Below are 72,089 nucleotides of genomic sequence, written 5' to 3'. Positions count from 1 at the left end.
CTGGAGGAAGATCTCCTTGAGAGCAACCCTGCAGAAAAGGGCTTGGGGGTCCTGGTGGATGAGAAGCTTGTGTGCGCTTGCAGCCCAGAAGGCCAACTGTGTTCTGGGCTGCATTAAAAAAGGGGTGACCAGCAGGGAGAGGGAGGTGATCAACTTCCTCTACTGAGCTCTTGTGATGCACTATCTGATGTACTGCATCCAGGCCTGGGGTCCCCAATACAAGAACGATGCAGAGCTCTTGGAACAGGTCCAGAGGAGGGTCACTAAGATGATCAGAGGACTGGAGCACCTCTCATGAAGAAAGGTTGAGGGAGCTGGGCTTGTTTGGCTTGGAGAAGGCTCTGAGGAGATCTCATTTTGGCCTTTCAGTACTTTTGAGTGGAGGGAGAGTATAAACACGAGGGGAAATGACTGTTAAATCAATTGATAGTGATAGGACAAGGGGGAATAGTTTTAAACAGAGACAGAGGAGGCTTAGGTTAGATATTAGGAGGAACTGTTTCACACAGAGGGTGATGATACGCTCGAATAGGTTACCCAGAGATGTTGTGGATGCCCCATCTCTGGAGGCATTCAAGGCAAAACTGGATGTGGCTCTGAGCAGCCTGATCAAGTGGTTGGTGACCCTGCCCACAGCAGGAGGGTTGAAACTAGATGATGTTCGAGGTCCTTTTCAACCCAGCACATTCTATGATTCTATGATTCTGTGATGATTCATTGAAAAATTCTAAACTTATTTTACTGAAAAACAGTATGCATGGAAGTGTTTCAACAAGCTTTGTTAATCCTAAATCTCCAGGTTTATTCTGTTAAAGCTTTTGTGTACCTTCACAGCACATCTTTTATAATATATATTTTTTGTTTTTGTGTCTGGGTTAGACATAGTGTAGGTTTCTTAAAGTTACATTTTCCCATGTTCCGTCTCTCAACATGTTTGGAATTGCTCTGAATTTTATGTAACTTCTATATCCCTTTGTCTATCAGTCTGTGAGCTTCTAAAATAAGAAGCTACCAGTATATTTTGTTGGCTTTTTGATTTCAAGGGGACAAACAATTTCTTCCAATTGCAGCAAGACACATGGGGGAGAGGGAACAGCATTTTTCTAGACCTGTTTTTAGATTACTTAATAGGAGAGTAATGGCTTGAAAGCCATTACTAGTTTTGTTATCTTGCAGGTCTTATATTCTCAAAAGAGAGTGATGATCATGTTGTGACAGTCTCAGCTGGAAGTAATGTCAGATACAGGGTATAATATAACACTTCAGATCATGAGTGGGAGGAGGGAAGATTTTTATCTATGGCAATTCCCAAAGAAAGCTATTCAGAAGCAGTCTAAGTTTCTTTGTGTTCCCTTAGGTCTGCACTCTAACATAGGCTCAGCTGCCAAAGTTAAGAGAAAACAAAATGAAACCAAGATGTAATTTGCAGGATGAGCACAATAGCTAAGCAATTGTTAGAAGGTGCTGTAGGGTTATTAAACTATGTCACTTGTTGATGTCGTCCTGCAGCATTCTCTAACCGTGTGAATAAGTGTGGATACTTTTGGAGAATCAGGAAGCTATCTTCTAGAAATGCCTTAGTGAAAGCAAAAACAACAGCTCCTCATTACAGCACAAAAAATTAAAACCTTATGTTATTCTTACAAGAATATTCTTACATGCCAACTTGGCAAAAAAGGAAATAAATAGTTAGATTTCCATTAGTATTGGCTTATTTGTGAGACAATGTCCAATGACTAGAGGGCATTTTTCCTTGTATATCTGTTCTACTTTCTGCTTATGCTGCCTTCTTGTTATAATGCAAAAATTCAAATAATATGACTTTTACTCCAATTTTTCTCAGTGGCTCAGAAAAATCTTTTTTTTTTTCTTTTTTTTTTTTTCTTTTTTGCTTGATGTCATTGCCCTCTACAGCTCCATGAGCAGAGTAAATGGAGAGGTACAGATCTCTTCTGTCTGTGATGGCGAGATGCACAGGAATGGCGCAAAGCTGCCCCAGGGAAGATTCGGATTGAACATTAGGAAAAATTTCTTTATCATGAGGTTGGTCAAACCCTTAAACTTCCTAGTGAGGTGGTCAATGTCCCATTCTTGTCAGTGTTGCTGAACAATGTTCACATTAATATGCTAAAAATTTTGGTTAGCCCCAGAGTGGACTAGATGATCTTTGAAGGATCCTCCCACCATACCTGAACTATTCCTTTCCTTTCTGTTTCATTCTATTTCACCCCACTCCATCCCACCCAACCCCACACCATTCCATCCTAATTTTCTCCAGTCTGCACCACTCTACAGCTCCATATACACATACTCCATCTATTATTAGCATTAATTTTGTGGTGTCTAATAAAGTATGTTTGCACAGTAACTGCTGGTTGTTTAATTGTTTCTTTTATTCTATATATTATATACTATATATACTGTATTATATTATACTGTATGTACTGTATATACTATTCTGTATTAGTATATTATCACTAATGCACTAGCTTTCCTACCTGGCAAAAGACAACCAGAGATCCAGTAGGCAGATAACTTAGAGGTGCATTAGTTCCTCAGCTTTGCAGATTTGAGGTGTGACCTTATGACACTCGATTACCTCCTCTAGCTCAGTAGTCACCACTTGGTGAAAGACAAACATAAAGTACTTTACAGACGTACTTATGTTCTGACAGATGAGAAACTGCATTCTAACTTCCTTTCAAGGTCGGTGATGAAATACATTCATTGTTGCCTTTGCTTTACAGTAAAAGTTTTCACTGTGGCTTGAATAACTGGTAAATTAACCTACTGGAAATATATAGAATACCTAGGCATTGCAGCCTGTGTAATGCCTCATTCAAGTTTTAGTCTTCTAATGGCAGATACTACTAACTGGCTGATGGAGACCCTGCAAATTCTGTAAGTCCCATCAAGAAAGATAGCTATCTTCAGAGATCTCTGTTTGTAGGAGGTTTGATGTATAATTTAAACATGCATTATATTAAGAAGCATGCATGGTTTATTTTTTTACTTATGTTTGCCTTATATGTATGTCATGGTTTTGTGATTTTTGGTTTTTGGTATTCCACATCATAACATCATGTGGGGCACTGGGAGTTTAACTGTTAATGCTCAAGTCCCGCGTACCTGCCCGAAAGAGAAGAACTACATTCCCCAGGGGACTTTGCAGTCACAGAGAGGAGATATAACTCCTGGCAAGGTCACCTGATGCGCTCTTCTTTGTCTGCTCTTCTTCGTCAGCTCTTCTCCCATCTCCCTGCTGCTCAACTGGACTGCACATCTCACCTAAGCGTTACGGTGAGGCCTATCCAGCCTTTCGGACATTCTCTCTCTCATTATGTTTGATTTATTAGCTTTGATTTTAATTATATTGTATTATCTTGCATTCTGATACTATATTTCGTAAATTAGTTTGTTTCTCCTCAGATTGTTGCCATTGTTTTTAATTATTTTGGGGTCCCCTGTTCCCTTTTTCTGGAGGCGGAGATTTTGCGAAATCCTTCCACCCCACTAGTCATGGAACTGGGCTGAACCATCCCATAAACCATTGACAATGTAGAACCTCAGTTTTAAAATAATGAAGAAAAAGAGCTTTATTATATCTAATAAATTATTATTCACCACATGTAGAGTATCTGAGTTGTCCGTTAGGTACCAGACACAGTGGGCTTCAGAACAGAGCTCTCCAAGAAACGGAAATGATTCATCATCATCTACTACTGCAGATGTCCTCTCCAAGAAGACACACTTTAACTTCACAGGTGAGGAATTGCATTTGCTCCCCATAAAGATCCTTTGGAAGCAGAATTTAAGATATTGTTAAGAGGTGTTGTTCAGGTCTTGCATAATAAGATTGAGGCTTGCAGGGTCTGTTGCTAGAACAGAAGTAACAGAAATCACACATTGATTATTTGGAGATCCAGTTATCAAACTGTTGCAGAATATAGAATTGCCAGGACTTTCACTAATTTCCAGTGTAGCAACATTTCTATTGAAATTTATGGTTGGATATTCTCTTGGGCAGCCACTAGAGGACAACATGATCACATACTTTTAACTTAGTCTTATGTTACTATCCACAACGGTACACAAGCAACCTTTGCTCTGCAGGTTTTTCCCTCTGACAAAATTAATCTTTAAAATTAAAAAACTCAAAAGTCTTTAAAGTATGAAATAACAAGTATCTCACATCTCTGTGTGAGAACCTTTATGATCCTGACCCATATGTTTTGTTCCTTAAATTGAAGGTAGATTTTGTACAGGTGGCATGGAAAACAAAGCAAAGAATTTTTTTTCCCCTCTTTTTGTAAAGGAAGTAAATATGTAGGAAACAGAGAATAATATAAACTCTGATTTTTTGGGCTTCAACACATCCAGTTATTTTGAAGTATCCTGATCCTATTTTTATAGTATTTTACACAAATATATAGTAACTAATCTGCTGAAATAATGTTTATTAAATGTCAAAAGACTTTGATTTGCCATATGCAGGAGTAAATAGATTTTCTTCTCTTGAAACCTTACTATCTAAACAGCTAAGACTCAAAGGGTAGGAAAAGGAAAAAGAAAATGAAAAGGGAAAAGAGAGGGGAAAAGAATAATGAAAAGGAAAGGGGAAAGGAAAAGAAAAGGAAAAGAAAAAGGAAAAGGAAAATTAAAATAAAACTAACAACAAGTGTAGGGGGAGCTCTGCACCATGAACCAGGAGATGAAAAGAGATAGAGATAAGGGTCTATTCCACAATCCTGTTCTCATTGGCTCCCTGTGCCTATGTATCTGCACAAGGAACAGCAAACACTTTCTCTCTGCATTGATTTCTCTTAATTGGAGATAAGGGTATTTGATATCTCCTGTCATTGTAAAAACTGGAAGAACCTGTGTGTGCATGCCTCTGTGTGTATGTAAATCACTCGTTTATACTGTTGTACATGCACAATTGGACAGTTTTTCTCCTAATCATTAAAGAAAGGCTGTCAGAATGAAAATTACCTATTGTTCTAGCATACCTTTCTCCTGAATGTGGCATCTAACCCCCGATTTTTCTCTGACCACAATTTGATGCAAACTTCTTTTCTAAGATAGGAACATCTTCCTTCTTCATATTTATCCATATAAAGCACACTGTGCAGTCTTTAAACTTCCTGCTTTCCAATGTATTTTCTTCTTTTCCCATTTTTGACATTCTCCCCTGGGGTAACTTTCATTACATCCAATTTCCATCTGTCTACAATTTGCACAATGTGAGGCCCCCCCGAAGACCTCTTTGTCACAAGGATCTGAAAAGATTTTATCTCATTTTACATTGCATTCAATTTTGTAACAAGAAGTCAGGGCTTCTGGCCCTTAAAGGGTTAGTAACTAAATGTGTGCTGAAGGCTCACTGGGGTGGGAACAGTAAAAGCACAAAGCATTAAGTCAGAACAGTAACAGAGAAACAATGTCAGCACAAGGACAATAAACGCTGTTATTCTTAGTGCTCCAGGAATAACAGTGATTATTGTTCTTGTGTTATCATCATGTTGTTTTCATAATTTTGCCGGACAACAGCATAGTGAAAGAGGAAGCTCTGAGGTGACCTATAAGAAGATGTAAAATTTGTGAAATGAAGAGGGAGAGAAATTAATTTTTATTCATGTTTTTTGTGCATTGATGGAACAGTAAGACTGCTAAATCAAAGATACCTCGGTAGATGTGTAAATGCTTATTTATTTATTCTTGACAACAACATTTTCTGAATTATCATGGCATGAATATAGCTATGAGGATGGCCTCATAAAGGAATTTGGCCCCATAAAGGAATTCTTTCTCTCGTTTGCCTCCTCATCCATTCGTTGCTCTCCTACACTTTGCCTTTTAATAAGAGATCTTAAGACTTTGAAAGGAAGATCCTGTGCTTTAGTAATGCTGTAGGCATATTGAATGCTGCTGAAAAAGACCCAGAAATTCTGTGTTGACAGCATACCACCATTTCCCACATGGATGTTGATACTGAACAGGTAATACTGAAAAAGCTGCCTTCCATACATTTATTTTGTGTTTCACACTAGGATGCTGTGAATCACTATAAAGATTATCTGTAATGATGCTAGCCGGAATTTTTTTTTTCTGTCCACAGTCAGACTATACACAGCACTGCCTGCAGTGTTGATCAAAATCTACCTCATCACATAATAAGGGAATTTGCCCAAAGAAAATTTCAGTACCTTGTTGTATGCTGAGGTATATACACTGCATACCACTGCATTGCTACGGTAGACCCAGAAGCACAGTATAGCAGCTGTAAAGTTACAGCTTAGTTTTCCCAGTGCTATTCTACAGTGTTCCAACTCACATTTCAGTGATGGTTCGAACAGCTGAAAGCCAAGTGCCAGCTGTAGAAAACACCAGTTTCAGGCCTGAAAGCATAGCTCAGCAGAGTTCAGGCTTCTAATTTTCCTTAATGCCCATTTTGAAATACTTTTGTTAGCACCTGGCTCTAACAGACATCCTTCAGCAGGATTAATTCCTAGGATACCAGGGCTGATCACCAGAATAACATATCAAAACACCTTTTAAAATGAATAAATAATACCTCTTTTTTTTTCTTTTCACATTTTTTCTTTTAATTTGCAAAGTTATGTGAGCTGCTCCAAAAGTAATACCTCCTATTTTATTATCTTGGCACACAACATCAAAGGTGAATGGTAGTGGCATGGCAGTAGAGGCTGAACATTCCCACCAATATTTCATTACATTTTGTTGCCACAAGACAGGTGGCAGCAGGAGGGCAGTCTGACAAATTAATGTCTGACATGTAAGTCCATATAAAGCAAATTGTGTCATTGGATTCCTCTATACAGTACCCACTGACATTCATTGATGCTTGCTGAATGTTTCTGGAGACAAAACAGTGGGTGCAAGCACAGTGAGGTCGTGAGTGTTGCCAGCAGTGGGGGGTAGGGACATAAAAGACAGGACACATTCCACACAGAGCTGTCACATCATGAAATGAAGACTATCTTGATCAATCATCCATGTGAATTGCAAATTATGACTAAGGAACTGCGTACTGAGCTGAATACAAGCTTGAATGCATTGGAAATGTTGGTGGTAACATTGGAATATTGCAGTTTGTGCCAAGTTGGTCTCATAAATGCTCACACAGGAACAGAAAGAACACCATTTACATGTTTTTCAGAACCTACTGAACCAGTACAAAGCTGAAGGTGGCACTGGCCTGGACTGCATCATTATTGGTGAAGAGATGTGGAGTTAGTACTATAAGCCAGAGTGAAAATGACAGTCTGTGAAGTGGCAACATGTGAATTCACCATTGAAGAAAAAGTTCAAGATCTCAGAAGGTAAAGTAATGTGCAGTGGTTTTGGGGATAGGAAAGGAGTGAGACTTCTGGATTTCCTGGAATCTGGACAAACCATCAATTCTCACTGCTACATCACACCCATCATATAGTCTGACTTCCATCTGTTTGGGCTGATGAAAGATGGAATGCATGAGCACCCTTTTCCTAGTAATAATGCCATTATAGCAGCTGTGAAACAGTGGGTCACCTCCACTGGTACAGACTTTTACAAATGCAGCGTGCAGACTCTCATTCATTGCAGGCAAAAATGCACATCTAATGGAATTGACTATGTTGAAAAATAGTGTTTTGTAGATGAGAATTTTCTCTATCAAATAGTGTTATTGTGCTCTTTGTATTTGTTGTAGTTTCCACAAAAGTAAATAGGAGACATAACAATAAGTACAGAGCGACCTATGTACTTGACCAGTACCACTGACTAGTACAATAAGCAAAATAATTGACTGGCTATTGAGTATGCTTATTCTATCTATTATGGTGGTTTTTCTTATTTTCCTGAAAACTTTGAAAAATAAAAGGCATAGAGATTAAGTAAATTATTATGTGTTCCAGACAAAAGCCGCTCTGCTGCTTCTTTCTCTCCAGAAAGCCCAAATTACTTCTACTTTCATGGTGTTTTATAGATCCCTTGTTTTTATCCCTTTTGATTTCTACTGCTATGGAAGCAAAGGAGAGATGTGACATAGACTGAATAATACTGAAAGAACTTTAACCTCCAGAATATTTTACTCCGGAGCTCAGCTGCTTCCATTCTGGATCCTTGTCAGAAAGCAGAAAAAAGGAGAGCATTACAACTAAAGCTATCAAGAAGCAGTAGAAAAAAAAAGAATCAAGACAAAAAAAACATGGACAGCGTAAACTAAGTCAGTCAGAACAGAAAGATTAAAAACATACAACTAACAAGAAATCATTCAAACAAAAATCTAACTCTTTTTTTTTAACATGAAGAACTTAAGTTAGAACTTAGTGCAGAAGCTGCATTTACTCAGCACTGCCACAAATATTCTGGTACTTGACATTCACAAGGCATGGAAAAATCTTTGTGCAGACAACATCATTTCAAATTAAGGAAAGGAAGAAATGACAATAGATGCAGCAAGAGATGTCATATAAGAAGTCACTTTGCACTTACACTGGAAACCGATGCTTTTTAGGGGAGTCATAAATATGAGAGGTCGTCCACCATATGCCTTCTACAAAATATTGGTGCTTTATGCATTCATGGAAAGCTGCATTACACATGAGGACAAAAAAAAAAAAAAAAAAAAAAGAAACGAACAAAACAAACAAACAAAAAAAAAAAACAGCAGGTGTTATTTTAGATCTAGTTTCTAATACATAACTACATATAAGCAAATCTTGTACAAAATGACATTTGGAGGAATGGTGAGATGGACTTGTAATGAAGTTATGCTAATTACTGGTATTTATTTAAAAATCTTGAGCATTCAGTTCTATCACTTCATGTTTGTTAATCTAGGACTGGAAAAGCATCTGTCCAAAGAAACTTTGGAGAACAAGATCTCAAATGCTTCTAGGCAACTGTACAGCTGCTCATATAAGTGCCTGTGTAAGACAAATGTTTACATAGAGTGGTCAAGCACATAGCATTTCTAACCTTTCCACTACTGAATAATACACAGGAGACTATATTGCCAGCAAAGGTACCAGTCAAAGCTGTGATTAAACTGTCATATTCTGATACTATTTTAAGTTCTGCATCCAGGAATATAAGTATCTACCTCAGGGTCTGCTGTCCATATAGTTCTCTAACTTACATGCATTTACATATTTCATCTCTGAAACCAAGACTTATTAATTATTTCTAAACATGTCCAAAATGCCTCCACTTTTCAATTCAATGAAATTCAAGCATCACAAAGACTGGTCACGCTTTCCATCTTTTACAGTCAATAACTTTCAAGTTATTTCTTAAGACTGACATTAGCAAGTTTACATTAGCAAAGGGCTATTTATTATTAGAATTTCTATTACTTTGTGCCCTGCTCTTACGATTGACTTTGGTAAGCTTGGCCAAAGACTGCCGGTAATCACATGAATGTAATAATTATAGACACAAAGGAACTTTGCAATGTTGACTACTAGCCAAATTAGCTGTTGGTGGTAATGGCTACAAGACATCTGTTATTCTTCCACTTCTTAAAAACAATTTGTCGAAACCCATGGTGTTTATGTCTTTAAATGAATCACTGGAATAAATCCTTGATTTCAAGCAGTCCAGATGTATTAAATTACTCTGCAGCTACTTAACCTTATCTCTGGAGAAATGAAGAAATGGGAGTTGAAAATGGTTCTTTTACTACATACCAGAATGCTTTGGTGAAGAAAATGTAAAAAGTAACTATTTTTGCTATGTAGACTTCTAGCTAAGCATGTATGGACATGAGAAAGAACAGAATGGAAACAGAAAAGTAAACAGAAGGAAAGAGGGCAAGAGCAATAACAGAGGAAAGAGAAATATTAACTGGTTTTAAAACCAATGAAATTCTGGAAAGGTTCCAAACTGTTGTGGTTTACCCCAGCAGGCAGTTAAGTACCATGCAGTCAATCACTCACAGTGTGATGGGGAAAAGAATCATTGAAAAAGGGCGAATTAGAACTTGTGGGTTTGAGATACAAAAAATCAAACAAGCAAACAAGCAAACAACCCAAATCACTATTTGCTAAGACAGAGCATGAAGAGAAAAAGAAAGTAATAATAGTAATGATAATTATATATTTGTACAAAACAGGTAATGAACAATATGATTGCTCACCACCTGCCAACCCATGCCCACCCGTGCCCAGCCAGTGCTTCAGCTGTGTCTGCCCACTGGCTGACTCCCCACTGTTTTATAATTTTTTGTATGATGCCATATGGTATGGGACATCCCAGTTTGGGTCAACTGTCCTGATTCTGTCACCTCCCAGCTCCTTTTGCCTCCCAGGCCCTTTTGCTGGCAAGGCACCATAAGAAGGTAAAATGTCCTTGTCTCCATGCAGCACTGTTCAGCAACCATTAAATCATTGGTGTGTTATCAACACTGTTTTTCTCCTAAAGCCAAAACATAGATTCATATCAGACACTATGAAGAAAAACCAATTCTGTCCCAGCCGAGATCAGAACATAAACAAAGCCACTGCACAGAAAATTTTACACATAGTTTGTGGTAAAAGAGAATGTAAATTCTTCACCAATGGTTGCAATAACACCACTGGATTTTCTGTTTCAGATATTAGGAAGCTATCTAATTAAAAGGGGATTATATCTCTTATTTTGCATTGTCTTATTTGCTTTGCTGCTCTTTTCTATACCAAACATAGATTGTCCCATAGTTATTTGTCCAGTAACTATGGACAAGTGTAATTACAGTAGGCTTTTTCGTTAACATTTTAATTCAGAATAATTATGGAACTTCATCAGCTGGAGCTCTTGTTCTAAATAAAATAAAAAATTAAATTAAATTAAATAACCCAATAGCCTTTAATAGATTTTTACCTGAAGTGTGGATGCGAAGGTCAGAGTTTGCTTTTTGACTGTATTACCTTTAGTCAGTTAATCATAACTGAGAACACACTTGTGCTCTCATATGTAGATGCTTTTCCATCATCTTTTTTTTTTTTTTTAATTCTCTTTCTCCATAAATTATTGTTGCTCTTTACAGTACTTTGTTTAACTTTTATGCAGTGAGCTAAAAGAGGTCACATCTGCCTTTGAACAGTTCTCCAGATGACCCTGGGAACATTTTTTGTCAGTGTCACTTAACATTTCCAACCTAGGGCTGAACTACATGCTGAGTCTGATGAGTTTTTATTACTAGTGATATCAGCCCTGCTCCCCTGCTGGGTATCAAGATCATGTATCTAAATTCCAACCCTATGGCAGTTTTCCCCTTAACTAAGCATGAGCTCGTTCGTCCCTACAGACTCTTTTAGACATATAATGCTTTCTAGATTTCACATAGAATGAAAAACTGTGCCTTGGGGGCATCCTAATTTATATGCTTTATCTGAAATTGCCCCTCCAGCAAAAGTCACTTTCTAAAAGTGATATTCTGGCATCATATAAATGTATTCCCAATATAGTTTTTCAGATCCAATATTCATTTACTGATCAAAACATTTTTTTGTCTCTTTTCTGTAATTCTAATTCTAGTTCTAGTTTGGCAAAGATAAAATCAGTGTGCTTCTGATTTATTTTATTGATGAGCTAAGTCCTTTAAAACTAACTTTGATACAGCTGAAAAATTGTTTACAGGTTGCACATAGTGATTTTTATAGTTTGAGTACCTCAAGGGCTTTCTATGCCGTGCTGATTTTCATTAGATTGTGCCAGATTTAGTAAAGCAAGTAATTATTTTCCTGAAGGCATAAGATGTTTTTAAAGACTTAATAAATGTTTATAGTTTTAAAGTTCAGAAATATTTATCCCAGGTGTGGAGAGTAATCAAATACTTTTAAATGTGATGCTCTCATGGTTTATCTCTGTCCCTTTGAGCCTGGGATAAATCAAGGAATGATGCTGAATGGGAAAAGGCTACCCTGTAGATTGGTCTCTGGAAGCAGAAAGCACTATTGGATTGACATAGCTCTTTGTAGGACTATTTCTGTCATGTTAATCTTAGCCAGATAAACTTAGCATCAAGGGAGCACATAGTACAAAATATTAATTATAAAGAGAAAGACTATTTTCAGTACCCAAATTTTACTTCATAAATGACATAACTATGATTATTAGAAGTATTTTGATTCATCTTATGAATAACTTTTTTTTTTTCTCTTTAGGTGGAAATCTTAGATTCTTTTAAACTCTTTTTGAGTCCTTATTTAAACAGCTAATGCATATTTCTTCACAAAGATGTTCAGGTCAGGGAGAACTTCCTTTTCAAATACAGTACATTTTATAAATCTAATACCTATAGGACAGCAATTAGCGCAGTAAAGCAGAATACCATGACTTCTCTTTCTGTGCAACCTCGTACTGATGTACTAGAATTGTTAAATGCAGGACAATGTGTGATTACTCACTGCTATTATCACTAAGAGCACCCTGTGCAAAAAGATAAGATTAAATTTATCTTAACATAGATAATCAAGTGTTTTTGTTTTACTGAAGATAGGTGATGATTTTTTTTCTGTTTCATTTCTGTTTGGATTCCTATAAAAGTTCATATACTGAACACTTTTAGGAACTAATGTGAATCTTCAGAATAATGAATAGATGTATTAAAGACAATCTAAAATTATTTCAACTGAACTCAGAAATTCATATCACTGATCAACCTACAGCAATATTTATGCTGTATGGCACAATAAAATATATACATTGAATGAAAAATTAGATTATTTTTAGATGTGTTTATTTGACTTATTTTTGTTAAGGAAAAATGATAAAAAAATATTAAACAGCAACTGCCCTGTCCAATTTTCCTAGTTCAAATGACCCTCAGCAGGAATCTTCATGCTTCACTACAGTGATCCTGTTTCTTTGAATGGTTACCTATGTATTCTTTGCATGACTGCAATACATTTTACCAACAGGAAAAGAATTCTGAAGCTGCCCAGAGGAAGTTATGAAAATTAATGCACCTTTTCCCTAACCTCCCTCAAAATAAGATCTTCATTTAGACTTCATTTTATTTTCCCAATCATAGTGACTATTTGACTTATCTATAGAATAAAGACATTGACTTACATTCATCATCTTCCTAGGGACATAGACATCAACTTGACATTGCCAAGCAGGCTAGCCAAGCTTATGGTTGTTTTGTTTCACTAGAGAGTTCCACTGAGTATATAACTTTTAAAATCTGGTGTTTAACCAATATAATCGTGTCTATCGATAGTGGGGCAAAATGTGAAACAATTATGCTTCTAGTGCATATTTTCATGGGCTACAAAATATCTGAGATAAATATTTGCAGTTTCCAGTTCTAGAGATGTGCGAAATAAAAATCAAAATACAATCACTATTAACTAGTGAAAAATCTATATTCCTATCCAACACTAAATTTTCATCAGGTGTAAATTTAAATCAGTTTAACTGATATTATCTGAAGTTTGGTGTTTTGTCTCAGCCTTTACTTCTAACACAGACTGCCCTACACTTCTTTTATTTCAGCATAGCTTTGAGAAGCTAACACCCCCACACTCTCATGTTTTCTTTACAGTGTATTTAACACTAGTGATGCACTAGCTCTTTTCTGTCATGAGCATAAAAATGTATTGCCAGTTTCAAAAAAGTTGGCAAGGTACAGTTTGTACCACTCCTTAATGGTTTTCAGTCTGTGTCACAGCTAAATGAGGAAGATTTATTTAGGGGGTAGAATGTGTAGTCTAGATGGTTGATTTTGTCTATATTGTTCCTTGCAGCAAGGCACTTACTTACTGAACAATAAGTACATTTACTGTGTGTACCTTTCCCCCTGTTTGTTGGAATTCATATGGTAAATAGAAGAAATAATATAGCCTGGTGGTTTTTTTTTTTTTTCGTTTTTATTATTTTGTAGTTAAATTATTTTAACTGAATATTATAGAAAAATCAATAACATACACAGTTAAGTAGTACATAGTCAAATAATTACTTATAAGATGAATTTGCCCCCAAATCCTGAGATGTATTTCTCACAAACCATTGATGGGAAAGGGTCAGTGCATTTTTATTCCTTAGTGCATTTTTTTTTCCTAGCTATTATTTGGACACATGGCCAGTCATTGCAGTTGCTTTTAAATTTAATGAAGTGCAAAAGATCAACCAAAATGTTTTTGTTTTTTTTTTTAAATATTTCCTGGGGGAAATAAATTGCTCTCTGTTGCATCCTTCATACTCTAAGCAGCATCTCTGTCTCACTGTGCAGCTGCTACTTAGAAAATTATCAAAATCAGCACTTACCTAAAAGATCCTCATTCTAAGAAAAACATTCAATAGAATGTAAAGTTTTATCAACATTTCCACAGAGAAGCCAAGAAATTCCTTACTTGGAAAGACTAGTTGTTTCTTCATTATTTATTTAGTGGTTTAGGCCAAGTTTTGGTGTAGGTGAAATATGTGAGAAAATATCTTCCAAATTTTAAAATGTGATTATTTTTCCTAGATCCATTTTTAGACTGAGAACATTTGACTTTTAAAAAAATACCATACTTCTCTAGCATTTTTAATTTGCTTACAGAAAAGCAGTCTTTCAGTTAGAACAGTTAGCTCAGAAAGTCTATTCTCAGAACTATGCTGACCTCACTGATGATGTAATCACAGATGCTTTTGACAAATAATATAAGACAGTCATAAATAAATTAGTCTTGTTGGCTGGGAATTAGGGAGAAACAGGAATAAATGTTTATTGGAATGGAAATAATGAACCTGGAAAATAGTGAAGTTTCTAGGAGGATAATACAAACACTAGAGAAAGAAAACTAAACACTGAAAACAAATGATTGTCCCAAATAAAACTCTTGGATTTCAGCACTCCAGAACTTCATTAAAATGTGGATACAAACATATGGATTTGTTTCAAAGAAGTAGTTTGAAATAAGCTCTAGTAGTAACTGTTAAGCACAATCCTTATTGGTCAGCATTTTTGCATTTTTACATATTTACTCCTACTATTTCATCAGCTACAAATGAAAATCATTTAGCTGGAATTCAAAAAATTCTCTTCATTTTGAATAAAACAATTGGCTCACTTTGCATTTTAGTTCTAGAAAATATGGTTTTGAAATTCATGTTACATGACTCCATGGCAGGTGTGGAGTACATTAAACATTTTTGTTTACTGGATTGGCAATTGCAAGAGAAGAAATGCAGGACTGTAAGAGGTGTGTGTAATACTGTCTTCTCTGAACATATGAAGCAAAGCACAAGCATTCTATAATAATAGAGTGCTGGCACTGAAGAAAAGTTTTATGTGAAGAAAAATTTATCTTCTTTTATTGGCATTAAAAATAATGAACTTAAGTCCTCACTGAACTGATGGAAACAGCTGGTCCACAGGCTAAGCTTTTTGATGCTAAAGGGAGCATCATCTTGGCTATCTCCTCAGAATAGCTTCATCTATTTTCTTTTCTTTTTTTTTTTTTCTTTTTTTTCTTTTTTCTTCTACTCTTTGTTTATATGTCCACAGATGCTGCTTTTGGGCTTGTCCTCATTTGCTGCAGCTAAAGACTTTGCCACTCTGCTATTATTGAAGTACTTTCAATCACATTATAGTGTTACACATTGAGACTACTGCACAGTGTTGAAGATGGAGAGCTATTACAGTCCTGCATATTTTCTTTCTCTCATTTATAATGACTTTTACAATAATATTACTTACAACAGGGAAATGCAAACGTTGTTCTTGATTGTAGGTAATTTTTCAGATAAAAGCACAAGAGGCTTCAGTTTTGATCATTATCAGGAGTAAAATACTCAAAGGGCTACATGGAATTTTCTTCCTTACCCATCACATGCAGCAGTGCTGAATGGGACGTAAAACCTTTCTTTTGTGGGGACTGACAAGCCCATTTTTTGTCTGATGGAGCCAGACTAGGTAGACTGCTGCTGCTGTTTTCACTAGAGATAGCCTCAGTACAGTGGCACAGTCTTACATCCCTTCTGATAACTGTATGCAAGCTTCCCATGTGATAAGGCTCCTTGAAATTTTAACTATGAAGATACTCTTCTTGGGAATTATTAGACTCTAGCCTTGCCTAACCTACAGCTTGTTAAGTTTTTTTCAGTCAGAAGAATAAAAGATTTCACATCAGAAATTAGTTGCATGTGTCTGACAATATATTATGGTTCCAGCATTGTTGTCTCAGTAAGGAAGCCACTAAGGTCTAACGTTTATTTTGTACCTTCTAACTTATTAAGGTCAATAACGTATATATTGTGCTTGAAAACTATACTTGAAATCTAATCTAACAAGTCACAGGCTTCAGAACTATTGCTACCTGTCTATATTTCCTCCTATGTAAATCTTGATTCTGCCCTACAGTTTTTGGCAGTTTCCATTTGTTTTCAGCTCTTGGTGGAAAATATCAGTGAAAAGGAGAATATGCTATTGGTTTGGAAACTAATAACCATGTAGTGTAGGTTTCTGACACCATCACTCCACCCTAGTGTCACAAGTATTAGCACAATCTTTCCATCACCACACCCTTTTCTCAGTCATTAAAAGTTTTGTTCTGGTGCCATGTTCTCTGCTAGACAGCCTTCCCTGCCTGTTTATTCTGTCCTTACCTTCCTCTTAAATCCAGCACTGTTCATTGGTTTTATTTCTTTTTTCCTCAGGCGTGAGAAGGGTGTATTTTGATACACAGATTGAGAGTATTCCTACACTTTCCAGTAAACAGCTTATACACTGTTGTTTCAGTCCTGTTTTATGGCTTTACTCTCTGTGTGCTAATCCTGAAAGCCTTATTTGGCTTAATTCAGTCCTGTCAGGAAAAATGTTGAAAACTATACTTGGAGAAAGGAGTCTATTTCACATAGACATTCAAGAGATGGTTTATTTTTCTACCAGTGCAGAGAATATACATTGAAGTTAACAGAATTCTATCTATCTATCTTCTATAATATTGTATGGTACATGAACTGGTAAGCTTGGCTTAGAAGGAAGTGGAAGTAAGATTGAAGCCAAATGCACTACTATAGAAAATGAATAAAATTTTCTTAAACAGTTGCATGTATAGTCTTTCCCAGATCATCTAAAAATGTGGAGTGTGCTTTTAATAGAGAATAGAAGAATCACAGAGTCATAGGAGTTGGAAGGGTCCCCTGGAGATTACCTAGTCCAACCCTCGGCTAAAGCATATTCCCTGTAGTAGATTACATTTGCATCCAGGTGGGTTTTGAATACCTCCAGAAAAGAAAACTCTTAGCCCACAGGAAAAAAAAACTAAATTCATTAACCATGAGCTTAGCCAATGGGAAAATAATTCTGTGACTGAAGAGCCATTATGCATGCTCATTCTCTTGCCATCTTCAGAAAAGAATGTTCACAAAGATATCATCATCATATCTCACATCTCACAATGCCTCCAATTTATTTATTTATTTATTTATTTGCACATGATACCTATGATTTTCAGTGTTTCTCTTAGCTTTCTTTAGGTAGTGCTCCTGTGCTCAATTACAAGGGAAAGCAGGAAAGTAAAAGGTTTTTGCTTTCATCAAAGAAAATCTTTTGAAGCAACTGTATTTTGATTATCAGACATACTTAAAAAAAAAGTCTGTCCTGTCCTATGGATATGACAGGACCTGTAAGGTTGATATTATATATGAAATGCTTATTCATTTTATTTACTATTTACTTCTCTTTTTATTCTTGAATATACTAGTGCTGATGGCTTAAGACACAGTACAAATAACATCTTAGTCTAATCTCAGCCAGAAAACGCACCACAGCCACAAAAATAAAGTCAAGTTCAGAGAAGCAAAATCAATCTCCAGAGAAAAATAATCATTTAAATGAATGATAAAAAAGAAAAAACAAAATCAATTTCCTCTAAAGAAGATAAGGAATTGCATGAAAAAAAATATTACGTAACATGGCAAAATGCCTTGCTACCCAAAGGAGGCGCAAGCAATCTATAAATAGGAAAAAAAGGTTACAAAGCTACAAGGACAATCAAAGCAGGAAAATAAAATAATGTTTCATCATATTCTATGAAATGATCTTGGGACATGAAAAATAGGTGAAAGAAAATAAATTTTACGGGATCACGTTGGAATGTCAAATAACACTGGAAAAGTCTGGAAAATACATGAATGCATTTATGTGTAAACCTGTGCATGCACTTATTTTCCTGCTACACATATGCATGCTACAACAAAAGGTAACAGAAGCTACACCTGTTTTTTGTTTTGTGTTGGTGTACCAATAGCTGCAAACAAAAAAATTAAAATGTAGGTTCCTTTTGGAATTCCTTTTGTATCTGGACTGTTAGACACTGTATGGAAATTGTTGAATCACAGCCTGAACCTCTGATTGATCACCTGAGGCAAGCACCGAGTCAGCTGTGGGAGTGCATGTGAAGGCAATTCAGCTATGTGACCAGAAGGGCTGGAGCCTGGCTCCACCTCTCCTAGACCCCATTTAAGGGCTGACTGCCAGTAGGGAAGGATCATTGCTTGGAGATTGTTTATTTTGGAGTTTTTCTGTGAGCCCAGGATATGGGTGAGCATTTCCATTTATTTTTTATTATCCTTTTCTACCGTGATAATCTTTCTAGCTGTATGATCTGTAGATACCAGCCTAACTACGCCCCTCTGTATATTTGTTGATTATAGATACAAATTGCATTTCACAATAATTAGCCTAACCAACTACTGTGATATAGAAACCTTTGATTTCCTTTCTTTTCTCAGATTGTGACAGCATATTTTTCCTGTAATTGTGTTTTTCAGCATTTACTGGTAGTCTGCTTACTCTTGTTGAAGCTTTGATGCTGATGTTGTGTTGATCTCCTTAATGTGTAAGTTAATATGTTGGTCATTCTGAAAACAATATCTCTTATTTAATTCCATAGAGATTACAATGCATACAAGGAGTATGATAACAGTACTTGATGGAGAAAACTTTCAGCTACAAAACGTAATTTTCAACATATTTACCACTGTTAGCTACACATTTTCAACAACTATTAACTGGAGCCTGAATGCCATACGTATAGAAGTCTGTGTGGCTGTCCAAAATGTGAATTATTTTTCATGTTACTGATGCCTGTTAAAGTGCACTGCACACAACCTTGCTGTTCTCATGTCTACTGTTACGTTTCAATGAATATTAACAGTTACTTATAGTTTTGCAGAGGTCCAGAGAAGTTAAGTGAGTTACATGTAAATATTTAAAAAAACAAATGTAATGATTCATCCATTGAGACTATAGTTCGTAAATCTTGATTAAGATATGATATTAATGTAATTGTATTTTTCCTAAAATTTAAGTTTTTAATATATCATTAATCCTTCTTAGCTTTCTAATCACTCTTGGCACTTGTAGAAGTTTCTAAATCAGGAAGCCACCGTAAAGCAAATCATATTTTAATTCTCATGATATATTAAAACCATTTCAAGTATTATGTATTGCTGTAACAGTTTTATTGATGTTTAACGCATGGATAATTATTTTTTTTTATTTCAGATAACTTATGTGTAAAACTATACCAGAAGAACATTAAACTCTAGGAGCCAGAACTTAGGATATGTTGAAGTTATACTTGTCTGTACAACCTTCTCTACGAACTACCATGTACCTGAATTGTCTGGTTTTGTGATCATGTGATTGTTTTCTCCCATCATTACCTTTTTTTTTTTTTTCCTTAGGATGAATTGAAAATATTTGTCAAGACTCTAAATCCCTTTACAACTCTCTCCCTGCCCACTCTTCAGGACTGCCTCTCTACTTGTCCTGTGCCCTGGACCCAATTTCATGTCCTGGGACCTTCAGTCTTTGGTCTAGCAAGGCCGCAGCTGGGCTGGTGTCCAGCTCCCTGTAACCAAGCCTGAGGGGGAACAGAAAGCTAGCTACACACAGGCCATTATTTCTGGAGTGTAAGTGCATTGAGGATTACTGATGAGTGTCAGTGAGTGACTGTGTATGGTTCAGCTGCTGGAACAGTCCTTGTGTGATTCTAGCATACGTCAACTAGAAAAATCCTAGAGAGTCCCTCTGGTCACAAGTGTGACTGCTCTGCAGACTGTTCCCTGTGGGTATCTGCAGTCAGCCTTGTGTGTTGGGGCAGGCATGAGGACTGCCTGCTGGATTCAATGTCTGGATATATTTAGTTAACTTGCAGAGCCATAGCCTTAGGCCTTCTGCAATGTGGGGGTCAACTGCACAGGAAAAGTCAGCATTGATAGTTGCCTAAGCTAGATATAAGTCAGTGTTCGTCCCTGCGGATCTGCTCCCTCTGCCTGATTTCTGACTAGGGGGCTGCAGTGATCTTGAGTGTGGAAGTAGTTGTGCTTGAATGTCAGCCAACTTTTTGGGGCTTCCTTATCTTCCAATGCTCTAACCCATAGGATGGTTCCAAGCAGACACTTGAAGACATCAAAGGTGGCTCTCCTGAAGTTCAGGGTTACAATCCTACTTATTGCCTCGGTTTTTTGCACATAGGATCCTGAATTACGCTATCTCATGGTCACTGCATCCAAGGCTGCCCACAGCCTTCACATTTCCAACCACTTTTTGCTTCTTTGTAAGAATAAGATCCAGCAGCACTTCTTACTGTTTCCTTCCCCAACTTAGAAAGTTATCTTCTGTGTGCTGCAGGAACCTTCTGAACTGCATGTGCCCAGCATGGTTGCTTTTCCAGCAAATTTCAGTGTTTAAAGTTCCCCCCCCCCATGAGAACTAGTTCCTGTGATTGTAAGGATACTTTCAGCTGTCTGTATAGGGATTCATTGACTTCCTTCTCATCAAGCAGCCTCCACAGTTATGTCACCCATGTTATCCTGCCCCTTAATTCTTACTCAGAAGATCTCTACAAATCCATTGCATATCTCTAGGCAGAGCTTGATACATTCCTGTCTTTCTCTCGTATAAAGTGCAACTCTACTGCATCTCCTTCACAGAATGGCCAGGGCTGGAAGGGACCTCAAGGATCATGAATCTCCAACCCCCCCTGCCACAGGCAGGGCCACCAACCTACACATTTAATACTAGATCAGGTTGCTCAGGGCCCCATCCAATCTGGCCTTGAACCCCTCCAGGGACGGGGCATCCACAACCTCTCTGGGCAGCCTGTTCCAGTACCTCACCACTCTCCCTGTAAAGAACTTCCCCCTGATGTCCAACCTAAATCTTCCCTCCCTCAACTTCAAACCATTTCCCCTTGTCCTGCTGTTATCTGCCCTTTCAAAGAGTTGACTCCCCTCCTCTTTAATACCTAAAGGGAGCCTATAAAAGGCTGCAGTGAGGTCACCCCACAGCCTTTTTTTCTCCAGGCTGAACAAGCCCAGCTCCCTCAGCCTGTCTTTGTAGGGGAGGTGCTCCAGCCCCCTGATCATCTTTCTGGCTCTCCTCTGGACCCTCTCCAACAGTTCTGTCTCTCTTGTATTGGGGGATCCAGACCTGGACGCAGTACTCCAGATGAGAGTAGAGAGGGACAATAACTGCCCTGTCCCTGCTGGCCACCCTTTTTCTGATGAAGCCCAAGGATACCATTTGCAGTCCTTGTTGGACTGTCTTTCATAAGAAGTATATAGCTGCCCATAACTGTATTCAAACCCTACCATGTCTCCTTGATCGCAATAAGATCATGGCCCTGTGGCAGCACAGATCTCTAATTCTTGTTTATTCCCCATGGTGTGTGGATTGGTATACAGACACATCAGAGAATAAAAGGGAGCCAAGGATTCAGGTTTGTTTAGAAGGATGAAAAAGAAGCTCCCATAATGATACACAACTTTGAGGCAGCTGGTAACCAACAGTTCCTGGGTAGGTTTGGCCCAGTTGTGTGACTAAATGTGGCAGAGGGACCCACAGACCAACAGCCAAGAAAGAGGAAAAAGGTAGGGAGATGGGCTTAAATGCAAAACAGTAGCAGCGAGATAAGAGAGGTTCAAGCTTAAAGAGAGTAGATTTAGGTTAGATATAAGGAAAACAGTATTTTACAGTGGGGGTGCTGAGGCATTAGAACAGGTTACCTAATGATGTGGTGGATGCCCCATCCCTGGAAAGTTTCAGGGTGAGGCTGGATTGGGCCCTTAGCAACCTGGTCTAGCTGTGGTATTCTTGTTCATGGCAGGGGAGTTGAACTAGATGACCTTTATTAGGTTCCTTCTAACTCCAAGGATTCTATGATTCAAGTAGACTTTTATAAATAAAGGAAAGATAGACCTTAGAAATCTGTTAGAATCTTTCAAGATGTCACCAAGTGAACGATTAAAGGAAACTCCATGGATATAGTTTACTTAAATTCCTAAAGCTTTTGATGTTCTCATCCTGAAAGGACTGTGATTTTTTTTTTTTTTTTTTTTTTCTTCCAAGATAAGAGAGATAGTCCTCTGGTGTAGTAATACCTGGACAACAGATAGAAAACAGAAAAATAAAAGGCAGGAGTAAATTATTACTTAACATATTGGATGTTATCTGCTATGATACCTGTTCAGTATAAATGACTGGGAAAAGTGATGAATGATGCTGTGACAAGGTCTGCTGATCATTTTTATTGCTCTGAATAAGTTTGTATCATAATTGATGGTAAAATAATGGGGAAGTCTTTCACAGAACTAAGTGACAGAATGATAAAATGACAGATGAAATTCAATGACAATAAATGCAAACTAATGCGCATGGAAAAAACAGCCCTAACTAAAAATACACAGTGATGAACTCTGATTTGGTTATTACTGCTTAGGAAACAGATTTTGATTTCATTGTCTCTCCATTAAAAGTGTTATCTCAGTGTCAACAGCTTTCAAACCAGAAAATAGAATGCATGAAGCTTTCAGAAATGATTAGAGGACAAAACAGTAATGCTATCTGAAAAATTTTTACGTAGCTATATCTTAAATACTGTATGAAGTTCTGGTTATAACTAAATTGAGAAACAGTGTTGTCTGAAAACTAGATAAGAACACTGGTAAGAAAGTTTCTGTTTTGGAAAAATGTAAAATTACTCCCCAGAATCATGAAATAATAATTTGATGGCATTACATTAAATTATTGAGAAGATATTTTAAAACATAGGAGAAAATAATTTTGTCAGATGCATAATATAAGACTATAAAGTTCAGAGCCATAGGATACAGTTCTGTAGCAAATAAATGAATTTTAAAAGTGATCAGATAAATTCATGAAATACAAGTCCACCAAAGCCAATTAAACAGTAAAGTAGGGATGTAATTTCAGCTCAGAAATTCCCTAAGTGTGGAAGACATTCTAAGGAAGATATTTGTCTCCCTAAACAATTCTAATTTTGTAATAAAATGCTAATTATATCTGTTTATACTGAGATATAGGCTTTTCTATATAAATGTTTAATAAAGAGTTTATAATAATAATTATAATTATAAATAATATATTAAATATACTTGCTTGGATTCTTCTACTACTAATGTGCCTCATCTGACCTCCATCCTGAGAGGCAATCCCCACCTCTCATTTTCTTGTGTGGTTTAACCCTGCCTTTTTCAGTCTGACTATAGGATCCTATCTCACTTGGAAGTTTTAAAGTAGTATGCCTGTGCTGAGGGATGGAGACAGTGTCTTTGCCTATTTATAGGAACTGAGAGACTTTTATTCTGAATAGACTGTATGCTGACAGGGAAAAAAAGTTACAGCCATAGTCCAAAGTAGATACAAAACTGTGAAGATAAACGGAAAGAGTTTATCCCAAAATGCCTACCAGAGTCACAAGATGTAAAAAAGAAGTAGCACAACAAAGTAATATTTTGCAATATATTTTGACACAAATACATTACTATTACTTTATATGGGATTACAAACATAGAACAATCACTGGATGACATCTTGCCTAAAGCAATTTATTATTATACAGATGTTTCCCTCTTCTGTTAATTTGTCTGCAATTGAAGCAGATTTTCCTTAGCAATTTCCCTTTTTTATACTGGCTTCTATTTCATAAGTTCCATATTCATTTTAGTTCTCAGATTTAGATAATAATTAAAAAATCAATAAATATATCAGTATTATTGATTAGTTCAAGTACAAGTGATAGAAGTCACACTTCATCTAAATGTTTTTCCGATTTTACATATATGCCTCTCTTGCTTAGGGATTCAGTTCCATTCTCAATACACTTTCCAAAGAATTTCTGACTTTGTATCCATCTGTATTTTAGTAACGCTGACATGACATTTCTGACATCAAATCCGGGGTGCTTTCTAAACTCTCATTTATTTAATTCTTAGAATTAAAACTATCTGAGAATTAATTCAACACCTGTCTAACTTTAGAGTACTGTCTCCAGTAGCATCTGTTCTTGGCTTCCAGCTTGTGCTATATATCTCTAACTCATCTTTCTTATGCATCCTGTATTCATGCTGAGAGATCATAAGTTTTCTTCACGAATTTGTGTAAAATTCTCAGAAGTAGTGAATATTAGGAAGGAAATAATGTTTTATATATTCTAAGTGTAAAGGAGAATAACATGTCAAACAGCCAAAAAGTGAATCTGTGTGTTAAATTTTAAAGAATTTGGACTGTAAAATCTTGAATTTTAGTCTTCTCAGTTCTTAATAAAAACCCTTCTTTTTATATAGTTTGTGCAGTGCTTGTGAGTTAAAACCAATACCAAATGATGATGTGATTGTGAGATCTTAGGAGATATAGTGATATTAAATTGAAGTAGTAGGAAAATGGGATGAAGACCCAGAGAAAACTTTCACATTTTAGTCATGGAAGTCTAAAACTGAATATGTAAATGTTGGGAGTAAAAAAAGTAATGTGTCCAGACATCAGATGAGGCATGTAAAGAGCAGAGAAGGTAGATGGTGTAAGGGAGATATACTTCAGAGGGTCATGGCAAGGGCAAATACCAAGACAAATTATCTCTCTGAATCATTAGACAAAGACCCACCAATAAAGACTCTCATATCTTTTATACTAGCTATAGTTGCCAGGCTGTCACAGTTCATTTTATATTAAGGACTGTTCTTGTATGTGTCTATTGTAAACTAGCTGTGGGCTTTAAAATTGGAATGAAATCAATGTTCTTTATAGTCTTGTTATTAAGGTTCAAAGTTTCTGCAACAATGAAAAATGCTTTAGAAAAAAGAATTAAATTTAATAATCAGACTATTAACCAAGGATATTCACTGCACATTACACAGACAAATTAAAAAGTCTGCAATAGTTTCCAGAAAACATCTGTTAAACAATGTCAAATTGATGATAAAGAAAATTGAGTCCCTTTGCTGTTAAGTTTAATGCATATGTACGCAGCTATAAAAGAGATATCAAAGACAAATTTCCATTTGTTGTTAATTCAGAAATGTTATCACAGGGAATCCTTAACATCCTTAACTTTCTGCCAAGTTTTCCTTTTTCTTAATTGATAGAATATTTAGGTTGATTTCCAGCTTTCCAACTAGAAGACAGAGGTGAATATTAATTCTATACCGCTAGAAGAAAAAGATATGTGTTAGATTTAATTTTCATGTAATTTCAAGTGAAGAAAAATGATTTGCTAAAAATAGCAAATTGTGAAAAAGTATGGTTTCTTTCACCCATTCTTTTAAAACACTGGTGATTCCAAATATAAGATTTCATGTGGATGAGTTTTTCAATTCAATTGTTTCATATTAAGCCAATAGGAAAATTTCACTTAATTTTATTGAATTTTCATCTCTTTAAAATATGCTTTAGATTAAACTCTTTTTTTATTGTGCTTTAACTTCTGAAAACAACTGCTGCGCCCTTGTCAGCAAATGGTGCATACCGGAGTGAAGGTATCCAAAGAGTGAAAGTTGATATTGATAATGCATTTCAGTAGGTTATGCTTTTGAACAATTCTACTCTGGTCATGGTGACCAAGTGCCCATTAGCAGTTACAGGGTTTTTAAATTTAGTTTTATGCAAAATAAATATAATCGGTAGCCTCTAAGACATACCTGCATCATGAACAAAATCAAAGGGAGAGAGAATGATCAGGAGACTGAACTCAGAAGCGTGTTCCTTATCCAAATTCTAACACAAAAACCCAACATTACTAGTTATTAGAAATTAAATGCTATTAGCTAATAGGAAATAGCTCATTTTTATATTTCTTAAGAAAATACACATGATCTAAATCTAATAGCCTAATATTCAGTTAACATGTTGTTATTGAAAACAAAAATGTTCATCAAAGTAAAACCCCACATACAAAAACTTTTGGAGCAGTGCTCATATTGTAATCAGACAGATGTCTTGGACATCTTTTTCTCATTTGTCACCACCTTTCTGCTGGCTTGTCATGTTTTGAAGCCAAGGGTCATATTGTGCTTAAATGCAGATTGCATAATATACCTAAAAATTGATAATTCCATTGCCTACTGCAACACTACGTTTTCTCTTACAGGAAAATAAAAGAGGTGTATGATATATACTAAGGAAATGTTTTTTTACTTGTCCAGTTTATATATATATTTAAATTCTGAAAAACAAAATATTTGAAGTGGTAAAAATAAATGAAATCAAGGGAGCATACATTATAATACACTAAAATGTGTTTGAGACTCTGGAATTTGAAAACATTTAAGTACAGTGTGACCTTGTTAGATTTCATTTATTTTTTCTTCTGGTCTAATGCTAATAAAACTGGAACAGCAGTGTAAAATAACAGGATGAAACACGCCCATTGAAGTTATTGCTGTCAGTGGCAAGAATCTAGCACTTTGGAGCAAGTTTCTATATAGAAGTGAGGCTATTGTGTAGTGGAACAGAAAAATAATGCGGAGACAGATCATGAATTCAGGCATAAGAAGACAGGCATAAACAACGATAAAGGATTTTTTTATTATTATATTTTTTTATTGTTTTTACATTTGTTGTGTCCCTCTTTGTCTTCAGTTTTTTCATAGTATAAACCTGCTAAAGCAAAAGCAGTATTAATAAATGATAAAAAGAGAAAAAAGTTAACATAATTATAACATATGAAGTAAACTAAATTCTTTTACCATCTTCTATATTTTCCCATTTTGTCTAAAGATATGTTGTTCATCTATAATCCCTTAGGACAGAAATAAAAAAGTAATTTTAATTTCATACTCTGGTTTTGATTCTCCTGTTGCCCTGTAGTTCTTGTTACCTGCTAACATCTCAAATGTGGTCATAACAGTAATAAGAGTAACAAATATGGTCATGCTGAATTAGTAGGTTTTTATGCTCTGCTGGCAGGGGTAAATGTCTACAGTATCCTTATATTCTAGTTCCCATTTCTGAAGAAAAAAGTCACTGATTTCTTACATCTAGGATCAAGGCGTCACTGCAATTCATTATGTGATTGCTATAGTTACAAGTTACTAAGGACTGTTCTTGTTTCCCTAGAATAATTTTAGAAGACAAACATAACTACTCAAATATTTTATTTTGGGGGATTCATTTCTTAACAAGTAGAAAATCTTCTTTATTGAAGAGAATAATATATAAGTTTCTGAAGAACTAATAATCCAAATGTATTGATGTCAAGTAGTCATTTGAAGTTTAGAAATAAAACTGCCATGAAGATAAAATTGCAGCACTTGAAAGACATTATTTTTAATTATTAATCTGTATATTCTATTTTACATTGTGGATTTCTAAGGAATAACTTGATAGAATTAGTCACTTAACAGTGAACAGCATACCCTCATTCCAATAGTTCCCAGAATCTGCTTTGAATAACAGCTGTTACAGTGATTAGATTATGAGGAATAAGAATAAAATAAAACGATGAGCACCATGTCTCTAACACCTTTTGATTTTGAATCATTAGAGAAAATGATAGACGTTATGTTGAATGGAAAATTACTGTCCAATACACAAAGATACATTAAAAAGGTGTACAAGAATTCAGAAGCTGAATTTACTTAGTTTACTTTTAGTTTCATTTACTAATAAACTTCAACAACTTTTTTGCAGTCCTTTGGACAGAAGAACCATGGGGAGAATGAGAAATATGAAAGAGAAATTCCAAAACAGAAGTAAAAAAAAATCAAAGAGCAAATGAACAGAAAAATATTATTTAAGGAGTACGGTACCATAATTGTGTTGTTTCTTTTATGATGTTCTTTATTTTCCCAAGTTGTTGATCTTTTTCTTAGACTAAAGATCAGTCTAGTATGGTTACAAATTGGCAAAATTCTGAGTCACAGAAATTTTTAAGATGTAGACAGTCGCTCTAAGACTAAGATGTTTGGGTTTTTTTTGGGTGATTGTTTGCTTGGTTGTTGCTATTAGTTTTTTTGTTGTTCATTTGTGTAATACAATAGCACTGTTTTCTAACCCAAGACCAAACTGCTTTGTTCTGTATCTTATCCCTTCATTTTTTCTTTATTTTCTTCAATATAAACAATATAGTATGTAACTAATGAAAAATCTTTACTGTTATCAAGGCTTCACAATTTCAGATTTTTATAGTATTCTGAGATTTACAAAACCTAACCATACTTCATAACTTATCTCTTTTTTTTTTTTTTCAAAGCAAGAAATACTAATTTACTTAATTTTATCTTTTTTTTTCATTAGATATTTCATACTTTTGGAAAATATGGTGGATTTCTTTTTAAGTTTGCAAGTGCTGTCATATAATTCTGAACTCATTTCAATCCTTCCTGTATGGGTGCATATCAAAATAAAATAGTGCCATAGAGTTTCTCTCTATTCTTTCATAGTAATTACTAATATCCTATTTATCATATTGATAGCTACTGAATTTTGACCATTTTAACAGCTATTGAAGCTTTCTAAAAACTACCTGTAGTGTTTCTAAAACCTTCCCATTTTATGGAAATAGATTAATTAGAGCCCATAATTGAATTTTATCTATCGTTTTATCATGTGTCTGTACTTCAAATATCATGAGGCCTTTTTGTATTTCATCTCTTTGCAGTGAAATTTATCTTTGATTCCCTTTACTAGTTTCATATTGTGCAATTTTTTTTTACTTCAGTCTCTTTCCAAAATCCAGCCTGTACATCTAATATATAATCCTGTACAGGAAAAGTACAGATCCCTAGATGACTCGACATAGCTATTCTCCTTATCACCATATCTTTCCTTAGCCTGTTTTTTGTCTTTTAAACATATACTTTAAATCACAAGATAACCCCCTCCTTTGAGAGCTTTGTTTCTGTCAAAGAGTGATCCTTTGAGATTTGTTTTTCAGTTCAGAAACATTCAAGTCATACAATTTGCTTGCCTTGCATCTTCTCTGTCTGTAGCCCTTGTCTGTATCTCACTTACACTGCATCTTCTCCTCTAGTTCATGACCCATGTGCCAGAGAGAGGTTTTTGACAGGAGCTACGATCAGCTTTAACTAATGTGCAGAATAACCCATGAGAGAGAAGTCATTGTGTTGCAGCTGGTAAAGGTGGAAGATGGGACCTTCAAAGCCCCCTCCAAAGTCTTATTCCCTAGTAGCTATGTAATGTCTCTTATAGTCTCCATTTGTAAGGATGATTTTTAAGGGTGAACTGCTGAGAATATATTATCATGCTTCCACTTGTCCATAAAATCAGTTTTCATAGTAAAATATGTATTTTGAATGGTAAAATATTTCTCCTCCATCTTGTACTGATCTTCCAGAATCTCTAGTATAGTGTGGTGTAGATTTCTGGATGTTACATGCACTTCTTGGATTTATCTTTGAACAATTGAAAATGAAGGAAATGTGAAGGAATGTTATTTAACTTTATGCTAACATTTCCTCTTGACCTGTGGCTCTATGGATAGTGTTGATTCTATTTCATTTTGAACCTTCCATTTTCACTTGACTCAAGGTCAACAAAATGATACAATAACAAGAAGATAGAACAAACAGTGTCTACTAGAAGCAACGTTTATTAGAAAGCTGTGATGGCAACCAAAGGCAGCGAAGTAATGTAACTTTTTAACTGAGCAGTGTCTGACAGATTCAATAATCAGGGGAAAGCTTTAATTGATGACATTTCATTAGCATAATGAGTTGAAGCTGGGAAAAGTGTCTCTTATTAATTAATCAAACGAAGCACGAACTGTTTCAGTCCCTTTCTCTCTGCCATTTTCCATTAATCGTAAGACTGTATATTAAACTAATTTGAATTCACTGGATGACGAGTGCTTCTGTGGGGAAAAATATTGGCAGTGTGACATCCTCAAGTGAACACACTTATGCAGGTATAAAACATTAGCAATTCATGTTTGTGGAATTAAACTATCATCTCTACAGGAAGTTTTGATAGTATTTCTCCAAAAGCCACCCAGTCCTCAAAAGCCACTGTCAGAAAGAATGAAACTGTCTCTTCTCTAACAGACTCCAACAATTACCTGACTGCAGGTGTTTAATCGCTGGGAGTGGATTTGTGGTATAAAATGTGATACAGGGTACTATGCTGACTGCTGTCAAAGTAACCTTTTTCTAATACTGTTTGCCATAGAGCATTTTCCATATTATTCCCAGTAGAATTTTCTTTGTCTTTAACTTTGCTTTTAAAATGTAGATAGGTTGCTCTAAATGCTTCCTATTTATTTCCATGGAAACTACAACAGATACAAAGAGCACGGTAACACTGATAGAGAAAATTCTTACCTACAAAACACTCTTCTTCAACATAGTCAGCACCGTAACTATGCAATTATGCCAGTGATGAATGAGAGCCTGCATGCTGTGCTTGTAGAAATCTTCACCATTGGAGGTGAACAACTGTTTCACAGCTGCTATGACAGTATCATTGCTAGGAACATGTTGCCCATGTAGTCCGTTGTTCATTGAGCTGAACAGATGGAGTCAGAAGGATTCAAACCCTAACTATACAGTGGGTGTAGAAGGAAAATCCTGCGAAGATGGGCAATGTCTTCAAGCTGGTATGGGTCCTGCTGTGATTTGTACAAGAGAAAGATTGTCATTTTCTCTGGCCTGGCTGGAAATTTAAGCCTTCAGCTTAAGCACTATAGATATACCTTTGCAGTTTAGAATTTCATAAAGATAGCTTTGGGTATTTATTGATGAGGAAGTGAATGAATTGAGGTTAGATACATCTACCACTTTGTTTTAGGAAAAAGACTATCATATTTCTTTCAAGAAAATAAAAACCACTTTAGACTTTATAAATAAGTTTATACTGCCTTTGGAGTATACAGTTCAAAATTCCCTACCATGGCAAGGAACACCTTCCACTAGATCAGGTTGCTCAAAGCTCTACCCAGCCAGGTCCTGAATACGTCCAAAGATGGGGGCATCCACAACTTCTCTGGGCAGCCTGATCCAATGCTTCAACACTTCCACAGTGAAAAATTTCTTCCTTACATATAATCTAAATCTACTTTTTTTTAGTTAAAACCATTACCCATTTTCCTATTGCAGCATTCTCTTAGAAGGCATTAATCCTGACCTTAGAGGAGGTGATCCTTGAATATTAGCCACCTTTCCTGAGCCCCTCTTTCTTCCAGGGCTTTATCCCATAGTATTCAACTAATCAGATCCTTTAAGAAGCCACTCTGCTTTTCTGAAGAGCAGGGTACTGAGCTTACGATGTGCACTTCTCTAGCTGCCCTAAGAATCTTTTGAAACTCCACCATTTCATGGTCAAAAGAATGTTCTTGAACTTCACGTATTCCATTAGCCTCTCCTTGTTTGAGAACTCAGACCTTTCTTAGTAGGACTGAAATATTACTAATATTAGGATTTAATTAACTAATTAAAATATTCTTGTCAGTCAGAAGGTTATATTTGTTATACATCTGTAAGAGATTATTCTTTTGCATCATTGTCTCAAAGCTTGCTGAGGACACAGATGAACAAGTTCAGGTGAGTCCTGAGCAGGGGTTGAGAAATCCTTTATCTCAGGGGCACAGATGGACAAGGCCAGGGGCAAGGAGAGAGATAAACTGCCGCTTAATGGCCATGAAGCGGTCTTTTGTGTGGGCTTATCTCGAGGAAGATGGCCATCTCAGGGGGTACTCACATGACTCTTGCTCAAGCACCCAGGGATGTCACATAGGCAGAAAGAAAAGAAGGATAAAATGGGGACCTCCAGTCGTGAACAATGCAGGTTTTCTGGCAACAGATTCCTCATGAAGAAGAGGTTTCTGCCATGAAGAAGCCTCACGACCTGTCTCTCTCTCCCCCTCCTGGACTTGCTCTGCGCTCTACCCCGATGCTGAAGAACAACATAGGTGTCTGCCATCAGATTCCTCACTACGGAATTCCTGCATACTGATGGACTCTCCTGGGCTTGCTACTTCAGTCCTGCTGCTTCCCCCCCCCCCCGGCCGGCTCTGCGACTGCCTCCTGCTGCCTGCTTGCTGCCCAAGGCCGGCCACGCTGCTGCTCTCCCCCACTGCTGCTTCTGCCTCGGGCCTTCGAAGCTGTGTGCAACGGGACCGCTGCTGGATCCTGGTGGTGACTCCCCGCTTTACGGCACTCTTGCTTCTTTCCTATCTTTTCTATCGCCCTCCTTCCCTTCCCCATCTCCATCTCTGATTAGGATTTATAATAAACTGGTTGGACTAACATATGAACCGTTGTTTCTTAATTTCACACCGGGTATACAGATATTAAAAGAACCTCATCTCCCTCCTTAATAAATGGGTAAATAATTTTTTTTTTTGTTTTAATGTAAAGGAAAAAAATGCTGAATATGCTGCCAAAAACTTGATTTTTTTTTTTTTTAAAAACATTCGTTTTTGAAATACTGATTCTCTAGATCAATGTGAGATGAATGAACCCACAGTGAATGATATTTCTTGCCCACACAGAAATCTATCACAAACTCAAAACTCAGTGAGGTGCACCTCATGAGTTTTGTCCTGGCTTCCACTTTGAGAATGTTCTTTGCTTTGAAGACCCGTAGAGATTGTAATGATTTGCTCATTAAAGTGTGCTGTACCAAATTACATTAAAGGCCACAAAGATTGATCATGATTTCCCTCAACAACTAAGAGTTTTTTGTATATGACTTCTTCATCTTAGAGGTTTCTAGGAACAGACTCCGTTATTCTTCTCCAATAATTAAATATTTAATCGTTACTATTTCAGACTTCAGTTAGCTTCAGGAGTTGTATTTTGACCATACAAATATAAAATGTCATCTTAAAATGGGATTTTTCAAAGATGGTTGTCCAAGAATGTTCTCTTCGCTGTTACCTATCTTTAGTGTAATCTTGCATCCCTATAGGAGGCAGCACACGACCATTCTATATAATGACAGTTGGCAAATGCAAGCAATGGAAAAAATGCCAGCTCTTCCAAAGCCAATGCCTGTCAATGCCTGCTCCCTGGTTGGCAGAGAGCACTCTGCTCAATTGCTAAGAGGTTTGTTCGCTTCACTGTCTGCTATAATTCACCCTGTTATGGAAGAAAACAGCTGTCCTGCTATCATGACCTGGAAACATGCCATCAAAACACACTGAGTTAAAATCCCAACTTGACTGCTAGTACTAGGATTCAGTCTCATGACTGTTGATGAATGAATTGCAGAGTAATCTTAAGGGGATAGATTATAAATGATTAATTTTTAATGCAATGTCTTGAAAATGATTTGCACTGAAAAATCTTGAATGCAAACACAATTAACAGAGCTCTGACATTTTATATCTTCAGAAGGCAGAGGTCAAACAAGAAGTTCCTAGTGTAGCCACACCTCAAATGCCCCCCAGATATGTACTGGATGTTATACGTGCTGGTAGGATTTGCTATTCAGTTGACAGATATAAATGCAGACTATGATCTACCCATGAAACTCTGAGACAACTATATATAGCTCTAAAATAAAATAAGCTACCTTTCTTCTCTGAAGACATCTTTCTGCTTTCTTATCTAATCTGCACACCAATTTAATACCACAACACTTTGCTAAATACTTTGCTAAAGAATTCCACGCAAGCAGTGCATAGCCACATGGATTCACATTTGGAATACACAGATATCAGTTAAGAAATATATAAGAAATATTTGGGCCTTTGGTGACTTTAATCAGTTTATTTTGTTTATTAATCATCTTTAATTTAAAAAAAAAAATCTAACCTATGTGTTAGACTCTTACAGGCTTTGTAAATCTGAAGGTCACCTGTAAAATTTTTTAATGCCCTGCAAAGTATTTCCAAGAGTTTCAAAACAAACTGAAACTTACAATGGAAGAGCTGATTTAGTTTTTGCAGTAGACTAAGCATGAAAAAAAGGAGAAGCAGAAAAATATACATAAGAAAAATGGATGACAAAAGTATTGAATGTCAGATAAAATACTGTCAGTTTATATGGTAGACCAATTCAGAGGAATCAAGGTACTCTTGCAGTCATGTATGCACATTAGTTGAGCATCAGATTGTCTGTTTTGACATATAAGAATTAAATGGAAAAGGAAGGTTCCTTTATGTATACCTACTTCATTTTTGTGGGTATCTACCTCTGGTAGTAAATGTAAGATATTTCAGGGGGATGTCATTTTGTAATACAAATGAATAGCTAGACTGAATACGAAATGCTTTCTTTATATATCTCTACTGTGAAATCTGCTTTGCTGTATTCAGTGACATTTACAGTAAGTTCCAAGTTAAACTCAGAACTCTTCAGGGCAGGAGCTATGAACTCTATTTATAATAAACTCATCACTTATATTTTTATCCCTACATAAGAAGCAATAATGACAGTAATAGCATTTCCCAAATATAAATATAAGTATTTACAACCTGATAAAGACTCTGCGTGAGAAATTACTTAGAGATACATGTGTGAGACTTGGGACAGCTAGTTTCTATGTAATGGTAGAAGATACTTGCTTACCTCTGCCAATCTGAATGAGCAACTAGGGATTTCCCCAATCTAGAAAAGAAACAATGGTGATGGCTTAAAGCCAAAATAACCCAGTGTTTAAGATGTTTAAAAGTCTAGGTCACAATGTTTATTTGTGTTTGAATATTTACTGCTATTGTGCAAAGAGAATGAAGTATCACTAATAGAAAACAAATGTATTATCTTGGCATTCTAAATGTCACCACAGTTTGCTTAACAAAATGTAAACATAATTTTCTATACATATTTTTCTTCTCTAAAGTATCTTGCTATAAAACCATGATCTGATTTGTATTTCCTCCTAAGAGATAGAATAAGTGACGTGATCGAGAAGCAAAAATTGTAGAGTTCCTTCCAGTAAAAGGTCTTGAAAAACTTTCATAATACAGTGCCACTCACTATGCTTAACAGAAATTGGATTTTAGCACATTTTAATTTCTTGCCTCAGATAAATATTAATTTGTTTACTCAAAAGGCATACATGGTTCCATTAAAGGATTATACAATACCAGAAACTTTGATCTGAAATTGTATTCTGCTGCCAGAAAGACAAGTCAGGATGCCAGACCCTTCAGTTCTACAGGCACAGATGCAGACCAGCACTATGTTTTTGCTAGCATAACTACAATGCTCCCTTGTCAGCTAGTGACTTACCATGATATCCAGCAGGCTGACATGCAGGAGTCCAGTACAAATGCTTTCCAGATATGACACATTAAAAATCTACTATTGTTTTTAGATGTGTAGGACATAGTGTGCATATGATGTAAAGTCTATCTGTCTGTGCAGAGTTGAAAGTATTTAGAACATTGGATACCCAGTGCATCAATATGAACCTGATAGCAGTCCAAGGCAGAGGGTATTGAACTGCTTACTTTTCAGCCTTCCATTGGTGCTCAGGTTAAGTATTTATTCTGGCAGTTTACAGTAGTACACTTCCTGTGTTCATTTGAATACTTGAGAAAATATAAAAATCTTGCTAACTAGAATCACTTTTGAGTATGATATTCAATTGCTAACATAAAAATTTATTGTTCATGTGCAAAACCAGCACTGACATTTCTCAATAAAAACAAACAATGGACTTTTTATATTGCCTTTTATACAGAATTATTACAAAGTAATTTACAAAGTTATTAGTTAGAACTCTGCAATGCAAAGACTGTGCAGGCAAACAAAACACATTAAGCTCTGTTATGGTTCAAACACTGGTAAAGGACTAGATGCTGCAGATGAGATAAGAATCTTCCATGGAATACTGTACAGTGATGCTTAGCAGCCAGACATACTTTTCTGCAGTAGGAAGTGCAAGGAAGGATTAGTGCCCATGAATGCCATAACCTACTTTACTGAGCAAAGGAAACTACTTTAGATTAATTGGCTTCCCACAGAAGCTGGGTTATTTTATAAGCATTTGTTTTTACAATTCAAAAAAATTCACACAGTTTTATTAAAAGTGACTATTATAACAAAATTTTGCTGAATTAATACTCAGTACTGAGCTTTATAAAATTTGAATGAAAGTAAATAAAACTATTAAATAAATACTTTTAAAATTTTCAATGGAGAAGAGAGGGCTTGAGGGAAACTTTACAGTAGCTTTCCAGTACCTGAAGGGAGCCTAAAGAAAAGCTGGGAAGGGACTTTTTAAAAGGGCAGGTAATGACAGGACAAGGGGAAATGGTTTTAAACTGGAAGAGGGTAGATTTAGACTAGATAATAGGAAGAAATTCTTTACTGTGAGGATGGTGAAACACTGGAACAGGTTGCCCAGAGAGGTTGTGAATGTCCCCTCCCTAGAAGCCTTCAAGCTGGACAGGGCTTTGAGTAACCTGATCTAGAGGAAAGTGTCCTTGCCTATAGCAAGAGGTTGGAATTAGATGATCTTAAAGGTCCCTTCTAACCCAAACCATTCTGTGATTCTATGATTCTAAGATGAGTGAACTTGACAAAATTAAAGATTTTCAGGTCAGTCTTAAGTAGATGAAGTTAAGGAAATCTTCACCCACCAAATAAAGATCTGCAAGTGTAAGCTTTTATCACTCCCTCAAGCCGCTGCATAGATGTATTCACTGATAATTTATGAAGCAAGTAAAGAGAGTCCATGCCATATCCGCAAACAAGAGTCACAAATGATTTATGTTCAAATTATATTCTGGCAGTGTTGAAACTTATCAAGCACAAGATTGACAAAAATGTTGAGCTTTTTGCCCTACACATTCCCAACCTTAATGAGAATATGGTAAAACACATATAAGGCTATTAATTACAAAATTGGTTATGTCCAAATGTCCAGATTTAACTATAATCTAACCTAAGACATCTAAATTTCCTTCCAAGTTATAATGCTTTACATAGTGTACATGAGGAAGTACCTCAGAAACAGATGCTCAAGTAGGACATCCTAATGAATGACTTGTTGGAATTTAGCCTGAACACTAGAAAGCAGTTCTTACCGAGCAAAAGCTCAAAATCTCTCATAGGTATTGTAGCTCTTTTTCTACTATTGTAATCAAAGCATTTATTATAGATGAGAGATGTGAATTCTGAAGCGTAAATTGAAGATACAAAATGGGCAATCTGCATTAAATAAATACCTTCTGGTAATCCTCTGACTGAAAGAGATATTTCAGTTGCACCCCACATCTACTTCTCCATGGAAATATTTTTGCACTTCCCATGACAGTGAATTTAGAGACTCTTTAAATCTTCCTTTGTCTTTAAATTTGGCCTATACTGCTGAGAATCTCGAGCTGGCTCTGGCTTTTGACACTTAATTGCTACTTGCAGAGCATGGGGCAGTCATCTATGGCTACGGAATGCAGATCTGTCTGCAGTAGCTGACACTGTCTGGAAATCAACATTTTTGTTTTCTGCAATGAAAATATAAAAGGAACACTGAGCTATAAGTATTTTCAGGTTACTAGACAATATTGTATTATAGGGGAGATTGTCTGTACACAAAGCACTTTCCACAGAGTATGATTTTCAAGCCTAAGTAAAAGCTTATTCAGACTATTGTATAGAATGATATATATTCTGTGTAACTATAGACCCTTCTGTACAGCAAGTGCCCTCTGTCTCTTTCATCTTTTTTTTTCTCCTTTCCATTCTTCCAGTGTAGAAAGAACTCATGTACTACAGCTTTCACATTTGAAAGGCTGTTTCAGTGGAATTAACTGCAACTTATGAAAATATTATTAATGCAACTATAGGCATTAAATAGCCCCATGGGGCTATTTTGGCATAATTGCAACATATTAAAAAAACCCTTCCTTTCATCTCTGTTTGTTTTTAATTTATCTTATAATTTGGTTTTCCAAGCACTAGATGCAGTTTCTCTCAGGGATTTATGTTATAATTTTGCTTTAAAATTCTCACCTCTTCTTGTTTTCATATGCTTGAATGTACTCTGTGTTTATTTGAAAGCAATACTTAAATTTGAAGTGTATGTTGTTCAGAAAAAAGTAATCATATGCTTTTCCCTTCAGTCTCTTGATCCATAAAATTTAATTTTTTAATAAAAAGTAGCACTTTTATCTGGCGGAATGATGCAAAATAATGCCTTATTTTTACTATTTTTCCTCCTTCTATGAGGGTCTCATTTGAAAATATTAACAGTATACACTTTATTTATGTTGGCTTTTCAGGTTATTTATCTGTATTAAGCATTTAATATTCTTGGGCAAATCATTATTTGGTATAAATCTGTAGCTTTCCTGGTTTCATTGGTGCTTTGTCAGTATACCTCAGCAGAAGAAGTAAATAACTAAGCTGAAGAAATAGTAAGCACCTCATCAGAAGCCCTTAAGGTGTTTTAGAGACATTTACTGAATAAGCTTTATTTTGCCCACTTGGGGTAGACAAACATGCAAACATTTGGATTTGTTATGTTTATAAGTTGTTTCAAGGGAAGAGAACTACTTTTTTAGAGGAAATGAGAACTACTTTTTTAGAGGAAATGATTAAAATGTTATGTCTTAAAATTCTAAAGTTCTAAAGAAATTAATGAAGTTAACAGGAATGTTCACTTGACTGTTACCTCTCTTAGCATGCACAAACTTCTATCTAACCACCTGCCAAATTCCAAAGTTGTGATAGAAATGTTTTGATTAAGGAGGATTAGATAAACATTAAAAAGTTCACAGCCCATTGTTTTTTAAATCCTAGATCAGATTCACTGCATTGACATAGACCCAACCAGGGGGAGTGAAGATGCAAACTACAAATTATGGAATGGTTTTTATGTAAGACTTTTTTATAAACATATTTTTATAAACATTTCAGTAGAACATTGTAGATGATGTCTATCTAAAATAAACTGAATAAATTGAATAACTGGTAAACCCAGTAGATTATCTGAGTGATCAATTTATTCTGATATATTTTGTTACAAATTCATAGAAACTATAATCTTGAAGTTTTTCTAAAACTGAAAACATTTGTATACAGATGTATTTATATATGAGATTGATTGATTTTTTGGCCATTCTTCCATAGACCATGAGGGATGAAAAAGTTTGAAGTCACATTGTCACGCTCCGATTTATAGGAGGGAGCTGAGGTTCTTTTAATATCTGTATACCCGGTGTGAGATTAAGAAACAACGGTTCATATGTTAGTCCAACCAGTTTATTATAAATCCTAATCAGAGATGGAGATGGGGAAGGGAAGGAGGGCGATAGAAAAGATAGGAAAGAAGCAAGAGTGCCGTAAAGCAGGGATAGTCACCACCAGGATCCAGCAGCGGTCCTCTTGCACGCCATTTTGAAGGTCCAAGGCAAAAGCAGCAGGGCGGGTGGGAGGGGAAGAGCAGCAGCATGGCTGGTTTTGGGCAGCAAGCAGGTAGCAGGAAGAAGTTGCAGAGCCAATCCGGGAGGAAGCAGCAGGACTGAGGTAGCAGGCCCAGGTGAGTCTGTCAGCATGCAGGAATTCTGTAGTGAGGAATCTGATGGCAGACACCTTTGTTCTTCTTCAGCATCATGGTAGAGCGCAGAGCAAGTCCAGGAGGGAGAAAGCACAGAGCGAGTCCAGAAGGGGGAGAGGCAGGTCGTGAGGCTTCTTCATGGCAAAAACCTCTTCTTCTTCATGAGGAATCTGTTGCCAGAAAACCTCAACCTTGTGGTTATAGGTCCCCTTTTTATCCTTCTTCTTCTCTTGCCTAGGTGACATCCCTGGGCACTTGGGTAAGACTCATGTGCAGCGTCTCCTGAGAGGGCCATCTTCTTCGAGATAAGCCCACAAAAAAGTCTGCTTCATGGCCATTAATCTGCAGCTTTTCTCTCTCTCCTTGCCCCTGGCCTTGTCCATCTGTGTCCCTCAGACAAAGGATTTTGCAACCCTTGCCCAAGACTTGTCCATCAGCGTTCTCCAGACAAAGGATTTCTCAACCCTTGCCCAGGACTTGCTTGGACTTGTCCATCTGTGTCCCCAGCAAGCTTTGAGACAATGATGTAAAAGAACAATCTTTTATACACATCTAGAAGTATGCTACCATCTTTGGAAGGCTTCCAGCGTCACAAGTCATAGTAATAGTAAATCATATCTCAGTTTGCAAGGCCAGTTTTACCAGTGTTTTTCATTACCTACCTTTTAAGGTTGCCTTGAAGATCAGTTTTCTATCTATCGCCCTGTCTATACCTTCCTATCTAGCTATCATTTCCTCTTGTTCAGTATTTCATCCTAAATAATCTCCTTTATGTTATCTCTAAGTGTATATATATAATTTGATTTATTATTTAATATTGCAAAAAATTATTCTTTTTTTCATATGTTCCTCAGATGTATCTTATCTATCCTGTTTTTTATCATCACTGTCTTCCTGAAAGGAAAAAAAAAGAAAAAGAAAAAGAGAAAGAGAAAGAAAAAGAGAAAGAAAAAGAAAAAGAAAAAGAAAAAGAAAAAGAAAAAGAAAAAGAAAAAGAAAAAGAAAAAGAAAAAGAAAAAGAAAAAGAAAAAGAAAAAGAAAAAGAAAAAGAAAAAGAAAAAGAAAAAGAGAAAGAAAAAGAAGAAGACAGTAAATGCTGTAAAACAGCCTAGCTGGTTTTCTCCATTAACAAAATGAAATGAATTTAATGAATTTGTTCACTAAAACGCTTATAACTTCTCCCTTACCAAATCATGATTTTATTGTTATTTAACTTTACAGATCCAGCTCTGGACATATGAGTATCATTCCCAGTAAAGAAAATAGCAATTTGGGGCAATACTGTGTTGCATTTAGTCCATGAAACAGATAGAATATATTTTTAGGCACTGCTTGTTTATAACCTAATTTTCTCTCATTGCTTTATAAAGGTGACCTTGTTTTAGTACCATCAACGCCTGATGTTATAAAAGAGAAATTCTTTTCAAATCTACTCTGTTAATGTGTTCTTGCTCTGAAACAAATGCAAGATAACATTAACATTCTTCCCACAAAATACCTACTAATTTGCTTGCAGTGGAGATAGAAAGCTTTTCATTACATATCACAAACTTCATTTGTGTAGAATGAGTCACCAGTCCTTCTAAAAAGCCAAATGAGTACCTAATCTCTAATGCTGCCTTCAGCTATAACATCAGTCCTCCCTGGTTCTAGTCATCTTTTATCAGCTATTCAGCTTTTAAAATTTTCCATTCTGTTATAAAATTGTTCACCTGTCAAAACAATTTTATGTTTTTTAAATACCAACGCTTCAGAGAAAAAGCTCACAGAAGTACACTATTTTTTATTAGAGACAACTAAATCATTGTAATGTAAAATGATTAAATCTGTTTTGCACAATTGTTGATATTTTAACCTAATAATAGTCATACTGGCAATGATAAAGTGTATGTGATACTCATCTTGTGTACCTTTTCCTGATTTTCACTCTTTTGCAGAGATCATTCCGGAAGATGTAAATGCTGTATGCATATATGTTACATGGTAGATGATAAACACTGGTATACACAGTAGATGATAAGAGTGATCTATTTATTCTGGTATATTTTGTTACAAATTCATAGAAACTACCATCTTGAAGTTTCTGTAAAACTGAAAACAGTTGTATGTATGAGACAAGATGTATTTATACATGAGACTAAAAACAAACCATAGAGACCTAAGAAAATTGTTTTTTTCTGAGGGCCTGATGTCTCTTATGAAGAAATATGGAGGAAGCTGGGCTTGGAGTAGAGAAGACTCCAAGAGACCTCACTGCTTCTTCCCGGTACTTGACGGGAGTTTACACGGAGGAGGAGGACAGACTTTTTACAAAGTCTAATAGTGACAGGGTAAGGGAAAATATATTTAAACTGAGAGTGATTTACGTTAGATTTTAGGAGGAAATTTCTTTACTCAGTGGTCAAACACTGGAACAGATTGCGTGTGTAAACTGTGGATGTTTCATTCCTGGAGGCATTCAAGGCCAGGTTGGTTGAGGCCCTGGACAGTCTGATCTAGTGGGTAACAATCCTGTCAGTGACAGGGGTGTGAAACTGGATGGTCTTTAAGGTCCCTTCCAACGATGAAGAAAATGTGGAGAGAAAAAAATACTGAAAGAAATAGCAATCTTCAAAATTGGGAGCCTTTTTTTTGTATGCTTGCTTCCACAACCTTGCATATGCAATGCCATGCTTAATTAAAAAAATAAAATGTTGAAAAAAATAAAAGTTTTATTTGTCAGAAAGTAACATTTGGAGTAGCCCTAAAAAGAAAAAACAGCAAGTATGTCATTATAGACATATATGAATATGTGCATAAATATTGATATATGAATTTTTGTTCAGAGCATAAATGTACAACAACCTGGAAGTTCTGAAAAGCTTCACTTTTATACATACTTTCTACTACTACGTGTAATATTAGATCTGTAGTTATGAGTTTAAAGCTTGATGTATCACAGTAAACAGTATCCTTTAGAGGTCATTGTTTTTGTAGATTAATCTACATAGTTACAGAATTACTGGGCACTAAGAATATGACCCTTAGAAGTGGTACATAGAAAAATAATTTCTAGATAATTGAGCACAGTGGTAGTTCTACTAAATAGGATACTACTTACAGTGCATGCTGTTTCCAAATTGCTTGATTACTCTTCAGATTTAGATAAGGATTTATATTTTCATAGGTAATTACGGAATTACATTTCTTAGGAAACCACAACCCCTGGAAAAAAAAAAAACAACAAAACATCTGTGTTTCATTAGAGAAGACTGTGTATGTATATGCTTCAATTTTAGACACAAAGTAGTAAAACAATTTATCTTTGTGCTCATAATGTAAAATAAAATAAAATTTATATTCTAATTTCTATATAATGACCAAACACAAACAAGATATAACCTTTCAACATATAACCTTTCATCTTTACTTTTCTTTTCTTTCCTTTTTTTTTTTTTTTTTTTTTTTTTTTAGGTGAAGATCTTATTGATGTTCTCAGTCCTGTTTAATCTGGGTCATTCTTTACTTCATGCAGTATTTCATCTTTCCCATCATGGTCAGTCACACACCTAATATTTCCCATCATCTTCACCTTGTGACTTCTGCTTCATTAAAGGATTCATGTATTCATCAAATTTAGTAACTGGGCTTACTTTGACCAGTGACACAGGCAGACTTTTAACAAATGCTCCAATAAGGCTTAACAGCAACAGACATGTAAGAAACAGAGTGTAATTGTTAAAAACATTTATCATCAACCTTGTTGTATTTTGCCCCCAAGAATTTGCAAATGTTGCATTCTACATGAACTGGTTAGGGTTATTTCTTTTTCCCTATGAAACAACTTAATTCTAATTAAAAATTAAAACTCAATTATTTCACCCCAGCTTTGAGATTTTACATTTGAAATTAGAGTGTTTGTTTCTGAAATGCTCAGTGATGACTTATCCACAAACTCCATGTTCCCCTTTGGGTCTTTCATTATCACCCTGAGATTTTAGAAGGCTATTCCTCTTGCTGAAAATTTTACCCAGTCATTGAATTCACAGAATTAGTACTTAATTAACTGTTGATGACTTTAGCAGAGAATAGGGAAGTGCCATGCAGTTAAAGAAGGTTTTCATGCAAATCATGTCTTTTCTATTCTTGTATTTTCTCCTCTTTAGGAGAATTATTTATGACTTTCTTATCAAAGTGTAGAGATAAATTTCATAGTATTGTTTGAATGTTCAAATATGGTGCTTTTCCTACCCATTGTGAGTGCTTATTAATGAACTTGCAACAATTTCATGAGGTAAAGATCCCAGTGTATATATATACTGTTAAAGAGATGAGGATGCTTCGCAGACTGATTGCATATGTTATAATAGCACTTTCTAAAAATGACAGAAGAGTCAGAGTGAACTGCCAAAGTTCAACTTTCTCAGCTTTTAAAGGAAATGGAGGCAGTTATTTATTATTGGCAATAGCCAGCAAGAACACCTTGAGTGACAAAATGCTTTTTTAAGAGGATTAACATTTAAAGAGTCTTTATTGATGATCTGAAGCTAATGAAGAAGTGCAAGTGGAATATTACCCTCCGAGCATCTTGCTGCTGGTTACTATTTTTAAAGTAATTTTTTGAAAGTCAAGAAGATAAAGTGTTTTGATTTAAAGGCCATAGTCTTTCTATTGTGTCAGTCAGCAGCATTAAGATCATTTTGTTTTCAATTATTATCTTCCATTGATCACCATTATCACCTATCAGCCCCTGAACAAATATCACATTGTCCATCTTCCCAGGCAAGTACTGTAATTACTCAATAACTGCAATATTGATTCTGGAGAACTGAGTCTTACTGGCTGGCATACTGAGCTGCTTACTAACTCAGAATTGCATCAGTCAGATAGAGTTGTTTTTAATGTAGTTCCAAGCAAGAAGTAACTCAAATTAAATTTAAAGTTTTCTCTCATTATTTGATGCTCAGAGTTGCTAAGATTGTATTCTTTAATCAGATTTGATATCATGTGTGAACTGAAAGCTTCTAGCTTTCTAAGGTTTTAGCTGAAGACCCTAGAGGCATATCAGCGGGTGCACAGCTCCTTTATAACTACAATGTATTACCAAGATGTCATTTTGTGAAACAACAAAACCAATGAAAAGCAGTCCCAGAGTAAAACAACACATTCATATTGACAGTCAGTACAGAGACAGTGCTTACAGCTTCTGATCTATGAAGTGGTTTTCTCACTCTTGTCTCACAGACCTTTCTCATTTTAGCAGTGCTTCCAATAGCAAGCAAACAGACCAAATCACATTATTAAAATAGAAATCAATCTGTGCAGCACTTGCATGTAGTAGGATGTAGGATCCATTTATGAAAAGTCTTACTGAGTTAATATTGCTTTGCCAATTTTTCTCAAGTAAATTAAAAGATTGCCATCAAAGAATGTCTATAGATGTAGCACTGATAATTTATTATAACCAGGAAACTGGAATGCACCCCAAATACAGACTTGGTGACTGCAACTAACTTGATCAAATCCATGACACAGAGTGTTGAATACAAATCTGGTGTTACTAGACCAATTGCCTTCTGATTTTTGTTTTCCTTGATGGACCATTGAACTCTTGACTACTCACAGCAATACAATACATGACTGAATGCATAAAGTGTGGGATCAGAACCATTCAGTGGGACCTACTTGTCGTTATTTCTTTGTAAAATGTTTGCTGCTGTCATATAATTTGTGTATACGAGAAGTTTGAACTATTTAGTTCTACTTTGTAGGAAAGCTTCATCAGTCTGCTGATGACTGATTTAAATGTTAGCTTGGTGTGTTGGCTGTATTTCAGGCTCTCCACTGTTTCTCTTTTTTTTTCCCTCTTCCCATTTCCCTTACATACTGTTTACCCTCACCAACTGCAAGTGGCATTTTGTACACATTTAGATCAGCTGACTCATAGAACTGTTTGGTCTAATATTTTCCATTACTTCTTAAGCACAAAGATGACTATAATAGCTCTGAATCTGAGAAGGAAAATAAATATAATAACAAATGCACATTGAAGTGAACAACTCAGTATTGCAAGCTCAGTCATTATCTTCATGTAGTACTTTTATTTTCTATCATAAAGAGCAAATCTTATATTACTATACTAGTCCAAAACTAATGCAGTACTGACAAAGCAAATGTTGAGACTGTATCCTGATTTGGAGGATTCTGCACTTAGAAGTCATTAAAGAAGTCCCATAATTATGATGTCTACATATATGCTGTCCTTAAGGGCATCTTAGAGAAGCAAAAAAGATCTTACAAGAAGTTAATAGCCAGAGTTTTGCAATGTTGCTTTTACTGTGTCACGTTCAGTTACAGTTTGAAAGAAGATGGTTAGAAATAATTCAGAGGTTAGAAATGATTATGTCCATAAGCAATTATATTCAGAGGGAAAATAATTTACATGAGAAAAAGCATAGCAGACCAGATTATATCAGCTCATTATGTACTTTGGTTCCAGTGAGTTCCATAGTGGAGAGGTGAAACATATCAGTCTTGAAGAACAGATTTGGACCAGCCTGAGCCCAGGATTTTTCACTGAAGTGTTTACTGTGTGTATGGGAACTGCTGAATCATGGCCTGAACTTCTGATTGAATCACCTGAGGCAAGCAATGAGTCAGCCCTGGGAGCACAGGTGAAGGCAATTCACCTGTGCTGCCGGAAGGGGTGGAGCCTGGTTCCACCTCTCCTAGACCCATTTAAAATCTGACTATCAGTAGAGAAGAATCTCTTCTGGAGATCTCTCCAGAAGTTTTGCAGTGAGTTTTGCAGTGAGTCCAGGATGTGGGTAAGCATTCTATCTGTTCTGTTTTTGTAATTATAACCTGCTTAACCAACCTCTCTAGTTTATTTCATAATTAAAACATCTTTATATTCATTGATTATGCACTGTACAACAGCAATATGGAAATTGTGAATTTTGGGATCCTCCTGTGTGGGATCTTGACTGTTCTCACTCTTGCTGTATCTTCAATTTTTATTTTTTTCTTACTTAAAAAAAAAAAAATTCATTTTTAGTTGCTTTTCTTTACATTGCATAGGTGTGATGGTGTGTGCCTTCTTCAGGGGACTAACGTACTCTTGGGGTAAATTACTGAATTTGCACACTATTTAAAAAAAAAATAAATGCTTAGCTATCTTAGTCCAGCTGAGTTTCTGTTGAGCATCAGAAAGCAATCTAGCTCCTAACAGCAGCTGAGTTGGCAAGGCTGTTACTGCTGGAAAGCGTTAATCTTAAATTTTGTGGGAGCCGATGACTTCAGACTCTGAAGAGCCTAAACCAAGCAAGATATGATAAATCTTAGCAGCTGCCACTTAGTCACAAATCTGTAAGCTCCAGCTTAAAGCTTCTATTGAGTGCAAAACTCATCAAGATGTAGGTGTCCCCATCTCTCAGGACTGAACCATCATCTTGAATTCAGGAGAAGCTTCAAACCTAGCAAAAGCTGGAATCTCATTCCTGCCCTGACAATGCCTCCTAGTTCCCATCAAGTGCTAGCTCAGCAGGAGATGGGAGAGAAGCAAAGTACTTATAATCAGAATGAGTGAGTGACTCTCAGCTCCTGCTGTGCTAAGAACCTCATAAATGTTTTTTTTCCCCCTATCATTCAGGTAATGATAGAATTCTGCATTGCACTGATAACTTACACAAACTCCTGCTGAAATCAAAAATTTTTCCACCTATTTCAAAAGTCCATGTGTGAGGTTTAGTCATCTTGGCTAAATCAGACTGTGCTTTAAAACCCCTCTGTTAGAGAACAATTTTTTTCTTTTTCATCTGATGGTATCACTTTCTAGGAGAAAGTGGCAATATTGGAAGTTATGAGCCTCAAAAACACTTTAAACTACTGGGTAAGAATTTTATAAAAGATAAGAATTGTCTTCCCAGTGTTCTATCTGATGTACAGAAAAAAAAAACGTTCAAAGTTAAGGGATTCTTTTCCATTCAATGTAGTTTAATACAAGACTGGCAGCATCAGTTAGATTCCCATGAAATGGGAATAAGACAACAAACCATTTGCTATATAGTAGGATGAAGAGCTAGTATAGTTCCAAATAGAATGATTTTGTTTCCATTCGTTCTATCAATCCCTTAATGTGCTTATCTTTTGCCTTAATTTATACTGTGTGTCTTTATTTTTACCCTATCTTTTTCTCTTATAACATGATTGAATTGCTTTTTGAGAAACAGCTTCCAGGGCATTGCTTGTTTAATTTCTGTGTTCATAAACTGGCTGTGAATGTTGATTTTGGCATATTGCCACTTTCCTGCCTTGGGGAGAGTTTCTCAGTGGCTAACAGTAGGTGCTGAGTCCTGAAGTGTCGGTTCAGAGAAATGGAGACAGGTGGACCATCAGCAGGAGTAGTAAAGTGATATGCCACTGTAAATATGAAACTGTGACGGCCCACAAAAACAATCTATTTTTTCCTTCAAACTTTCAGGCATGACAGTTCCTAAACTTTAAAAGGCAGCTTCACATAGAAAAAAAATTCACCACAGAATTGAGGAATTTTTTATTGCAAGGTTTTTTGTGATATATAGGTATGTATGTAGGAACAGTTTAAAAGGACGATAACATGTTAAATCACATGGATATTCAGGTGACTACATTTGGAGAATAGCCTTACCCCACTTCCATGTGAAGATGACTGTGTGTAAGGTAATATTTCTCCTTGAGCAAAAGAGTGATATTTTGTATCATATCCTAGCTGGGAAGTCAACCAGAAAGACAATATTACTTATATTACTTAGTATACTATTTTTATTTGACAGTTTTGAAGTCTGAAATTGCCCTAAATGAGCTCTTTTTTTCTATTTCTCATATCAACATGCATTATTACCTGGTTGTCATCAGTGCTGAAGAAGGGAGGTAAGAAATTCATCCTAACGGAGAAGAGAATTTTGTTTTCATTTTCTTCTATAATAGAGTATTTAAAGAAATCTTTAATGTATCTCATTACTCTGAGAGTCAAACTAGCTACACACTTTAAATTTAGAGAATGTGTCTATCCACAAGGCTCTTAGATTTTAATGAATAAAGGAAATTTTTTGGCCTTCAAAATATTAAGATAACACTGGAGAGTTTGAGAGAAGTTCCTAAAGGTTTTGTAATTAAAACCAGTAAAATATTGTTGTTTCTCAATCAAAAGCACATTCCTTTACTTATAGGTATTCTGGTTCACTTCTAAAGAAATAAAATGACTGATAGTTCTTGCTGTTCACTATGAAACTTTTTTTGTAAGTGGAAAAGAAAATAATCTATATGTACTGCATATTCTACAGTATTCATAATATTAGGGCTGGTCCAAAAGTAATGCCTTATTTTATGATGTTGGCCCACAGTGTCAAAGGCAGATGTGTTGTGGTATGGCTGTAGAGGTTGAACTTTCCCACCAATATTCTGTTACATATTATTTCTGTGTGACATATAGCAGCAGAGAGGCGGTCAGAACGACATCTGACATGGAAGTGTATATGAAGCAAAGATGTGTCACTGAATTCTTTCATGTAGGATAACTTGCACACATTGATATTCATTGAAGCTTACAGAATGTTTATGGAGACCAAACAGCAGATATGAGCAGAATGAGGTGGTGGGTGGTGCATGTTAGTGGTGGCAACAAGTACGTGAAAGACAAGACAAATTCCTGATGTTCTATGCATAGCATCACACTGCAAAATGAGAAATGTCTCAATCATCTCATCCACATCAATTGGCAGATTATGACCAGAGATCAGTGTACAGAGATGAATATCACCATCAGTGCATTGGAAAAAATGGTTGTAATATTGGAATATTGCAAGTTCACACCAATTGGGTTCCATAAGTACTTACACAAAAAAGGAAGAAAACTGTAGGCAAATCCGTCAGGGCCTATTGAACCTGTACAAGACTGAAGGTAACTTTTCTCTTGATTACAGCTCATCATCAATAATGATGCAATGTCACCTCTGAGTCAGAGTAAAAATGGCAGTCCATTTGGTGGGGAATTCATGTCACCATTAAAGATGCAGCCCTCAGTAGGTAAAGGGATATGCAGTGTCTTTTAGGATAGGAAAGGGGTGATCCTTTTCAGTTTTCTTGATCTATTTCTGCAGCTATTTTATTCTTAGTTTTTTTAAATTTTTTTATGACTGGCACCTTAAAATCTTTGCCAGTGATGATACTGTGTTGCTTAACTCAGCATTATGGCATAGGAACACTTAATTCTGTGTAATATTCTTTTCTAGAAAATAAGTGTAAGAAGAGCAGTTACAAAAATGCTGCGTGTTGTTAAATCATTGCATCATCTCTTTGCGGAGGTGACTGCACTAAGTCACTCTGAAATATTGATGGAGTAAATACGATTCTTTCTGTTTTTGGAACACCTTTTAGAATACCTTTTGAATATATATAAACATAAGCAGCTACTGCTATTAGAGAAAACTCTAAGTTATTCTTAACTACTGCAATAGAAAACATGTAGTTTCTATCTGTTTTTTTTAGACAATTCTGCTGCATGAGAGCTGGACAAAACTTGTAGTGCTAATCAATGACTATCTAGAATGTAGCAAAATATCTCATTGAGAGTTGATTTGAAAGTATAAACTCAATTCATTCAAATAACCTTGCACATTCATGTATTTGAGTGTATTGACTACTGCATCAGGTTTTGAAACTGTAAACTTTTAATGAACTGCTTATTGACAATAATAACCTTTTCTTCTATAGCCAACAAATACGATCCGATGAAAATCTGAAAGTTTTAACTGTTTGGCTCCTGAAAACTAATAATGCCTACAAAATATGTTGCTGAAAATAATTTAAGTTTATAGCTCAGCTCCTTTAAGTAGATGTTATTAGGCTACACAGAAAGTTAATGCCAATTTACTCATGCTGCTTTCTTCCACAATGAATGTGTAAGAAATAACTATGAACGCATTTTCCTTTTGCATTTATTAGAGCTATTGTATAGTCAAACTAGTTTCAAGGTAATTGCTTCTCTGCATTGCAGAAACACTTAAGAATTTAGTGCAGTAGGATGGGAGAAGGATTCAATTTATATGGTGGCTAAAGGAATTAAGATGAATGCTAAGTGATGCTGGATAGCCACTGCAATTTGTATAGCACTTTGAATGATCAGGATGTAGATACATGCTCTAAGAATTTTAAACCAAAAGCTGTTGGACGTGTACATGCTTTCTGTTAAAAGTCAGCCTTGTTTTTTCTTTTTAGAAAGGGCAGGATGAATCTTTTCTGTTCTTTGTAAACAATTTGCAATCATCAAAGCTAGAAATAAGAAAAAATTTTATACTTGCAAGTTTTATTTTCAATATTACTTGTAACAGATCATTCTATATTCAAAGAAATATAACAATAAGATTTCTATAATCAGCAACTATAATTTAATGTGTGAATTGTAATACTGTATCACAGTGAATAGAGCTCCACACTGCTTAGAAAAACTGAGTACAGTTTCTCTTTCTGGTTTCCTTTTTCTGATAAATCTTTCAAGGAAGGCTTTGGAACACTAAAATATTTTTGATCTTTACTTAAGTCCATCCAAAATTAAATTATAACTTAAAGTTTCACAGTACCTCAAGGCTACTACAGAGCAAATGAATTATCAGGAGAATCTCAATGTGCTTCTATATTATTTGAAAAACATATATTTATGATTTTACAGTTTTTCTTTTAAATACAGTAATGTTGTTCTTTATCAATTGTGAGTAACTGTTTTGAAATTGAAAGAAAAGCTATGAAATCCAATAGCAAATCTTATGTGAGCATTATTCCATAATGAGCAAGCACAAACTAAGTTTATTAATATAACAAATGCACATTTTCAAGCTGAGAAGGTATTGTTATAATAAGTGCATAACAAGTGTACTTACATATGTTTATACAAATACATGTACACATAAGTATTTGTTTTATAAAAATGTATATTATAAACATATATATTTTTCAGAACTGAAAGCACAGCTGCAAAATATGCATCCTTACATTCTCACAACATCAGAGAAGTTGCCATACATAGCAGCTTTTTCAGAAGTTTACATAAAATTATGGTAAAATATTGGTCCCCAGAATGAGAAGTGGAAAGCAACTGCATTTCTTTTTAAGCAAGAGGTACTGTTGAGATGCATGCTCTGAGCCAAATGCAAATCCTTGTGTATGGATATTAAAGACGCATTTAGCTGATGGAGAGGTTATCCTGCAACTACCTCCCAAAAGAAAATATAATGAGCTGTAAGCTTTAACAAGAACTGCATGATTTTTTCACAGAATGCAATATCCTTAAATGGGTAGTGTAAAAGGGACTTGTTGAAATGACATCTGAAGCGCTTTATGACTGCCTTGTTTAATAGTTACAGGAAATAAACTGTTACCTTTGTTTTGGACACATTAGATTCCATGTAGTTTGAGAAAGCTTCATAGTTCTTTCTCTGAATTTCAAATAAACCAAGGGAAACATCTGGATTAAAATGTTATGTTCCCAAGCTTTCTTAGAATTGTGATTTGTAATCTTCTTTTGCTATTTACTATCAAGAAAGGAGCATTCCTATTTATCTTATTGCCAGTTCTAAAGCCTTGATTTGCCTTAGAACTCAGAGGCAGCTTGAAACTGGGCTACCTATTCTACAGTCCCTACAGCCAAGTCACCCTCAAGGTATCCTGGATTCTGGTTGCCCAAATTCATTATAGATATCTCTGTCAGGCAGTGCATTGGTGGTTCAAAATAATTTTGCTCAAGAAAACTGTAATCATGGCAGTTCCACAGACTAAACTTCTCTTATTTATCACATGATGGGAAAAGAACATAGACAGATGTTAAGTACATATTTATTTATTAGAAGTCTACCCTAATGTGCTTCACATACATGTCCTCTAAAAGCCACTGGATGCTTGACATTGGAACATTCCTCTCAGGTCCTATATATTTTTTTTCTAAAGGTTTTTGTTTCTTTGTAAATGAGAATTCAGTCCTTTAGACTTTTTTTTGCATTTAATTTCTTACTTCAATAAACAATTTAAATGTCTACTAATAAGTTTAATTTAAGACTTAGCATACTACTGGAGGTGAACTCTTGTGTCCCTTTTTTTTTCTTTTAGGAAAGAACTTCAATAAAAATTTTTTAAATTAAATCTTACATATAGACTCTAAAATGTGGCTCAGGGATCTTAATTCATTTGCTGGGCTGAAAAATTCCTGCTACTAGGGAGGAACCTATAGAAGAAAAACTACTTATTCTTCTCAAAAGAAGCAGAACTTAGAAGTTCAGTTACAGTAGATACTGCTTCTAGCAGTTTACAAATATGCATATGCAAAAAAATACAACTGAAAATATCAAATTTTACTTCAGTTGTGGATCCTGAAGTAAGCTCCCTCATATGGATGATGATGCTATATTTAATGACACAACTACATGTGATTTTGTCACAATCACAGAGTTGTAGGGGCTGGAAGGGACCTCCAGAGATCATCAAGCACAGATCCCCTGCAAAGCAGGCTCCCTACAGCAGGCTATACAGGTAGGCGTCCAGGTGGGTATTGAATATCTCCAGAGAAGGACAGTCCACAACCTCCCTGTGCAGCTTGTTCCAGTTCTCCATCACTGTGAAGAAGTTTTTTTGCATATTGGTGCAGAACTTCCTATGTTCCAGTTTATGGCTGTTTCCCCTTGTTGTGTCCCCACAGACTGCTGAAAAGAGGTTAGCTGTGTCTCCTTGACTCTCACACTTAAGATACTTAAAAAAAAAAAAAATAATCAGATCCCCTCTGAGTTGTCTTTTAAACGAATCCAGTTAGCTCAGCCTTTCCTCATAGGGGAGATGCTCCAGGCCCTTTTTCATCTTTGTGGTCCTCCACTGGACTCTCTCCAGGAGATCCTTGTCTTTTTTTTTTGTCCCAGGTAGCCCAGAACTGGATACAGTACTCCAGGTGAGGCCTGACCTGGACAGAGTAGATGGGGGAACCACCTCTCTTGACCTGCAGGCCATGCTCCTTTTAATGCACGCCAGGATGCCATTGACCTTCTCGGCCATTGGGGCACAATGCTGGTTCATTGCCAAGCTGTCATCCACCGGGAATCCCAGGTCCTTCTCCACAAAGCTCCACTGCAGTGGCTTATGCCCCAACCTGTATTGATACTCATGGTTACTCCTTCCCAGGTATAAGTCTACACTTACTTTTGCCAAACCTCATCTGGTTTATTGTTGCCCAGCTCTCCAGTCTGTCTTGCTTAATATCAGCACAGCCTTCCAGTTCCTAAGCCACCCCTCGCAGCTTTGCATCATCAGTGTACTTACTGAGGGTGGGCACTATCCCCTTGTCAAGGTTATCAGTGAAGATATTGAACAAGACCAGTCCCTGTTTAAAAAATGGGAAAGATCTTTCCCTAATAATATAGGGCCAGATTTTGATAGTAGATTGAGGGGGGAATAGAAAATATCCACACTTAACAAACTGTGGATAGGGTCATGACTTTGGCATGTCCTCATTTCTGGCTCAACCAGGTAGGAGGCAGAGATAAAAGGGAGCACGTTTACTTTGGCCCCGATACTGTTGTCTATAAACATGGTGCAGGGGGATGGGTGCTCCAGTTTGCTGTTTGTGGGGACTAAAAGATTCATAGGAGGGAGATGTATGTCTGAAGTAAGCTCTGGCTTGTTAGTTCTTTCTCACAGCTATGCCTAGAAGCAGAAATTGGTCTCCTGAGCATAGTATATTTGGAGAAAATGATTGCCCAGAGGTCTAAGTGATGGACAGTTTTATTGCATATATCATAAAAGTGTTTCCAGCTACAAAATTTTCAATTCAGCTCAGGAGGTGAGGGGTAGAACAGTACATCTTAAAATTTAATTTGTGCAGCCTAGAAATATCTAAGGCCTACACAATACTGCATTTGAGCTAGGAAAATCTGCTCCTTTTGTGACAGAAGCATATGGCTGCACTCAATCACACTTGAACCTGAAGATCTAGGACAGTCTTAACAGGAAAAAGCAGAAGAGAAACATGACACGAGGTCAATTTTGATAGCTTAAAACTGTGGTATCTGAAGAGCCAATAGGATTGCCCGATTCTTCAGAACATACAATGGATTATAGGATAATACAGCCTGCAGGCACTCTCTTTGAATTTATGCCCAAGACAGACAACAGCATATGCTCAAATACAAGGACATCAGGGTAATGGAATATAAAAAAAAAAAAAAGTTGTGTGCTCATCATGTGATGTGGGAAAGCAGCCAGAGGCCTGTATTCCCAAGGGGTATTTCTAGGGGCTGGTGCCTGATGTTCGGTGTTTGGTGCTTGGCTGCTTGGCCTCCGTATCTAGTTATCATATGGCATGGGGTATATAGCACTTGTGAGAAGAGAGGTATCAGATCACCTTCAAGCATGAAGTGCTCCTGTCACAAGCAAACAATGAGAGATGTTAAAGACTAATAAATCTTCACGATGGATCAGAACAAAATGACTTGGGAATTGTGATTGTGTAATTTTGATTCATTTGAGGAAATGCTTGGTGCCTAATGGCCCTCAAACATCCGTCTGTGTATTGAAGTTGTTAGTGTTGTAATTGCATGGGATGCAACAAGAAATTTTTGAAGGCATGCTGTAGTATCTTCCTTGTTTAATTTTAAATTCTATTAAGTTCTATTTTAATTTCTTGTTCTGGGTGTAGCTCTTTTCTGAGCAGAATCATGAGAATGTCAATAAGAGAGAAATATTAATGGATAGTTCTCTTGATTTTTATTTATTTATTGTCTCTAAAGGAAAGGTATTTTTGTCAAAAATTGTATCTGGTCTTTTTCTCATATTCAAAAGGTATAAAAGCTGTGGCTGATACAGCAATGCTTTTTTTTTTTTTATAAAAGGAGCCAGACAACACATACAGAAAAATCCAGAGATAACGTTCTGCATCTGGCAGACAAGTAAAGTTATGTGAATGTTTCTGAATGGTCAGTAGAGGGCTTCCAGAGCAGGGAATCATCCTTGGGACTCACCTACAAATTCTGATCTGAGGAATGTTTCTTAGCACTGACCAAAATTAAACTTTTGCACAATGGGAAAGTGCCACACTGTATTTAAGAGTTTTAAGAGCAATTAGTTCCCAGTCTATGCTTCACTGCACTGCTCCCTGCACATACAATGAATTTTGCAGTTCAGAAAAGGAATAGATTTGAAGACTTAACTATTCTAATGTGGACATTGTTTTGAATCTAGAATTCTGAAACAAATTTAGAATAAACTACCAATATACTTGGTGTCCACAGCTCACTGATTGTGTTAAGTGTCTAAAAACATGTTAGCAGGGCATAAAACTTTCTTTGGGGGAAGACAGCCCACGCAAATTTTTTTAGTAACTTCAATTTGATTACTCTGTGGCATAATAAAAATTCACTTTTCCTACTTCATTGAAAAAGATCTCTAGCTCAGGAACTGCTAAGGATCTTTGCAGGATATGCTCTTACCCCAATCAGTTTAAGTGTTCTACTCATGTGGCATAATTAAAAAGACTTCTGAGCCTGTCTTTTGAGCAAAACAAAAGCTTGGAGTGCTGATTCGGAATTGTCATCACTGTACTAGTCTCTAAGCTAGCTGGGTAACAATATACATAGAGAATGTCTACTCTTTATGTTTTCATTGAATATTTCCTAAAATATATACTTCTGTACATAACTGAAAATGATTGACATTTTTATTGCTAGTGCTTATGATTATACTGCTTGCTATGTGCATTCAATGAGTGTATCGTGAAAGCAAGCTGAACAAAATTTAGACTTATTTTGAGATGACTCTCATGAAATTCAAGGTCAACGTAGAAAAAAAGAAATGTAAGAGTTATCAATTGCCATAGTGAAAGGAATAAACTAACAAAAAGAAAAGTTTACTTCCCCTGCCACACTGCGCTCCTTTCTTATTGCTTAGCAACAAGTAAGATGCCACTTATTTTCCGACAGGAAACAGAAACAGCAAGAAAGCTGCACACAAAGCTTGTATCACTGCAAGTGTCCTGTAGAGCTCGTTGGTGCATGGAGACTTGGCCTTTAATGAAGAAATTTGTATTCATATGCAGGCGTGGATGTGTGGACATCAGTCCAGACTCTGGGACTGTTATTTCATTGAGTCAAAAGAAATTTGCACATGAAAGCCACATCCGCATTACTTAACTCTGCAGCTCACTCAGTATTGGCTTCCTTTTAGACAAAACTACGTCTGAACCTCTGACTAAATCTCCAGAGGATTTATTTTACTTCTCTTGGATATCTGCTAGATTTGACAAGTGGTGAACACGTTCTGTGTAAATACCATTTGAGGTGTTACTTACCCTTTCCCCCATTTCTGAATTTCTTCTTAGAACAAAGCCACATAACTGCAGAATTTTCCCTACCTTCCTCAGCCAGTCCTACTGCCAGATGGCAATGTGAAGGCATTCATCTTTTCAATATATCCATGCCTTTCCAATTTAATTGCAAAATTTATTCTCACGTGCAATCAGGAATTAAAGGAAAAGGCATGTCTGATGGTAAATATCGATTTCAATAGACCAAAAAAAAGACTGCAAATTGTGTTGCAATAAGATTGGTTATCTGAAATAAAACATTATACAGGAAATAGATACTGGGCCATAGCATACATAAAGCTCATTATCAATATGGTCAATTCTTCTGCCATCAATGCACATGTACAAATGCTTATGGCTCCTCAGCTGCAAAAATACATTAGTGATTCTCTACAAATTGCATTAATGTTACAACACTTGGTAGGAAGGTCAGCTGTTGGCCTTTTTGGCTCCTGCTGCTATCATATTTATGATGTAAACATAATTTCTCTTTCTCTCTCTCAAATAAATACATAAGTGAAGCAGAAGGGAAATCCTTGGTGTTTGTAATGTTGGGGAATGCATCGTATTAATGAATGTGGTTAAGAAAAAGCTCTTAGGCTTACTCACTGGGCAGTTACCGTCACAGCACTGACAGTGGAAATTCCTCAATGGTATCCTGTTAATGCACTTCAATTCTGACCTGAAAGAACCTTTATGGCTGACATGATAGTTTAATTTTCGTGCCCATTCAATCTTTGGCCTCTGTGCTAAGTCTGCCAACAAGGGTGCAAATTAACACCAATTATTCTGATGTTTTATATACTGGTCTGAGCACATCAAGTTATTTTACTCAGGCCATCACCGCTGTCAGATGTTAATGACTTTTCGTTATTTCTGACCTGTTTCAGATTTCTCTGAGTAGATAAGTATTGAAAGGGTCTCTGTTTCACTAATAAGATACTGACTTGTATAACCTTCCTATCATTCCCTTTCATAAATTCAAGTGTGGATGTTTATTTTCCCATTAAGTAGTAACAAAGGGCCAAACTCCAGTCTGTTTCAAACTCAGTGGATTTAATCCAGTATAAAATTTAGCCTATTCCTGTTGGTTGCATTGGGCATAGACAGTAACAAATCAAATAAAGGATTATATGCATATACATATCTTCTACCTCAGAGCATGAGTGTCTTCAAGATGCTACCTCCTAGTAACTACTATTGGCAAGGATAAGCTGTTTCCAGAATAGACTCTGAGGACATGGATCGGCAAGGATAAGCCGGTTCCAGAATAGACTCTGAAAAGATGGATCATCATTTTTGAGAATTGCTGCCTTGAGTTACCTGACAGAACCTGATGTTTGCAGTTTGGAAAACTTACATATCTGCTTGTAAGGTTGTAATTCTTGTCAAGCACAGTCTTGAAGTATGGAAATGGACAATGACAGCAGAAAAGTATAGCACTGCATGTCTTCTGCCAAGTTGAGAAGTTAAGAAGAATAATGTTCCTAAATACACTATGGTAGGCAAAATAATTATCACCTGATTATTGAAAGCTTATTTATTGAAGACTAACTATTCAGTAGATGATAATTAAGGTTTTGTGAAACAGTGGAAGATAGTGTTACAATGGACTTAATTATCCCCTACACTATAACAAAGGACTGTTATTGGTGCATAAGTGCAGGACATGCAATTTTGCAGTGTACAGAAATCAAGCAAGGAAATTTGAAATAAAATATAGCTATTGTATTTTGGACATTAAACTGTACTCTGTTCTCTTTGCTTCCTTCTTTTCTGTTCTAAAGCTTTTTCAGAATTCAAGGAAAGAAAAACATATTTGAGTATATTTAGTAGTTCTGCCTGGCAAAGTACTAGAATATATTTGTAGAATTTATGTTACCATTGGTAGCTCTCTTGCCAAAAATTCAATGAGCTGACACAAGGCTCCTTCCCAGCTACAGAACAAAAAATATATTAGAAGACTTTTTTACTCTCTCAAATTTTTTAAACTCACCAAAGTGTTATACGCAGTTAAGAGGAAGCATTAGTGGATGCGCACAAATACATGTTACATTAACATTGCAGTACAATGTAGTTGTTTCCAAAAATATAATAAATATCCAGCCTACTACTCTTCACTATCTTCTTGTGTTTTTCAATTTTAAGAAATAAATAATGAGACAACCTGCTAGGTCTTTCACTCCAGTGTTAAGTAAATAATAGTTTAGATTATGGTTAACGTCTGAATTTTATTTATCAAAGTGGTTATGAACCATATGACAAAATTCTATGTGATGAATTTTCTAAACTCTTACTTCAGAGCCTCGTGTTACCTTTCAAGATAGATAAAGTATATGTAAGAAGACAGCTGATAGAGCTGGAGTTGAAGCTTTTTTTTCCTTCCTCCCTTGTTTTTTTTTTGGTTTTTTTTTTTTTTTTTTTTTTTTTTTTGGTGGTTGTTGGGGTTTTTTTTTTGCGCTTTAGGAACACAAGAAAAAATGGTAAAGAAATTTAATCTGATAGGGTAGTTTCTGGCTCAAAAACGGGTCATTGTGCATGTTTTAATGTCTTTAATTTAAAATTTCAAAGGGAAAAGTGAGAAGACATTTCCTTTTCACACAACTGTGAAGTGTTTGAACTAGTGTATGAATATGCTGTAGTACAGTATCCAAAAACTGAGTAATGGCACCACCTGGACACTGAAGGCTGACTCATGTGTATGGCATCTCTTGCTTGCACTGGAAGGAACTTATCTCTTGTAAGTACAGAAAGTACTTTTTCTAACTGAGGAAGGGAATGACATTCCCTTGACCTATTATCCAGCTGCCCAGAGAGTAGTTCACACACAGGTCTAAGACTGTTCTCCCGACCAAAAGGAAGCTTTGGATGAATTGCTCATTCATCATTCTAGCATCTTTAAATTAAGCTCTTCCTCTGTGTTGTTGCTTTATTACTCCTCAGTACTAGCAAAGAAGCCAAGTTTAGCTAAGGCTAAGACAAACAAGATAACTTTGTACTCCAACCTGCTGTTCAGTTAGCTTTCAATACAAATCTGTCTCATGGTAAGATCCTCAGTAGAGAAAAGATGAATAGAGTATGTGTTAAATTTTAATGCTTGTTTCTCTCTCAGACTGAAAGAGATTTGTACTATTTTTTTTCCTTCTGCTCTGTATTCTCTAGTAACATTTTTCTCATGATTGAGAACTCAGGATATAATCAATCCACATACTGAAAAAGTACATGCAAAGAAAAGATTCTAAAAAAAAAAAACACAGAAAACCAAGAGGGCTCTTCTATATCCTATGAACAAAAGTAATCAACAGGACCTCTATATGTACAGCAACAGGTCTGGATATTCATACCGAAGAAATGAACAAATCTTGTCATTATTTTCTCAAATCTAAACAAGACTGAATTAATAAATAAGGGCTTGTAAGCTCAGCTGAAGTTCTCATGAGTAGTTTAGTGAACTGGCAGTTAGCTTTTCAGGTGCTATAGTTTTAAGCATTTGGAGAATTAAATAGAATATATATTCATTTTAAAATTAAGTTGAAAGCTTTCTATTTATGCTTCTTTCTTCCTTTATTCATTTGTTTATTTAATAATTTATCAATATTTGCAAGTCTGTATGGACCAAAAGTATTTCAAACTGAACAGTTGCTTATGTGAGTACTGTTTTCCACTGCTGGCTAACATGAAGAGTCACAATGGCAACAATGGCAAATATATATCTGTTATACATAGTTATATATATATAAAACTTTTTCAAAGTATAAAAATAATTTATTCTTTTGTACTGAAGATTGAATCACATTTCTGGATGAATTATTATGTTCTTCCTTCCTTATTCATTTTCTGTATTTTTTTATTTAAATAAATGTTTGCCTCAACTGCTGTGCACATACATAGTGTAACACTTACTTCCTTTCTTCATATTGACCGACTTTGATTTTCTATAATGATAGAGTAATAACTAAAGATGTAGATTAACTCACTTTAATCATCACTTAGATTAGCATCGGAGGCTTGAAACATCATTTGTGACAGTACTGTTCTGTACTGTAATATGTTTCCACTGAAGCCAACAAAATCATTGTCTGTGACTTAGTGATGCAAATCTATGTGCTGTTTAAACTGCAATATTATAAAAAAATAAAAATGTCCCTGTAAAAAATTTAAAGCAGTGCATTGTAAAATGTTTCTTTTTTTTTTTTTTTTTTTTTTGAAGGGCCATATATAAGTTACTGAGTTATGAAAATTTTAAGTCACATTCTAGTAGTGAAAAACCCAGCTGCAAGTTAAAAAAGTCAGATATGATCCATGAGAGTGTATTTTGTAGAATCATAGAATCACAAGGTTGGAAAGGACCTACAAGATCATCTAGTTCAACTGTCCTCCCATAACCATTACTACCTCAAGCTACTAAACCATATCTCATAGCTCCTCATCCAGATGCCTCTTGAACAAGGCCAGGGACGGTGACTCCACCACCTCCCCGGGCAGGCCATACCAGTGCCTGACCTCTCTCAGTGTTTTTCCTTATCTAAATTTCCTCTGGCACAACTTCTGGCCATTTCTTTGGGTCCTGTTTGTTGCCTGGGAGAAGAGGCCAAACCTCTCCTTATCACAACCTCCCTTGAGGAAGTTGTAGAGTGCAATGAGGTCTCTCTTGAGCCTCCTCTTCTCCAGACTAAACAATCCCAGCTCCCTCAGCCGCTCCTCATATGATTTGTGCTCCAGACCCCTTACCAGTTTTGTTGCCCTTCTCTGGACACTTTCCAGGGCCTCAATGTCTTTCTTGAAGTACGGGGCCCAAAACTGAGCACAGTAGTTGAGGTGCAGCCTCACAATGCTGGGAACGGGGTGAGGATCACCTCCCTGCTCCTGCTGGCCACACTATTTCTAATGCAGGCCAGGATGTCGTTGGCCCTCTTGGCCACCTGGGCACACTGTCAGCTCATGTTCAGCCAAGCATCAACCAACACCACCAGGTCCCTTTCCTCTTCACAGTCATAATATGACATGGTATCAGAGTTTCAGCCCCAGCTATTAGCTTATGTATGATTTTGGATATTTTTCCAATGTGTATAATATTACTGTTCTAGAATCTGTCACCTGTCTCCAAACCGAATCTTATAAACTAATTTAGATATGTTTCTCATATGGGTAATGTTAAGGCTCAACAATCTGTCACCTGTCTCTAAACAGACTGCCCACGGAGTTTATGAATACTCCGTCCCTGGAAGTGTTCAAGGCTAGGCTGGATGGAGCACTGGGTAGCCTGATCTAGCAATTGGCGATACTGCCCACAGCAGAGAGGTTGGAACTAAATTATCTTTGAGGTCCCTTCCAACCCAAACCATTCTATGATGCTGGGATTCAGTAACAGAAATTGAACTATCTTCAATCTTACAGTGTGCTTAGATGACGATGATTATAAACAGAAATGAAATGGATATTTTTCATAATATAGATACATGTTTTTCATCAAGTAATGTAATATGTGATAACCGTTCCCATTATAGACATTAAGATATCTGTGACTCTTATGAACAGTTTTATTTGCTCCTAGATTAGACTGAGAATTTTAAAAATGAAATTCTAATATGTCAGTGAATATTTCATGCCAGTGAAAACTTTCTAGCCATCCATGGCATTTCCAATTTTGTGATTGTACCATTCTGGGACACAATAGTTCAGGTGCTTGAAGATCTGAATACTGTAATTGCTGTTTTCAGAACACAAAACAGTGAATTAAGGTAATAGAGCTAATGATCCCTTCTGGCCTTAAATTCTATTAAACTAACAAAACCCAACACTGCCAATGTTTTTTCTCCTTTGATTTTTTTTTTCTTTAAAAGTCATAAATTTACTTTCTGTCTTCTCCTTCCCATTTGTCTTGATTTACACTTTCTACACCTTGCCCTACCAAAACAATAACAACAAAAAATCCCAATAAGTAATCATATGCTACTCCCTCATCCATCTTAAACGTTAAAGTGAGCTTCTGGATTTCTGTATCTCTCTCTTTTTAAATTGATTTTATTTTTAAATTAAAACTGTTAATGGGAAAATTAATTTTACTTCTTTATTTTCAGATATAATTTAGCTGAGTTTACTAACTCAGATATACTGCATTTGAGAAATTGAGCTTTTGACTGTTGCTGCAAAGATTATGTAATAATGAATAGACATATAAGTCCGAAATTCAAACGACCCCATTTTGACTGCGTTGCCTTTGGTTACAGTAACTGCAGTCAGCTGAAGTATGTCAGTTTCTGCCCAAAATGCAGTCTCAATGAGAAAGTAGCAATTTTGAAAAATGGGAAAGCCTCTCAGTAAAGAGAAAGGCTCAAAGCTTTCAGCCAGCAATAGAGCACAATCTCTGTTATAGCAGCCATATGTTTGTCAAGCTGATCACTCAGCCAGGCTACATGTCAGAAATACTGCAGTCCTTCTCGTCTAGTAGCTGAAGCTGTGTCTTTCCACCTTAATTCTCTGGCACATGCAGTCTTAACCCTGATAAAATGTAGGCTAATTCTTTGCAATCAGAAGCAGTAGAAACATACTTGAATTATTTATTAAGCAGAGAAAAGATCCATTTCTACTACTGTAGGTGAAAAAATATTATGCACATGAGTGAGTGCAACTCATTTTCTGGCTAAAAGACCAACATGTCTGCAGAGAGAATCAGATATTCACCTGAGGTCCCAGCTGCTGCATTCCACATCTGAATCAGTTAGCAGACAGATGTGTAAAAACTCACATAGGCAGGGCAAAACATCAGTGTACCCTGTCTGGCATTTTAAGTAGTAAATGCAGAAGAGAGACACATTGTAAAGACAAATTCAAATGTTTGTATAAAAAATTAAAGGAAGTATAAAAACTTCTACTTTTGACATACAGTGTCTTTTAAGGGAAAGTTATGATAAATAAATAAATGTAGCATACATCTTTGAATCTTTTCCATTAACATACTGTGTAGCCCAATGAGCAAAGGTACACAATTATTTTCACTCATGGTTCACTATTCCACAAATATAGACATGTGCAGACAGATATTCATAAACAGATCTAGACTTTCAGATAATTTTTTACACTCTTCAGAAAATACTCATTTAGTCTAATAATTTTAAATGAATATCACCAGTGAAAAATGACACAAAGCAAGATGCTTGCAAAGAAAATACTATGACCAATATCTTAATGCTGCTGCTTCACTGTCAAAGTCAGTGGTGCACTGCAGCATTGACAGTAATTTCTACTTAGTGGTAAAAGCTATTTTCTTCTTCAATTTTTTTTTTTTTTTTTTTTTTTTGTCTCCTTTGTCTTTCTACTTGCCCCCTTATCCATCTAATACCACTCGGATGTCATTGATACATTTACCACACCCCAGTGATTTCTATCCACCTACACAATGTGCCTATAGCACAAATGCTGATGATGCGTTATATGTCCAGACTTTTTGCCGCAGTGACATTCCTCCACAGAGTACTGCCTAGAGGCAACGAGGCACTCTCTTATGCAGCAATTATTCAGTTTGATTACATGTTGATGATGAGCTATTAAAAAGCACTCATGCAAGTCCTTCTATTTATCAACAATCATGATATTCTTCTTTTCTTTTTTTCTGCCATCTAAAAATCTAAGTGGAGATCAAAAATACAAACCATCTGAAAGGTTTGTAAAATGCCTGCAGTACCTTAGATTAATTAAGGAATGTAAAATGTATCTGTACTAGCTATACTGTTTCTAAAACAAAAGCTCAAAGAAAGTGAGAGAAAGAGGGAAAGGAAAAAGGTCATTGTATTCAAAATGTCATGTTCTCTAAATAGAACTCACCCTTACATTTTCAATTTAATTTAGAAATAGGAAAATGACAAAACCCATGCATAAATCTCATCTGTTGATTAATTACCTAGATACCGTGAAGTCTGAATAGAATTCTGATTTGCAAGGTAAAGATAATCCGAAGAAAATCACATCAGATATTTCAATATTACCACTCTGTATGTGGTAGGGTCAAGGAGAGCTTCTGATAGTCCCCCTGTGCTATGCAGAGGCAGCATTCAGAACTAGTCATTTTGATTTGTTTGAGTGTGAAATAGAATAAATGCCAAATTTAAATTTCTTGGAGACTCCTGTGTCTTAAAAATGTAACTTGAACTCTGATATGACCAACTTGATGAGGTTTTCAATATTTTATTGTTTGTTCAATGTTTCTATTTCTTACAATATCTTGCATCTTGGTTTTGCTATAGCTGCATCCTTAGATTCCATTCATAAAAATTTTCTATTCTCAGAAAGTATGCATTAAATAAAGATAAGTAGGTAAATAGAACTTAGAAATATGTTTTACTGAAGACTAAATATATATCAAAAACAAATAAATTAATGTAATTCAATCTCCTCATTCACTTCTTACATTGAAGGAAAGGTGAACCTCATTTCCACTGAGAACTACACAGAAGTGTCAGGCAAGACCCATGGCTGTCATAAGGCGAGTGCAGATCCATTATGTTCATTTTATAAATCAAGTGTACATTCTCAATTTGTGCAATTCTATCCAGAGGAAAAAACAGTTCAGACACACTGTCATAGTTTTGGGCTGGTTCAGCCTGATTTCATGACCAATGGGGCAAGGGAGGGGGGGAACCCACAGATCCCCACCCCAGGAGAGGAGGAAGGGAGAAAGGGAAAAGGTAGAGAGTTGGGCCTAAAAACAAAGCAGCAGCAACTAGCTAAGGGAGAAAACTAATTTACTAAATACCAACTGATGCTAACTGTTACTAATGCTAACTGATAGCAGAATGTGAGATAACACAATATGATACAATATAATTGGAATCAAAGCTAATAAATCAAATTGATGAGAGAGAAAGTATCCAAAATCGAAGGTCTTACTGTAATGCTGAAGGCAAGATGGCTAGGGAGCACACAACAGTGATGAGCATTAAAGGAAAGGGTCAATCTTGTGACTTGCAAGCAGTTTTACCTTTCCCTTTGAACAGAAAATGGAAACAGAACAGTGAAGACTTCTGGGATTTGTAGTTCTTTTTTGTCTTCTGAGAACCAGGTTCCCAGTAAAATCGACAATCCATGGAACTGGAGCATTAACTCTTTAATTCTGAGTACACAACATGATGTTATGATGTGGAATACTGTTAACAGAAATCATAAAACCATGACATTTAAGTCAAACTGAAGCTGAGTTCTATGTTCTAGCTCAACCTGGAAATAATATAGCATAGAACAATAGGAAAAAAAGAAAGGAAAATTGCACATAACTATAATATGATCTGATACTTAAAGCTGCCTGTAACACTCAATTATGGTTCACTCCGAGGTAGAGCTCTTTAAACCAGTGAGTATTTAATAGATAAATTGCAGATAGTTTCTTCTAGACACAGAAAAAATGTCTTGCTTGTATACCACGTAACAGACTAACTTGATCTGATTATGTATAGTAGGTAAGAACATTGTCTAATGCGTTGGGTAATGCAAAACAAGATATTTCTGTTTGTGCAGCCTTGAATCTCTCACAGTGGAATTCTATAGCTTCTGAGGGGGAGAAAAAATGATGTCAAATTGTCAGTAGCATTTTTGGAATGACAAAATAAAATAATAACAGTAATGATGATAACTTCAGGAAAGACATTTCAAATAGTTTATATTTTCAGAAACCTACCTATATGAGTTAGAGCCACAAAGCTTAGTAAAAGTGTAAGCCAGTTCTGCAATGGTAGTTTTATGCATATGAATCTCCTTGCACATTGTGTAAGATGGCAGTGTAGCAAACTTGAGGACAGAGATTACATAAAGAAGAAAAACATTTTTTTTTTTCCATGGGTCCTTTATGAAATTATTCTTGCAATTCCAAGCCTGCATAACAAGTAGATCTTGAACTGAGGTCTATATGTATTTGCTCTTTTATGGATATTTACAGAAGGCATTCGTGAAATATGCGAGAAGCTTTCAAGTAGAACCTTTTGCCATCAGAAATAGTAGCTACTTTGCCTCTTCACGTCTTTTTCCTAGCCTGATTACCAGATAGTCTAGTTGTTTTGTCAAGTGGAAGAAAAGAGAACCATTACTGAAATGTCATTCTAGCAATCAGAATTTCAAACAATCGGGTCTTGAAGTAAACCCAAAGATTATAATCTTTTTATTAATACAGCTTTTCCCCTTCTCTTGAAGGAACCAGATCACTAGTGGAGTAGAACTGCACCTGCTACTGTACACTATCAACATTCAGTAGATTTAAGTTGAATTTTACCAGAAGGAATGAATCTAGATAAAAGCTCTATCAGCCAATTCAGTGCTCTTATCTTTATATTTATATGACTGAGATATAAACAGACAACAGGAAGAACGTAGCTGGATCACATAAACTCATGTAATGTCTCAGTAGGAATGCATGGAAGAAAGTATGAAATATTTATAAAATTATGTATATAATTCTGTATAGAATTATAAAGTACTCTTCTGTAAGAAGAGAACACTCTGGCAGTAGGTTAGAACTTAATGTTTTTTATATATTCCGCTGCGGATAAATTTTTAACCCACTGGAGAAATATGGATGAAGATGTATTTAAATGTGAGATTCATTAAGAAGTTTTAAATAGATAGATATCTACTTAAATGTTCAAGAAGTTATGAAGAATTAAAATCAGAATGATCTAAGAATCCTAAAATTATATTATCAAATTTGTTCATCTAATTTATACTTGAGAAAATTAGCAAAAGATATAATGTCTGTATTTTTTACATCTCATCATTTACTGTTTACTTGTAGTCAGACTAATTACAGTTTAAAAATTACTTTTAAAATTCATTCTTTAACTTTTTATTTAGTTGAGAGTTATTTAAAATATGATTGTCTATTTTAATAAAATTGTAGCTTATTTGTTTCATATGGCCATTTTTGCACTGAAGATAGTGCAGAAAAATCCTGTGTTTTGTGATTGGTATGGTTGAGTGCACATTACTTAATGTCAAACACTCTAGTTTATATACAACAATCTATATTGGCATTCATAAATGAAGTGTACATTTCAACTTTGTAATTTCAACCCCAGGATGCCATTGGCACTCTTGGCCACCAGGGCACAATGCTGGCTCACTGCCAAGCTGTCATCCACCAGGAACTTCAGATCCTTCTCTGCAGAAAATGAAATTGAAAAACAACAACAACAAAAAATTAAACATGTTTGGGGTATTGTAATCATGCAAAGTAATAGACAACTTTTGATTCTTTTGGTTCAAATTAAAGTAAATTCTAAAAAAGTTCTTGGATTATCTTTTGGAGGCTTTATATATGTCCATAGATAACTCAGTATTTAAATAATCAATAGAATCTTTAAAGACCCCGCACGTTCTTGTCTATTGATGAGCTATCCAAGTTCTTCAGTGTAATCTGCTTCAGCAGATCTGTGTGCAGGGACATCTCACTGGGATATATAGGGAGACATATACTGCTGAGCCAATGGCCAAGGATTTTTTGATGGGGGAAATAACAGGGAAGAGCCACAGCCAGACTACACAGGTCAGAAGAGAACAGTCTTTGCACAACTAGTTATACACTATTCCCTTAACTATAATACCCCTTCTTAGGCAACATGGTTTGTTTAGGGAAATAGGCATGTGACTAAGTGAAGTGTACTTCATCATGATCAAGCAGTAAAAAGTCTTCATGTTAGAACAATTTGCCAGTCTAGCTGATATATTGCTTTTTGCTGCCAGAGGAGAAGTTATAATCTCACAAGAATTTTCATTAATATTTTAGCATTACATGTGATATTTCAAGCTCTTCCTTGCAAGAAATCAGAATTGTGACAAAGCACATTGCTAAGGAATAAGGTCATCATGCAATACTACAGTAAAAAAGAATATCCCCTTGATAAAACAAAGCATCAGAGATTTTTAAAACACGGCTAAAAAAATATAGATTTTTAAAGAAAAAATAGCGCTTACATTCTAATTCATAGCATCAACAGATCTGTGCTTGACATAGCATAAACTCAAATATCTATGCAGTAATTTGTGTATATAGCTCCACTGAGTAAAATCTTTCCTTAAAACTTAAATACATATCTTTAGCTTCATCTCATTCTAGACTGACAATAAACATTGACCTTTAGGGTAATACTAACCAAATGCAGCTCATCCTCAGGAACGTAGTCAGTCTTGCTACCGGTAGCTACACCTTATAATATACACTTATTTTTCAAGTTTTGTGTGTAGTAACAAACATATTTTACATTTATTTCTTCAAGTGCATGAGAAAACTACTTAGAAACATGGAATTTGCACACAATGCAATATATTTAAAATTTGTTCCTTATATTCTACAGCTAAACTCTCTTAAAAATGTAATTTTTGTTTGTTTCTATAAACTTTATCATTTTGAAAAGGAGGAAGACTAAGAGATATCAAATTTCCTTTTTTGCATTGTATTATACAGTTTGTTGGCTTGGACTCGGGACACGGTTTTAATTGTCTCACCACAATTTTACTTTCCTGTGGAAGCAGGAAAATTAAAAACTTAAGGAATGTATTTTAAGGAGTACACAGAGAGACTTTCTCCTGTCTAGAAGGTAGTGGAAACAGGTCATCTGGAAAGAAAGCAATTAGCCTTTCTGGGTGAAAAGCAGAAAAAATTTGAAGTCTTGTGTTCTTTCAGGGTAAGACTAAATCTACAGAAGATGAGGCGATGCTTAATACAGCTACAGTTTTGTTTAAGGTTGCAAACAATTTGATCAAACTGCTAAAGGCATTCAAGGAACAAGTTGTAAAAAAATTTACAGCTCATCACAAGAAAACTGAATAACTGAAATTTGAGGAAAAGGAGCTGAAGCAGCAGTACAAGGTTTAGTAGTTTGCATTGGCATTGTTAGTACGTCAGGATGTACTAACATCTGTAGTAACTGATGTAAAAATGCAAACAGAATAGCATTTGAGCATGGACACTAGAACAGCAGTAAAAGAGAGCTCAGGTGAGATTAACAACAAAAGAATAATAAAATGAAGCAAAACAGAAATAGACACAAATACCACCTTTTGAGTAAGATTGATAGATTTATAGGAAATATTGCCTTTACAGGGGCATTTTCAGATTAGCAAGACCACTTATTGTTCTCCTTTTTAACTAGCTAGATAGATATAGATAGAGGCATTGACCTTGGGGTTTGAACAAATGTCCAGCAGCCCATGTCTAATGCCACCTCTACATTCACCTCTTCCCTACATACTTCTCCTAGATAAGAGCCAGCACAGATGAATAGGACACATTCTTTTTTCCCTGATCATCCTGAATGCTAACAGAAAAACAGGAAAAACTGATAAATGAGTTACAGTGGTGTCACGGAATCAACTAGATCAGTTTATGCCCGTGACAGGGGGCAGTAGGCCCCTGCCCTCCCCACCCCCCACCTGGGCCCACAAAATGGGAAGGAAGGGGGAAAAGGAAAAAAAAACAGCGGCAGCAATCTATGGAGGTAAACTTATTTTACTAACTATGATATCGGAATACAAAATAATACAATATAATACAATCTAATTGAAATTGAGACTAATAAATCAAATAAGATATGAGAGAGAGTTCCCGAGACCGAGTCAAACCTGAAAAGCTTGGAACGGCTAGGAAAGCACCCTCCAGCACCCACTGCCAGGCAGTAAGAGACCACCCCCCCCCGGAAGGGTCAGATCCCGTGACTTCCGTAATGTATAGGGATAGGTACATAGAATTAGAGCATTAACACTTCAATTCCAGTACATGATGTTTTGATGTGGAATATTGAAAATCAAATAAGCAAAAACCAAAACCATGACAAGTGGTAGCTGATGTAGTCTGAGAAGTTAACAAACTATAGCTCTTCAGAACCTTAACTTTAACCAGTGAAACCGCTGCAGGGCGAGTTGTATAGATGAGAGGCTGGCATACACGAAACCTGGATGAAATGTCCACTATCAAGATATTTTGAGGACATCTGTGACTTTCTGAAACTGGACTCTAGGGTAAGCAGAATTAAATGAAAGCTATACTGAAGAAAATTTTACATCTGCCTTCCAGTGGGTCTAGAAGATACTGAAAACATTTTTGAATTCATATTCTTACTAGCTAGGCCTAAAGTAGAAGCCTTAACAAGAATTTTGCAGTGTTCAAGACTGCAAAAACTACTACAATATTGGCACAATTCTATTTTTGTGACATTATAGAATTTGTGGTTAACTGCAAACTTAATTTTGAAATTTGAATTGAACTTCTCAATTGAATTTGCTGTTAATCACAAATTTTAAGATGTCACAGAAACCAAAATTTATGTTATACTCTTACTCCCTAATGACATCTAAGTGCAAAAATGTTTTAGTGAAGTTGGTTGCAGAATCTTTCTTAATTAGCAGAAGGAAGTAAGCTAGCTAGCATTGCGCTTTTCCATTTTTTTTTTTTTTTTCTATATCAAGTCTTCAGCTTTTATTTCAATTATGTTGTTAATGTGATAGATCATATTTTACTTAGCTTTAGGACTCCTCAAAAAAAGTCAGTTAATATTAAAAATAAAATTCATGCGTAATACATCTCAATTTAAGAGTATGAAGCTCACATTTCAGACTAAAAAATGATATATATTTTGTTCTAAGTTGGGAGTAATCTTTATGTCAGTTTGAGAATATTTTTCTTCAGGATGCTTTCAAGATGAATTGCAAATTTATGAAGTAGGATGCACTGAGCACGTTAAATGTCTGGTTCCACACTAGACTACCCGAAATTTAATTCATATTTCTGATAATGTTATCCAAATGTTTCTAGAAATCTGGGAGTCTTGGTGCCATGATCACTGTCCTGGGCAGCCTGTTCTGGTGCCTGACCACTACTGCAGTGAAGAACCTTTCCCTAATCTCCAATCTGAAATGTAATGTGACAGGTACAAGTGTGAACTCCATATGATCTTTTACTAGTCATATGGTCAGAATAATAAAAAATTAAATATTAAAAAGAAATTGTTTTTAATACACAGCTGTTTCTCTTCACATTTTTCAATTCAGTTATTTCGCCGCACACAGTTTACA

General features: G+C 35.8%; 2 long non-coding RNA genes across 4 annotated transcripts; both read left to right on the top strand.

The window, feature by feature from the left end:
• Positions 1-18,454: 18,454 nt before the first annotated feature.
• Positions 18,455-30,074, top strand: LOC116229041 (uncharacterized). Its single transcript, XR_004166929.2, has 5 exons — positions 18,455-18,520; positions 18,751-18,818; positions 19,487-19,594; positions 19,669-19,896; positions 29,256-30,074. It is a non-coding gene; the product is annotated as an uncharacterized LOC116229041 (long non-coding RNA).
• A 16,394-nt stretch (positions 30,075-46,468) lies between these two features.
• Positions 46,469-57,792, top strand: LOC116229038 (uncharacterized). 3 transcript variants are annotated; one of them, XR_016467286.1, is made up of 5 exons: positions 46,469-46,494; positions 48,563-48,577; positions 53,142-53,224; positions 53,605-53,863; positions 56,656-57,792. It is a non-coding gene; the product is annotated as an uncharacterized LOC116229038 (long non-coding RNA). The 3 variants fall into 3 exon arrangements; XR_016467287.1 differs by having other exon boundaries at positions 53,142-53,236; XR_004166928.2 differs by lacking the exon at positions 53,142-53,224.
• The last annotated feature ends 14,297 nt before the right edge of the window (positions 57,793-72,089 follow it).

This window comes from Phasianus colchicus, chromosome 5 (genome assembly GCF_987193195.1).
Source record: "Phasianus colchicus chromosome 5, bPhaCol1.hap1.1, whole genome shotgun sequence".
In the NCBI taxonomy this organism is placed as follows: Eukaryota; Metazoa; Chordata; class Aves; order Galliformes; family Phasianidae; genus Phasianus; species Phasianus colchicus.
This window is presented reverse-complemented; position numbering and strand designations above follow the sequence as displayed.